The sequence below is a fragment of the Gallinula chloropus genome (assembly GCF_964237585.1).
Source record: "Gallinula chloropus genome assembly, chromosome: 29".
NCBI classification, from domain to species: domain Eukaryota; kingdom Metazoa; phylum Chordata; class Aves; order Gruiformes; family Rallidae; genus Gallinula; species Gallinula chloropus.
Genome location: NC_140114.1, coordinates 3,154,933 through 3,224,985, shown reverse-complemented (window position 1 = coordinate 3,224,985; position 70,053 = coordinate 3,154,933). Strand labels below are relative to the sequence as shown.

Genomic DNA, 70,053 nt, shown 5'->3' with positions numbered 1-70,053 from the left:
TGCCCCTTTCTCCTTGTCTTTTCTTGGGCTTTTAGGACTGGTTTGGTTTGGGAATTTTTTCTCCCTGACAGTGAAAGGAAACAACAAAACACCCCCACTGCGGGACCACACGTGTCAGACACATCACACCACACAGTGCCCACAAGAGACTGTACAGAGCACTAAAAAATACAGGCAACAGAGTGATGGAAACTACAACAGAAAGTCCCCTGGGGAGCAACACAAAATACACTGAGCAATAGGATGGAGAAATGAACAGCGTGTGACACAGCACAGTGCAGACAGGACAGTGCACACTGTCCTGGGCAATACAGGCCCTGCTGCCTATACCGTGCCTACCTGACAATAACATAAATATAAAAAGATGTCTCTATATGCATTTAAATAATAATATAAATATATATATAAAACCATGAAGTATCAGGCAATTAGACAGCAACACATATTTGGGCTCAGTGGTACACGCCACCCGCATGTCATTGATGCCTTCTGCTGTCTCCTCAGGTTTTGTTTTTCAACTTTTCAGTTGTTTTCTTTAATTCTGCTGGTTTTTAGATTCCAGCTTGCCCCTTCCACCTGCCTCTTTTATTGCTTCCTGCCCTGTGCTTCTTTAAACCCTTTTATTTTTCTTCCAGCCTGCTGTTGCCATCTGCTGTTTCTTTGGGTTTCCCTCCCACCGCTTCCACCTCCAATGATTTTTCCTTTTTACCTCCTCTTCATCTCCTTTATTTTCTGCTGGCAGCTCCCTGCCCACACCTGCACTTCTTACTTTTGCTTTCCACCCACCCGCTTTCTTTTGCCTTTTAATTTTTAGTTCCTTCCTTCTGTTTATTCCTATTGTTTCACTTCCCCATCCAACCCCCTTTCCAGGAGTTTCCTTCTCATTTCTGGTTTTGTGTGGTTCATTTTTCACTTCCTGCACTGCCCGCCCCCTCCTACTTTTCTTGTCTTGTTTGGTTTTGGATTTGTTTTCATATTTCTTTGCCTGATTCTTCCTGCTCGTTTCTTTTTCTTTTGAATTGCGGTTTCATGTTCATTTTTTCCCCTGCCAACCCCCCCCTGTTTCCTGCTGTTTCTGTTCTCTCTTTGGTTTTCCCCTGGTACCTTTCCGGTGATGACAGAACTTGGGTGGTGCCGTGGCCAAAGGTGGAGCTGCCCAGTGGAGGCAGGTTTTTGCTTGTCCACTCCCTCGTGTGATGGAAGAAGCAGCTGCCTGGAGCCTTCTCCAGACCTGTGTGAGGGAGAGGGAGCGGTGACTGGCTGGGGAGACTCGCAAGGCCACCAGCAAGCGGGTCCCGATGGCCAAAGGCCCCCAGCTCTTTCCTGAGCACGCTGGGAATTTGTGTCTTGGCTCTGGGTACCCACTGAGCTGCTGCCACAGCAGGACGGGCTTGAAAAGCAGGGAGGAGCCTTGTTTCTGTGAGGTGACCCGGGAGAGCTGGGCACAAGGAGCTGGGAAATGCTGTGGATTCCCTGGGCAGGCGTCAGCCAGGCGAGAGCCGGCACGCTGCCCGGGCTTGCTGAAGCCCTGTGCCAAAAGCGCCCTGGGGACAGGGGTGAGGGGGATTCTGGCAGCGCCCGGGGTGGGCGATGCGGAAGGTGCCTGGGGGCCAGAGCAGAGCGGGGTGCCATAGCTGCTGGTGGTGGCTGGGGGCCCTGGGGTGCCCCCCACTAAGGGTGCCTGGGCTGCAGGGAAGGGCTGCTGCTGCTGCTTGGCAGGTGGTGGGCACAGGTTGGCTGAGCCTGAGAGAGAGACAGGAGCGCTGGGCGGTGGGCAGCTCTGCTTCAGCCCCCAGGAGCGCAGTGTCCCTGGGCTGAAGGCTCGGGCTGGGTCCTTCCCTGGGGGTAGACGCTGTGGGGAAGGACAGAAGTCTGCAGGGGTCTGGGGGCCCGTGGGCCGGGCACTTGGGCTGCCCTTGTGGCAGTGCCATGGTCCATGGCATCCGTTGGTTGCTAACGACTCTCTGGAGTCTCCAGGAAGTGACGTAGGGGCTGCCTGTGCTCTGCCCCACCCCAACCGCCTCCCAACCCCTCCCGGGCAGGGCAGGGGCTTGGGGGTGCCCTCAGCCCCCCCCCCAGCAGCTCTTGGGGGCTGTGAGGGGAAAGAAAGATCCTGGCAAACAGGCGAGGTGCCTGAAGATCAGACCAAAGCCCTTGTCACTCCAGCCTTTTAAAAGTGCAGGGACTGCTCAGATGGCCAGAAATGTCACGATGTACCGGTGTCCCTCACCAGGATCCCAAAAATCCCATCCCTGTGGCTTTTTGGGAGCCCCTTGAGCAGATCACCGGAGCTCTTGGGGAACTCTGGGGTCTCTCCATTTTCTCGCGCAGACTGCTCGAGGTGCAACCAAATGCCCCCAGCACTGTGGTGTTCCAACTGCTTCCAGATTCTCCCCCCCAGCCCAGAATCCCTCCCTTCCACTCACTCCTTTTCATTTCTCTTTGGTGTTTTTTTCCCTACTTCTCCCCCCCCATAACCCCCCTGCCCCTGCACGAAACTTCATCGTGCTCTTTATTTGCTCTTTTGGCAGGGGGTTCCTTTGCTTCCTCCCCCCTTTCTCCTCTTTTATTTTCCTTTCTTCACCCCCTCCTCCACACCCTTCTTCACGCTCTTTCCTTCTTTGGTGGTGGTGGTTGTTGGGGGGTGTTTCCATGTCGTGTGTCCCCCCCCCCCCCCCCCCCCAGCTGCTTCCTGCTTTTTCTTCTGTTGTTGTTGGGACTTTTTCTCTTCCCGTCCCTGTCCCCACCTCCTGTCCTCTCCTTTTCTTGTTTTCTTGGTTTTGGGGTTTTTCCTTCCCTCTTTCCTGCCCCTTCCACTTGCTGTTTCCTTTCTCTTGTTCTGCTTTTTATTCGATTCCCCCCGTGCCTTTTGCCCTTCCCTTTGTTTGTGCTTCCCGACCCCTCGCCCAGCCCTTTTCCCCAAATTTGTCCCTATGTGTCCCTGTGGGTCTCTGTAGGTCTCTGTGGGTCCCTCGGTGTTCCTATGGGCTTCTGTAGGTCTCTATGAGTCTCTATGGGTGTCTTTATGTCCCTGTTGGTCTCTATGGGTCTCTATGGATCCCTGTGTGTCCCTACGGTTCTCTATGGGTCCCTGTACGTCTCTATGGGTCCCTACGGGTCCCTCTGAGTCGCTATGGGTCTCTATGAGTCCCCCTGGGTCTCTATGGATCTCTAAGGTTCTCTGTGAGTCCCTGTGGGGTCCTAGGGGTCTCTGTGGGTCTCTATGAGTTCCTATGTGTCTCTATGGTTCCCTGTGGGTCTTTATGCATCTCTATGTTTTCCTATATGTCTCTATGGGTTCCTGTGGGTCTCTATGTGTCACTTTGGGTGTCTATGCATTTCTATGTGTCCCAGTGGGTCTCTATGGGTCCCTATGGGTCTCTGTATTTATGCTTCTCTATGGGTCTCTATGGGTCCCTCTGTGTCTTTATGGGTCTCTATGGGTCTCTTTTGGTTTCTATGGGTCCCCGTGGGTCTCTATGGGTGTTTATGGGTCTCAAATTGTCCTTATGGGTCTCTATGGGTCTCGATGGGTCCCTTTAAGTAGCTGCTGTTCTCTGTGTGTCCGTACGGGTCTCTATTTGTCCCTATAGGTCTCTATGGGTCCCTGTGGGTCCCTCTGAGTGGCTGTGGGTCTCTATGAGTCCCCCTTGGGTCTCTCTGGGTTTTTAAGGGTCTTTATGATTCCCTGTGGGTCTCTATTGGTCTCTGTGGGTCCCTGTGTGTCCCTGTTGTTTTCTGTGGGTCTGTATGTGTCCCTATGGGGCTCTATGGTGCTCTATGAGTCTCTATGGTTCTCTGTGGGTCCATATGGGTCTCTTTCGGTCTCTATGGTCCCTATAGGTCTCTATGGGTCTCTGTGAGTCCCTGTGGCTCTCTGTGGGTCCCTCTGGGACTCTGTGGATCCCTGTGGGTCTCTGTGTGTCTCTATGGTTCCCTCTGGGTCTCTGTGGCTTACTATGTGTCTCTATAGGACCCTATGGGTCTCTGTGGGTCCCTATGGGTCTCTGTGGGTCCCTATGGGTCTCTGTGGGTCTCTAAGGGGTCCCTGTGATTCTCCATAGGTCTCTATGAGTTTCTGTATGTCTGTTTGGGTTCCTATGGCTGTCTATGGGTCTCTGTGGATCTCTATGGTCTCCTTGTGGGTCTCTGTGTGTCTCTGTGGGTCCCTATGGGTCTCTATGTGTCACTATGAGTCTCTATGGATCCCTGTGGGTCCCTGTTGTGTCTCTATGGGTCCCTATGGGTCTCTATGGGTCTGTGTGTGTCTCTATGGTTTCCTGTGGGTGTCTGTGAGTCTGTCTGGGTCTCTATGGTTCTCTATAGGTCTCTGTGTGTCCGTGTGGGTCGTTACGGGTCTCTGTGGATCTCCATGGGTTTCAATGAATCTCTGTGGGTCTCTATGGGTGTCTATGGGTGTCTGCGGTTTCCTGTTTTCTCTATGTGTCCATATGGGTCTCTGTGGGTCCCTATGTGTCTTTATGGCTCTCTGTGGCTCCCTATGGGAATCTATGGGTTTCTATGGGTCTCTATATATCCCTGTTGGTCTCTATGGTTCCCTGTGGGTTCCTATGAGTCTCTACGAGTATCTATGAATGCCTATAGGTCCCTATGTGTCCCTAAGGGTTTCTATTGGTCTCTGTGTGTCTCTGTGGGTCTCTCTTGGTCTCTATGGGTCCCTGTGGTTTTTTATGGGTGTCTATGGGTCCCTAACGGTGTCTGTGGGTCCCTGTGGGTCTCTATGGGTCTCTGTGGGTCTTTATGTGTCCCTTTGCGTCCCTATGTGTTTCTGTGTGTCTCTCTGGGTCTCTATGGGTGCCTATGGGTATCTATGGGTTTCTATGTGTCTCTGTGGGTCCCTGTGGGTCCCTGTGGGTCTCTATGGGTCTCTATGGGTCCATATGTGTCTCTATGTGTCTTTAGGGGTCCCTATGAGGCTCTGTGTGTCCCTATGCGTCTCTATGGGTCAATCAGTGTCCCTGTGTATTTCTAGGGATCTCTATGGGTCCCTGTGGGTGTCTATGTGTTTCTATCTCTCCCTCTGGGTCTCTATGGGTCTCTAAAGGTCCCTATGAATCTTTATGTGTCTCTATGTGTCCTTCTGTGTTTCTATGGGTCTCTAAAGGTCCCTAAGGGTCCCTCTGGCTCTCTATGGGTCTCTATGGGTTGCTGTTAGTCTGTGTGGGTCCCTATGGGTCTCTATGTGTCTCTGTGGTTCTCTATCTGTTTCTGTGGGTCCTTATGGGTCCCTATGGCACAAACGGCGGCTGCTGTAGCTGCTGGTGGTGCCTGGGGGCCCTGGGGTGCCCCCCACTAAGGGTGCCTGGGCTGCAGGGAAGGGCTGCTGCTGCTGGGCAGGCGGTGGGCACAGGTTGGCTGAGCCTGAGAGAGAGACAGGAGTGCTGGGCGGTGGGCAGCTCTGCTTCAGCCCCCAGGAGCGCAGTGTCCCTGGGCTGAAGGCTCGGGCTGGGTCCTTCCCTGGGGGTAGACGCTGTGGGGAAGGACAGAAGTCTGCAGGGGCCGGGGGGCCCCTGGGCCGGGCTGTGGCAGCACCATGGTCCCTGGTGATGGTTGGTTGCTAAGGACTCTCTGGAGTCTCCAGGAAGTGACGTAGGGGCTGCCTGTGTTCTGCCCCATCCCATCTGCCTCCCAGCCCCTCCCGGGCAGGGCAGGGGCTTGGGGGTGCCCTCAGCCCCCCCCAGCAGCTCTTGGGGGCTGTGAGGGGAAAGAAAGGTCCTGGCAAACAGGTGAGGTGCCTGAAGATCAGACCAAAGCCCTTGTCACTGCAGCCTTTAAAAAGTGCAGGGACTGCTCAGATGGCCCAGAAATTCCATGATGTACCGGTGTCCCTCACCAGGATCCCAAAAATCCCATCCCTGTGGCTTTTTGGGAGCCCCTTGAGCTGATCACCGGAGCTGTTGGGGAACTCTGGGGTCTTTCCAGGTCCTGGGGCAGACTGCTCGAGGGGCATCAGAATATCCCCAGCAGTGAGGAGCTTCTCGGGAGGCTCCAAAAAGCCCTGTGGGGCTCCCAGCAGCCATGCAGCTTTTCTGGAGCCACTCGAGCAGCTGGCTGGCATGTTCTGGGAGCTCTGGGGTCTCTCCAGGAGTCTCAGGCAGACTGCTTGAGGGGCTCCCAAGGCTCCCCGACACAGAGCTTCTCCTCGCTGCGCAACCAAAGAGGCCTGGCCACCCAGAGCTGCTCGAGGGGCCCCCACAAAGCCCTTTGACCCTCCCATAAGCAACCGACCCTTCCACAAGCAACCGACCCCCCCACATCCGCCTTGTTTCCTGATCGTTCCTTTTGTCTTTTTCTCTTTACACCCTCCACCCACCCACCTCTTCCTCTTGCTTTTTCTTGTTCTCTTTGGTTGGGTTCTTTTTACTCACCTGCCTCCAGCCCTTTCCTCTGGCTCTTCCTTCTCTTTTTCTTCTCCCTACCCGCCCCTTTCTCCTTGTCTTTCCTTGGGGTGGGGTTTTTTTTTTTTGCTGTTTGGGATTTTTTTCCCCCTTTTCCCCTTTCCCTGTCCCTTCCTCCATCTCTTTTCTCTGTTTTTCTTTGGAGATCCCCAACTTCTCCAACATCAGTCTTTTCCCACGGGGATTTATCTCTTCCCCAGCTTCCCCAGCGTGGGTCACTGCTATGGGTGCAGTCATAAAATCCCAGAATATTTATCAGGCTTGACTATTCCATCCTCTTCTCCACAGGGTCAGAAGCCCCCCCGCTCAGCAAACCTGCTCCAGCATGGATCTCTCTGTCCCTTGCTCATCTCTGTGCCATAGTCTCTCTCTGTAGGCTGCAAGTGCTGCCAGGGGTTTTCTCCAATGTGCGTCACAGCAGCTCCTGTCTGTCTGCCCCTGCTCCAGCGTGGGGCCTCTCCACGGGCTGCAGGTGGGGTCTGGGCCTTTTCCCTGGGCTGTGGGGGGACACCCACTCCATCATGGGTTTCTGCAGGGGCTGCAGGGGCATCATTCTCTCCAGCACCTGGGGTGCCTCCTTCCCCCCACTTCCCTGGCTTTGGTGTCTACACATTTTCTTACATCTTCTCACTCCCTTTTTCTGGGGGTACAAAGCAGCTGCTTGTGGGTTTTTCCCTCCTAAGTGTGATTCCCAGAGGAACCCTGACCATCACTGATGGGCTCAGCCTCCGTCAGCATTGACTCCAGCCTTGAGCTGGGTGGTGTTTACTCTGTGGAGCCTGCAGAGAGCTTCTGGCTGCTTCCTGCAGCAGCCCCTCCTGCAGCCCCCCTGCTCCACCTGAACCCAGCCACGCAAAACTACAACAGGCACTAATGAACTTTGCTATAAAATGAACGATGCCTCAGTTCACTTCTCTGATACCCAAACAGCTCCCTGTCAGCGAGCTCAGGTACTGTATTTGATCAGGGAAGAACAAATACCAGATGTGTTTAGAATATATTTCCTTTCCAGTCTTCACATCTCCCTTCTTGCCAAGTGTTTTCCTTTTGTCCTAGGAGCAGGTTTCTGTTGGGGTGATTCAGTGCTGTGAAACCTGACAGTCTCAGTGTCATTTATTCCCTTTCAGTGCTTGGCCTTCAGCTGGTGCTGGTTGTCTGCTCTCTGCCTCTGGCTGTGTGAGAACCTGAGAGGAGCCATCGATGGTGGGAGGATGAGTTCCTGCTGTGAAGAGGACAGTCGCTGTAGGAAGACCCTTACCTGGTGTCCGGTCAGTAGTCTTGGTGAAGTCTCTGCCTGTGTCTTTGTGCCATGTCACCTGTTCCCAGAGAACTGTAGGATGGGTTTTAATCCAAGAGTTGGCTGAAGGGAAAACTCCAAACCAAGATCACAGCCCTTTTCCCAAGGTGCTGTGATTGGAGGCCTGGAGAACGTGCTCCTTAGTTCCCAGCACCGTCTGATCCCTGTTCCTTCCTTGGTCAGCGGGTGGCTACTAGTGAGCTGGCTGTATTTATGGGACCACAACTTCCTCCTCAGGTGATGAAGGTCATTTGTGGGGGGAGATAATGGGACCAAATTGACAGCAGTGTAGGGGTTTACTCTGTGGCTCAGGCTTTGTTTCTTGAAGTACAGATTGGCTTTGAGTTGTCTCACCTATATCCTTATTCTACAGAAACCTCTGGTTAACTTTATTGATTCCTTTGAATATAAAGAAGGGAGGGTAATGCTCAGCATATTTATGTTCTTTCCTGAAAGTGATTATCATGTTTTTTTTAGTCCAGGTCCATAGCCAGTACCCACTGTTTTAATACAGAGCCCATAAAGCTTCCCCCAGAGATCAAGGCACACACCGTCCTAGTTACCTATTGCTAATGGCCTGAAGGTGCTTTATACTCTCAGAGCTGCTGTAACTCCTTTAACATCAAAATCATTTTCTAAGCTACAAGAAAAAAACTAGAATTTTTTTAGGGTGACTAAAACAAGCTGCTGCAGATGCTTCTGCATTTTTCTGTAGCCTTTTAGTGTAGCTGGTTCCGTTGCTGAAGTTGTTCACAGCCTGGAGGCAGAAAACATTGACACAAAGGTACCGTGACACTTGAGGAGCTGCATGAACAAAGGCCTCCCCCCCAGAGTCTAGTATGTCTGCTGCAGGCTGGGCAGTGTCCCTTGTGGCACAGTGTGACTCCTTTCTGGGCAGTCAGCAGGTCTGGTGCACTTGTGTTCCATGGAGAATGAGTGCCAGGTGAGCCAGAGCCGGGTCCGGGAGGGGTGAGAGGGCTTCTGGCCCATGGGTGGCAATTCCAGAGGACTCAGTGTAGCTGGGAATGTCCGTGCGCTTCCAGAGCCAGGGTCATTTCTCCTGCTCTGTGGCTTTTTGGTTCTTGCTTGGAAGGAAAGAACAAAGCCGAGGTACACATGAGCTGACCCCCTTTCTGTTGCCAGCCATGAAGGTGCCTCTCGGCGGGGTTCTTCCTCCAAGAGAGCCACGTGTCTGGGCAAGGTCGTGGTCCATCCAGCTGTCTTGTGCATCTGTCTGTGAAGCTGTCTTTCCCTGGGAGCGTTGTCTTTTGTACCCCAGTCTGCTGGCTGTCTCGTTCAGCAGGAATACTTGACAGCCGACACAGCAGGATGTAACCGCTGCTTGGCAAGTTGTCTGTACGTCCCCAAGGAGCTGAGTGGCGATAAGGCCATTTCTAGCTGAAAGGACTCTAGGAAGGGCTGACCCCTTTCTGTCACTGAGTCTTTGCGCATACACACACACACAGACACAGACACACAGACACACACACACACATACACACACACACACAGACACACAGACACACACAGACACACACACACACTCTCTCTCTCTCACTCTCTCTATTTCAGGGGGTCCGTCTTGAGGTTTTTTTCAATTTTCTTACAAGTGTGTCAGTACCTGGTGTTTTTCCTCCAGCATCTCTGCTCTGCTGCGACTGCTGGGTCTCGTGTGGTCATACTGGTGTGGCCCCAAGTGACTCAGCTGTGCTGCAGAATGTGTCTGGGCTTGGACTGCTGTTAAAACATCAGATGAGGGAAAAGCCTGGATGAGAACTAACAGTTTGCTTTTCCGTGCTGTGTCTTTGCTTACGTTGAGCAGAGTGACTGTTCTCTGTGTCTGTCAGGGACATCTTTCCAGTGTCTTTCTGGTCGGAGCTGTGCAGTCGTGTTGGGCAATTTGATGGGGACAGAGAGGGCTTTAAGCTGGGGACTGTGAAACCAGACCAGGTGGTTGGTGTGGCGGTGAATGATGCAAATATCCTCCTCTCTGCAGAAGGGCTGAGGTATTTGGTTCCCAAGGATATGCTGTCTGACATCAAAGCACTTGACAGGTCTGAAAGGGGGTGGGTTTGGCTGAGCAGTGGCAGCTGCAAGTCAGAACTGAACACGGCAGGGATAGAGCAGTGCGTTGCTGTAGTGTGTGGCCATGGTCAGCCGTAGCTGTCCTTACTGCCACGGGAGCTGATCAATCCACCACCTCTCGTCAGCCTGTTCCGGCACCTCACTACTCTCTCTGTAAAAAAACTTCCCTCTAATATCTAATCTAAACCTTCCTTCCTTTAGTTTTAATCTATTCCCCCTTGTCTTACCATTGTCTACCCTTTTAAAAAGTTGATTCCCCTTCTGTTTGTATGTTCCTCTCAGGTACTTGAAGGTGTGAAAAGAAAGAAGATGGAAGTCTTCTTCATGCTTTTAGCAGAAGAATGTAACACCTTATTTTTGCAAAGAGGGGGAAGGACATGGAAGTGGAAGCACGATTCATTGGAAACAAAGAGTGCCTGCAGATCTCAAATAAGATCACAGCAAAACCCCAGCTCGCTTGCATCCCTCCTTGCTGCAACACTTTTCCCCCCCCCATGTTTAACAGCAATAATATGTTCAAATCCTCAAAATGTGGGAGTGGGCTTAAATGATAACCCATCCCTGAATTTAGCATTTATCTACTAAAACTGTATCCTTTGGAGTAAGAGTGAAAAAACAGGCAACAGTGGATAAAGCAACATTGCATCAAAATAAAAGGACTGTTAGTTAGCAGATGCAAAGTACCTGCTGCAACTCCAAAAGTCAAATTCACCATTCAATGAAACTCTGCTGCATCAGAATGAATGTAACAGAGGTGGCAATGAAACATTTGCTGTATTAACAGCATCCTTTTAATGCCATTCCGAATTCCAGAGACAGAAGGTCACAGCATAAACATCCCTTCTTTCAAGAGACATTTTTTCCCCAACACGAATACAAAAAGAGAACATCAGCAACCAACAAAAACACTACAAGCAAGAATAAAGACTGAAAAATAATGGGGAATCGATAATATTTTGTTATATAGCATACAACAAGCAATTCAAATAATGGTAAATAACTGATAATGAACATCAGGAAGCACTGCAGATGTCACGGGGCTTTTTGCATCATGGGATCACATGAGGTACTGCGGATAGAGAGCACAAGGCATTAGTTGTCTAAGGAAATCAGGATAAGCACTGGTTTCCCAGGCACGGCAGTGAAAGCAGAATTTCAGGGAAGAATTTGAGGAATAACAAGGGAAGGAGATACTTAAGGGAACTCTGTTACTGACAAGTGGAGGAGACAGCACACAACGCAGCCAGCTCCCAAAAAAATTAATTAATTTTTCTTCTTTCCTCCTTTTTTAGCATTGTTGCTGTATTTTGCTTCCAGTTGTGCCAACAAGTCCTCCGTTTCCATTTTTCAATGTTAATTTCTGCTTTGAATCAGCGCTTTCACATCATCTTCTCCACTGAGGCCCGCTTCGTTCTTCATCTTTCTTGCCTCTCCAGCTTCTTTTTCTGCCCAGCGTTTTCTTGAGAACCTTTTCTGCTTCGACTCTTCTACAAAGCCTCGGTGGGATGGGACTTCTCCGGAATCGATGGTGTTTTCTATGATTTTCCATATTCTGGGTTCGTCTGTATAGTCCAGGCACAGCCCAGACTCCATTACCCTGTCCATGTCCCCCTCAAAATCCACGTACGCTGCTTCAGTACCGGCCAGCTCTTCTTGAGAATTTTTATAGCTCTTTTCGAAGTCTTCAGTGCCTTTCAGAGAGACCTTCTTGAAGAGCAGCTGCCAGTCCTCCTGCCAGTCCCGCTCGCCACGAAGGGCCTTGCCCTCCTCATCCCCCGTGCCCTGCTCATCGTACACCGCGCGCTGCTCCGCGTCGCTCAGGACGGCGTACGCCTCACCCAGGATCTGGAACCGCCGCGTCACCTCCTCCTTCGCATCGGGCTCAGCGCGATCAGGGTGGACGCGGAGCGAGGCGCGGTGGGAACCGCGGTGGATCTCCTGGGCTGAGGCCTCCCGGCGGACGCCGAGGACGCGGTAAAGGTCCGAGGAGCCGAAGGCAGCCTCGCTCTGCTCCAGCAGCCCCATCCCACTGCGGCGCCGGCACCGCCCCCGCCCGCTAAGAGCGCACCAACAGCCGCTGCTGTTAGAAAGTCTCTTAGTTAAAATGTCCTCATTTCCAAGTGCTGCATGTTCGGTCTGGCTGAACCTTGTGGACAGTACAAAGGACCTGATGTTTGTTGCCTCTCTGGCTAGGGGGGTGAAAAACCATTAGAGGGAAAATGCACACAGAGGTGCGTATGTGCAACATGCATGTCTGTATTTTTTGTTCTTGGGCACCGGTTTGCCTGTAGTTTGCTCTGCTTTCCCCAGAGGTCCACAACAGCCCTGCTCTGTTGGCATTTTGATCCCATGTGTGTGCACGTGTGCGTGCGTGTGTTCTGTATAGCCCTCTCCCTCTCCTTAGATGCTCAGTCAAGCCACTAACTGGCCCTGAATGACCTGTCCTCTCAGTTACATCATGTGCAGACACAGATGGGCCCCAGGCCTATGGCCTCTCCAGTAGCTGTGCCTTCTGCCCACCAGCCCAGCCCTTGGCTCAGACCTCCCCAGACTCTCCTGTACGTGGCCCAGACTCGTGGCCTTTCCTGGTTCCCACAAGTGAAGCTACTTGTCATCTATGCTGGCCTGGTGTCTTAGGGATGGCACGGGCTGCAAGGAACTGCAGCCCCTTCTCCTGTTGCTGCCACTTGGAGCAGGACTCAGAACCACCGTTACATAAATAAGCCAGGACAGACTAGTGATCAGCATCCTCCAGTGAGTCCTATTCCAGGCAGAGGCACTTGCTTGGACTGTTAGGTGATACTTGTGGCCCTGTGGGGTCCCTCACCCTGGAGCCAGGCCTTGGGCTGAGCAATGGGCTCGCTTGGAGCAGGGCCGGGCTGCTCCCCTGGCACTGCGCTCCTGGGGTGTCCCAGTAAAGAGACAGGTGATTGGAGTCGTCCTCGTCAAAAGGCCTGTCTCATGAAGGTATGTTATCCAGTTGTCTGCCCTTTTCAGAACGTAGCTTAGCTTGGTGCACTCCCAAAGAAACTTTAGCTTGTGAACTGAACAAGAGCCCCCTCGTTGTCATCACAGCTTTCCTCGTGTAGTCAGGGTGATAGGTTCTCCTTGCAGAAATGCCAAAAGTTCAACAGTCATATAAAAGTTTAGCTGGAATTCCCTTTGGTTTTGTAGAGAAATGCTGTCCCCTGAAGGAAATCCTGTAATGTGCCTCTGAAGGGTGCAGACCTTGAAGAGCAGGCTGCTCAAGAGTGAGTCCCCGTGTAGCCGCGTGTTGCCCCCCTACCAAAACTTTGCCGTGCAAATCCCATACACAGTTCAAGGAGGGAAGCAGTGAGAGAGGATGCTGTGTGGTAAATACTGGGCTGATCTTTTGTTGAAGCAGCAAGCGATGGAGCTTTTTGGCATTTGGGAGTTTAGCTGGAGCAGAAGGGGCTGGAATAACCTTGCCAATTGGCATAAACTTATATATAGGAAGTTCCACCTAAACATCAGGAGGAACATCTTTCCTGTGAGGGTGGTAGAGCACTGGGACAGGCTGCCCAGAAGTTGCAGAGTCTCCATCTCTGGCACTACTCAAAGCCCACTGGATGCTGTCCTGGGCAGCCTGCTGTAGGAGATGTGGCTCTGGCAGGGGGGTTGGACTAGATGCTGTGAAGAGGGCCCTTCCAACTCCCATCATTCTCTGCTTCTGTGGTAAGTCACAATGGTCAGCATGACATGCAGGTACGTGTCATAATAGAGCCTGATTGGGATTGGACCTGGAGGTGCTCATTAGCATTCAGTAACTGCTGAGCAGGTAGGGTGTCCTCCAGTAGGTCCTGTAATCACTCAGTCTTAATATACCCTGAGTTGGTTGAGGGCTGGCCTTTTATTCTTCACAGCTACACTGACTAAGGGCCTGGAGCATATCCCCTGTGAGGGGGATCTCTCCTTCTCTGGAGATACTCCAGACCTGTCTGGACACCGACCTGTGCGACCTGTCCTAGGTAGGCTGCTTTAGCGGGGGGGGTTGGACACGATGATCTCTGGAGGTCCTTTCCAAACCCTACAATTCTGTGATTCTGTGTTTAAAAGGAGTTTTTTGGGAATAGGTTCTGGTGGCTGTTTAAGGAGGACGTATTTGGAAAGATGCTTCATGTGTAGAGAATTTGGGTACAGACAGTGTTCACACTGGCCCCTGGCATCTTCCTTTTGGATTGCCAGTTGCGGAAAGATCCTCATCTGAGAGGGTCTTCTGTGTATGTGCTGGGTGGGTTTCTGTGTTGCCTTGTGAATCAAAAGGACCACTTCACCTTGTGACTTTTGGTAGATTTAAGTTGCCCTCCAAATCAGTGTTCTTAGCATTGGAAGTGCCTTCATTTCAACTTTTCTTCCATACTTAAGAGTATTTTTATAATGCTCAGTTGAGTTGAGATACTGAGGAAAGTTGGAGGCAGCCAGAGTGGTCTTAGTGTTTCTGCCTGTCTTTCATTCTGCCAGTGACTCTTGGCTTGTGCATGCTATGTTCAGATGTTGATTTTGTGTACTGTTTTCAATGTTTTGGTTTGTATTTTCCTGTCCTTGCTCTTACATCAACTTTTTGTCTTAGTACTGCAGAAGCAGTTCAGCAGAAAGTGGACGACATGGGGAAGAGGCGCAGAGGACAAATGGGAGAAGACCCTGGGGTATTCCACAGCGTGGGCGCTGCTAATCTGTTCTGTTCTTTTTGTATAACTGGTGTAGTCCAGATAGGGAAATGAATTAGTTGTGATTTTAATTTAGCGGTTCCAAAACCCGCTCTACTCTAAAAGAACAGGAGGTTTTGCTCCCTAATTGGAATGTAACATCTTCCTCTTACGGCTGGGCTACAGAGAGAGTCGTAAGGGTGGGTGGTGGAAGACACTTCTTCAAGAGATATGAAATAGCAGTGTTATGCTGAAATCCATGTCTTCTACTACGCTTTCTGAACTGCCTTGTGAGTTTGAATGCATGCTCTTTGCATACAGCTGTTTCAGGGCTTGGGTTTTCACTTCACATCTTAGTTTTGCTCTATGAATTTAGGTTCTGCTGTCCTTTTGAATGAGGGGCACTTTGTTTTTGAAACATCCTCATAGGCTGCTTTCACAGGTTTTAGTTTAGATCTGAGTTACCTTTTTGTTTTTAATGAAAGCAGAATTGCAGGTAGTTTCATAGAATGATACAAGATCCTGAGGTGGGAGAGACCCCTAAGGATCAGCGAGGACATCGTCCCTCAAGTGCCCAGATGCATGTTTTATCTGCTAGACATTGTTTTTCCTAGGTTTTGCCTGGGTTCTTGGATTATTGATCTGTGATTAATTGATAGACTGGGCTTTGTATTTAAGTGTCACATGTACAAAGTCCCATTTTAGAGCAGGAATTCTTGTCACTGCTCCTGGGTGCCAGTGCTGTACCTGTTCTCTTCTCCTGTACCTTACTTCACTCGTTTGTCTATATGGAGCACGGTGATGATGTTACTACAGGGGCACCCGATAAAATACGCATGTCAGGTTTTCTACATGCCTGTGACTGATCTTTCTGGTTTGGGGGTTGGTTTTTTTCTTATTTAGGAGAACCTCAATGGGACCTCCAAGGGAAAGAAAGAAGTGCCAAGAGCTGGCAAAGAAATAACTGATGAGCAAGGTGGGATTGTGGGTTAGTTCTGGTTTAAGTTTTCTTTCCTATGCTCGAGCCAAAAGCCTTGTCCTAAACACTTGACACAAGCTGAACTGTGGGGCATTTTTAATCTCTTTAAAACAATGATCCGTCTTGCTATTGGCATTACAAGCTGTAGTCAGGGCTGCACTTCAGGGCTGTACTGTAGTTAGCTCAGAACAGGTATTCAGAGAGGAAAAAAATCATTGGGCTTCTCCAGAAAGCTTACAAGATAAAAGGCAGCAGATGGCTGTGCACAGGTGGGAATACAAAGAGAAGTTATTCCTCAAAAGGAGGAAGAGCAATCTCACTACAAGAGGAGCGTGCCAGATTTCCTGCTTGTGAGCAGCAGGGAGAGACTTCTCAGGAAGTAAGGCAGGTTGGAAAGCTCCTGCAGAGTGTGAAGATCAGCAGGGGAGAAGAGAGTGGTGTTCCTTTCTGTGTTTAGCTGGTGATTGGAGGAAGCTGCTGTCCAGGCCTGTAATTAGGAGCTGTCACCCCACAGCTCAGTGGGCAACTAAATGAGCAATGAGGTTATTTGGTAAAAATGTAAAAGGCCATATTGACTTTATGCTTGGAGCGAGGGGGGAAATGTGAAGGTTTAGTGGGAATGATGGTTGTGATGAGGGCAGTTGGCCCAGCGATCCTTGTAGGAGATTTCTGGATGGGACAGAACGAGGCAAGAGGATGCTTAAGGACAGGAAAGGATGTGGCGGTAGTTGAGCCAACCAGTGTTAGGTTTTGTGATGGACCAACCCTGCACCCCCACAGCGGAGCTCAGAGACACAGTGGCAGGAGGGGGAGCCCAAAGAAGACCCCAGCGGGCTGCTCCCAGGGCCGTCAGCCCATCCAAGCCCCAGCTGCACAGGCCCAGACGAGCGCATGGGTACGCAATGGCAGGCACCCAAATCAAATGGAGGAGGAACAGCCACCTGGGCCCCTCCAGGGCTCTCCCAGCAGAGCAAGGGGAAGGACACGGGGAGCAGAAAAGCAGAGAAACTGAAGCCTTTGTGCCTCAAGCCTCAGCTAAAGAAGATGATAGAACTGTTGTTACTAAGACCGATGAGAAGCCACCCAGTCATCTCAGCAAGGACAGAACCTCTGTGTAGTGCATTCTGAATTTAATTTACAAGAGTACTTAAGAAGTTCAATCTTATCTCAATGTACAGTTGTTCTGCCAGAAGAAAGTGTTGAGAAGGATGAAGAAGATACTCAGAAGCTTTATCACCTTCGAGAGAGGAGGAAACCTGTTGAGGACTATCAACCACCACTGAAAAGTAGGCTCTCTGCAGGGTTTTTCTTCAGAGCTGATTTCTTTCAGTGAGATGGTTTTGGAATGAAAATGCATACGGGCACTCAACTTCTCTTTGCTTTCAACAGAACCAAGGCAAAGTAAGAGCAAAGTTTCAGACTGCTCTTCAGATGCCAGACAGAGGTCCCCATTTGGAAGTCCTCAAAGACTAGAAGACTCCTGCAGCCAAAGAACTGACAGGTTCGTGAATGTTTGGTGATGGTCCTTATTTCTCAGTAGTGCTGTCAGTGACACTGCTGACTAATGCTTCCAGAGGTTTTGGATTGGTGGGAATTACAGATGAACGTTAGGATTACTGCTGTGGTAGTCCAAGGGTAGAAGGAAAGCAAGTATTGAGGGGGGAGGCCATACTTTTTATTAGCCATTAATTATTTCAAATGCAGCATTTGTTGTCCTCGATGAGGTGATTATGGAGGGTGGGGCTGAGATGATGTAACTGAAATTCTCTCCTTCTTGACTTGAAGCCAGAATGTCCCTCTGAAAAAACATTTTGCTCTCAGACTTTTTAAGCTTGGAGGATACCAGTTACTTTCTTAAAACTAATTTAGGTAGAGGGAGACCCTGTGTGGATTTACTTAATCACTCAAGTACTGATTTTGGCTTCTCTTTGGAATCAGTTCATGTTTGAGTAGGAAACTGTCCTTCACCAAGAAAAAGGCTAAATGAAATTAGAAATTCTAAATGACCACAGTCATGACAGAGGGGGTTTGGATCCTGTAAGCAGCGAGAGCATGGAGCACGCTGTCTCTTGCTAGATATGAGGAGCACTTTGTTCAGCATCCTCAAGAGCAGACAGAGAAGGACGGGTTCAGGAAACTGTCTTTTTAAACCGGTTTAGAAGGTTTGACTTTCCACAGAGGGGATATATGACATGAGGTGAAACTCCATTTCTATGTGTGTGAGAGAGAGAGGACACCATGAATCATTTGTTTATGCCATTTCCTTGCAAAACAGTTAAACATTTTACCTTCCTAAGAAACACGAAATTTCCCTGTCACAAGGGAAATCGTGTAACGGCTTTGAAATGAGATTCATCAGGAGAACAATCGTCTGAAACTAATAGATCTCAAAGGAAATTCTGAGATGGAATTCATTTAAATGTTGATATTACTTAGTGTGTACTTGGAAGTGTGCTTTGGGGGGTTCTTCTATCACCCAAGTCATGGTCAGTTCACAGTCTGCATCTGTGGAACTCCTTGTTCACAGCTTGCATTCATCTGTGTGTTGTGTGGTCTGCCATGGATATTCGTAAGCGCTAAGAGTTGTCAGTTAGCCTGGCTTCATGTCTGGAGTGACCATTTTCCTTTGTTTACTCTTGGACATTAAATGTAAACCAATTTGAACAAATATTTACCTCTTTACGAGGTTGATCTCACTTAGGTGGTCTTCTGGGTTCACCTGCTGTCATCATAAATGTAAAAATCTTCTAGCTGCATGCTAACAAATGCTTTCCTCTTCCTCTCCTTCGTTCAAATCAGGTGCCTTCCACTAAACCTCAAGAAGGATCGAAGGAAAAGGGGAGCAAGTCAGGCTGATGTTGATCCAATGCAAACAGGCCATTCAGTAAGTAATGCTAGATCAGCGTGCCAGCGAAGTGTTTGCAGTGTTTCTGAAAGCTTCCAGTCACGTGCTGCCTATGGGTAACCCCCCTAATGGAAAGGGGGTTTACAGTTCTGCTCTCAAGCAATTTGAATAATGCCCAGAGCTCTTCTTTGTGCTGACACAGACTTTCTGATGGAACCTTGTCAAGGTCGTAGCTTTCTGTGATGTATGAGATGTGCTCTGTTGACTTTCTCTTTAGGTACGATTTGATGGTGTGGGTGGTCTTTCTGACCACATTTCAGCTTTAAAAGAGATGGTCATTTTACCGCTGCTTTACCCTGAAGTCTTTGAGAGATTCCAAATTCAGCCTCCAAGGTAACAGATACTGTGTACATTCTAATTAACCCATTTTCCTGAGAGTATTCAACTGAGCTATCAATATGTTTCCATGCTTCAAACTCTTCAGCCTTGTTGGTGGGTTTTCTTAGCAGTAGTAAAAAAGAATTTATTTAAAATGGGTAGAATCTAGAATCCAGGTGCAGCAAGGGCGTCCTTTGTCACTGCCTTGCCTTTAAAAGGAGGGCTTGGGGTGTTCTTGTTTTGCGTTCTAGGTACAAGCCAACTTGATTAGTTTACAAGCAGGAAGGAATACTATACCTGTAGTCAACTGTAATTCATTGCTTGCAAGTCCAGTGTTCTCTCTCAAGAGTCTTTTGTTGCAAGTGATCAAGCATGACTTTGAGAATTACAGCCACAGCGTTGCAGTGGTGTTTGTGGTTGGGGTAATATAAGAGTCTGTCCACTTTTTACGCTGCTATATTAGTTCTGTGTCAGGAAACAAGTAGAAATGTAATTGTTAGCTTTGTATGTGTTTGATCAGCAAAGTTCAGTCGTGCTACAGTGAAATTCTTTGCTTTCAGTCGCTTTGAAAGTATTACAAATAACGGAAGGAAAGTCTTGCAGGGTTTGGCTTCTTTATGCACTGAAATTCTTTTTGAAACAGCAACGTTTCAGCTGTTCTCACTGATGACTGTATTTATCTGGAAATGCAGTTTTCTCTCCCAGCCTTAGACCTGCACCTTTTTTAGCATCAGCAATGCATGCTCTGGGAGAGCAAATCCAGTAACTTAGAGCTTTTGAGGGGAGAGTGCAATGCTTCACTGTCAAATCTTGCCTTCTGCGAGGACAAGCATTTCAATGCAGCGTATCACTGAAGAATGAACTGGTGATTCCCAAGTTATGCCAGTCTGGGATTTTGTGCTAAGGTTTATTCTTGCTTGGCTGTGCTGTGCTGTAACCTGCCCTGCTAGTTTGTGGGCAGTGTCCTTCTGGGATGCAATGATGTGCTCTCAAGGTTTGTACATCTCCACTCTCCTCTCTATCAATTGCACTTCCTGCCTTGTTAAATTGCGTTGGAACCCAGAACTTCCATCTCTTTTTGCCTTCTCCCTCTTCAGCTGTTGCCGCTAGTTCTGGTTAGGAGAGAAGAGGTGTGTAGTTTCGGGATGGGGGTTGTAATAGGTATTTTTCCATTAGGGGGGTTGTCATATGTGAATTTAATGGGGGTTTTGTGGGGTTGTGTTTTGTTTTCATTGCAGAGGCTGTCTGTTCTACGGTCCACCAGGAACTGGGAAGACACTGGTTGCTCGTGCGCTGGCTAACGAATATAGCCGAGGTGGCAGGAGAATAGCCTTTTTTATGAGAAAAGGTGCCGACTGCCTGAGTAAATGGGCAGGGGAAACTGAACGACAGCTTCGTGAATTGTTTGATCAGGTAAGGCTGAAATGTGCCCTGTGTTCTGTCCGAGTGGTAACTGTAAACTTCTGTGGTCAGTATTTTTAGGAAGAACTCCCTGCTTTTTTGTGTTTTGTCAGTGTTTCCTTTTGCACTGGGTTATTGAGGGGCATGAGGTCTTGACCTGTATTGGGAAAGATAAATAGAGCAAATGGGAAAACCATGCGAAACAAACCCGTTTAAGGATTTTTTCTCCTTAAAATAGTGCTTGCATTATGATGTCAGGATCCTGTGTTTCCATTCTAGGCCTACAAGATGCGACCTTCAATCATTTTCTTTGATGAGATAGACGGCCTTGCTCCTGTGCGGTCCGACAAACAAGACCAGATTCATAGGTAGTGCCTTTTTTGCATCTACATAGAAGCTTCTCGACCTCTGTGAAAAGAAGACCAGAACCTGTTTAACGCTGTGACACGGGAATTGATCCTGCAAACCAGTAATTGCTGCTAAATAACAGAGTATTTTTCAACAAGAATTGAAATCAATTCGCTAAGCTTGATAGGAGCACAAGGCCTGTGTTAGCTTATTGGTTTCTTTATGTCTTCCAATGGGTCTTTAGCTAACCAGTGTCTCACTGATAAAAGCTTGTTCTTTTTGAGTCATCATTGGAGAAGACTGTGTAGAATATCAGAAAATGTTCTAAACCAGTGAATGGAAATTCTGTTTTTTCCCTTAGCTCTATCGTAACAACTCTTCTGGCCCTTATGGATGGCTTTGACAGCAGAGGAGAGGTGGTGGTAATCGGAGCCACCAACAGGCTGGATTCTGTAGATCCTGCTTTACGAAGACCTGGACGCTTTGATCGGGAGTTCTTCTTCAGCTTGCCAGATACAAAGGTCAGAATTGAAACTCAACCTTCATGTTGATGTGACAAAGTCCTTCTTGAGAACAGAACCAGGGTCACAGTGCGGTATTGCAGAGCAGTTCAGGTGAAAATCAGTATTGACAACTTGGACAAAAGCCACGCTGCATTGGCAGTAAGGTCGGGTACTGGATCTCTGTGATTGTATGTGACTCTGGCAGTAAATGTCTCAAGTAACTATAAATTACTGCTTTCACATCTTGAAAAGCAAAGAAATGTTGTGCACACAAGCATTCCTCTTTTGCTAGGAAAAACTTTTACCAAGGCTGGTGCCGGAGTGAATGAACTTGTTTTCATTCCCAAAGACGTTCAGTTTGTTTATGTACTGTATCCACCTAGACACTGCTCTCTATTTGTACTCATGTGAGGATCTGGGGCATTTTGTGTTGGTTGGCTTGGTTGTTTTTTTTTAAGAGAAGACGTAGGACAAACCACAACCATTTTCTTTCCAGGCTAGAAAGGAGATTTTTGAGATTCACACACAACATTGGAGGCCTCAGCCACCAGGCACGTTCCTGCAAGAGCTCGCTGACAGATGTGTTGGTAAGTTTGAAAACAAAGTGAGCTTCTGCACGTGGCTGAGTCCGAAGGAATCTGAGCTTCTACCAGGCAGTACCCAGGCTCTTGCACCTTGCTGCACAGCGTGGCAGTGAGGCACCTGGCACGGCGTGGGAGAAGGGAAGAGATTCTTTTCATTTTGTGAATATTCTTTTTGTGTCTCTGAAAACGTTGAATGGGTTTGGGGCATCTTCCTCAGGAGCAAAGTTCTGATGAGGAGACTGCTTCCTAAGTGTGGGAGACCAGGCTGCGAGCGACGTAACAAAACTTGTCTGCAGCGCGGTGCCTCTTGAAGTGCTCTGTTAACCTGTGAATTGTTGGCTGCGGGCAAAGTCTCTCAGTATTGCACTTCAGAAACCTGGGCTTTGAGTGGTGTGCTGCCTGAGACTGATGTCCCATTTGGCTTTTGTCTTGTTTCTTAGGGTATTGCGGTGCTGACATTCGAGCCTTATGTGCTGAAGCTGCTCTCTGTGCTTTGCGCCGCCACTATCCTCAGATCTATGAAAGTAACGAGAAGCTGCCAATCGATGTTGCTTCTCTTGAAATAACAGCAGAGGATTTTTTTGTGGCTATGCAGAAGATTACTCCAGCTTCACAGAGGGCTTTGGCTTCCCCTGGGCGAGCGCTATGCCCTATTGCCAAACCGCTGCTTGAAAACTCCCTCGCAAGGATTTTACAGGCCTTGCAGAGAGTATTTCCCCACGCAGAGTCTGCGCTACAGAAGGACCACCAACAAGGTACAACAGTAGCATTCACTTCTTTAACATTCTGCCAAAGCAAAAGCTGCTCATTTGTGCCATCACCATCCACCAGCCTCTCCAGCGGAATGGCAGCAGCACTGTGTAACAGGCAGGGGCACACCTTCATTGCAGGAATACCACGCACAGTTTGTGTTCTGGATTCTAAACTGAAGTGCAGGATGGGAGCTGTGAATGACTCGCTATATGCAGTCGACAACAGCCTTCTCTACTTCAGCATCCTGTTTGTGACAGTAGCTAACATCCTATTTCTCAGTTGTAAATATGGATCTAAGATTGAATGTACAAGGTAGCTCTTTCAAAACATTTAACTAGGGGCAGAAGGGAAGGCTTCTAATGCCTGTCTGAGGAATGTCAGGCCCACAAGTCACGTATAAGTGGTTTAAGCTAAATACTGCTTGAGCTACCATGATTTCTAACCCTAGGGTTTTAACCTGACTGCCTGTGGATTGCAGTGCACACTTGTACATGAGATCAGAGTGGTTTAGCACTATATACTCTGGGGCTCGGCTTGCCCAGCAGATGTGAGGTCCTGCCTATGACAGCCTCAGGCCTGAGCCGGTTTAGTCTGTCCGTTGGTGAGAGTCTGTAAAGTGATAAACTTGCTCCACCCCAGACAAATGGAGGTTTGTTAACTGCTATTATGCTAATCTCTGGAAAATATCCTACCAGGATCACCATCAACCTTTGAAGAAATGCCACCGCATAAAAAGCCCAGAAGAGAAGAGAGGCAGTTCCTCCATCCTAGAGGGTAACTGTTTATGCTGATCTTCAGACATTTTAATGTGCAGCTTGTATAAGCTAACAGCTGAAAAGTTTTCCTGTTGCCACTACTGTTGGGTCAGTTCTTTTTCTCAATCTCTGTTGCTGTGCTGTCCAGAGAAACCTGACCTGCTGAGCTTGGTTATGTCTCTGGGATCTTGGACTTCAGCCAGCAAAGGCACAACAGTGTAGCACACAACAAGGGCTCTTGACAAATGTATTTCGTGCTAGTGCAGAATGATGACTAGAAAATCCAAACAATTCAAACAATGAGAAGGACTGTGTAAATCTTACACATCCTTCGGGTACAGCTGTAATTTAACCAATCAGTTGTGCACTTCAGATACGGGGAACGTGTTTCAGTGCCCACCTCAATTGTTTTTTCCTAATTCTCTTCTCCCTCCCTCCCTCCCTCCCTCCCTCCCTCCCTCCCTCCCTTCCTTCCGTCTCCAGTAACAATAGGCAAATTGCAGCTGAAAATTGGGGTGGACGGGTGGTGAAGAGATCCAGAGAGGTGTGTCCTGAGTGAGGGTTGTTCTGCCCAATATCAGGTTACTGACCAGCTGGTGTGTGTGTATTTGAGCTGGACAGTCCCCTGTGTGATTCAAGAGCTGTTGCTTCACCCAGCCAAGCAAATAGCAGGATTGGTGGGATTTCGTAGGGGAGCTATGGGATGAGTTGGTAAGAAAATGGGTTTTGAAAGTCTTTCTGATCACAGACCAGCTTCTTACTTGCTGGAACAGAGAGAGTCTTTACAAACAAAGGAGGTTAGGGAAAAGCCTTTGACAGCTGTGTGTCTATTCATCACTTGACTCTGAAAGTTCTTTCCTCCTCCTTGTTCTAGAACTGCTCCTTACCAGCCAACCTGTGTGAGGCCACGGTGCTTACTAGTTGGAGAGCCAGGGTGTGGGCAAACTTCTCATTTGGCACCTGCAGTAATACATGCCCTGGAAAAGTTTCCTGTTTATACGCTGGACATGCCTGTTTTGTTTGCTGGCAACACATCATGGGAACAAACGTGTGCACAGGTATCTCCTCTTTTTATGCTCATGGGATTCACAAACTGTCTCTAAACTAGTAAAGGAAGTGACATTCATTGTTAATGGAGGTGGCCTGGTTTGGGCGTGCTGTTTGGTTTACTTCTGCCTGGAAATCCACTTCATCAGCATCAGCCCTCATCTTTTCACGTTGGTCTCTGCCTGTTCAGACTGCTCCAGACTCGACTGACTCAGATGTGTTCCTGCTCCAAACTGAAAATGGTCTGGTCTCCATCATGTAACCATTTACCCCAACTAAGCTGTCTTGAAGAAGACAGGGTTAGTCTTGTCTTTTCAGGCACACCACCACATACATCATGTACATTGTGAGGTTCCTTACACCAGCTCTGTTCCTGTCTGTGTAACAATGTCTATCTTTGAGTCAAAGTGAAAATTCTACCTTTGGGTTGGAGAGTTGTTCTGGGGGTGGTTTGGTTTTGTGTTTTGACTTTTGTGTACTCCTATTCGGTAAGAGCGTTTGACTGATCCCTGGTTACTTATGAGCCTGTTCCAAATGGCTCAGTCTTCTTATCCAGGCTTTCATTTTACCAGGTGATGCAAGAAGCTCAAAGAAAGGCACCAAGTATCATTTATATTCCACTTATTGACTTGTGGTGGAAAGCTGTTGGAGATCCACTGAAAACAACCTTTACAAGACTACTGCAGAACATCCCATCATTTGCCCCAGTTCTGCTGCTTGCAACATCGGATGTGAGTTACACAGATCTCCCAAGAGAGGTATTGACATGAATACTTTTCCTTCTCTTTTTATTCAATTTCCTGTTCATCTAGAGCTCCTTGAAGCATTGGGGTACTTAAACAAATGCATCCTGTTATTACTCGGGCACCCTAGCCAGGTCTCCTCAAATCTGCTTAGACAAAACAATGCCAAAAGCATTTGTCTCAAGTGTTTTCTGAGTAAAGGGATTGACTTTGCCCCAACTTTTCCCCCCTTCTCACACACTCCTGCCTATTCGACAGATGTGTCCGTTATCTTCAGACAAGCACTCATGTGAGTTCAAGATGGTTGGGTCTGAACATTAGTCAAGAATATGCAGTGCTGGCAATGGCACTGGGAAACCTATTTAAACTGAAAACATTTTTACTGAAAAGGGATATTTTTACTGAGAAAGTACGGTGGTCACGCTGTAACACAATGGACTGTAACTTTGTATTTCAATTCTTGAATAAGCATTTTTCATAGAAGTGAAAGCTTTACAGAGTCGATAGCTGAATTCCAACTCCTGTTTAGTCACTTGTAAATCGATCTGTAGGCATATTCCTTCACAAAATTCAGCAAGAGTCCATGCTGAGCATCCTAGACATATTTTGTCTCAAATGTGGGGTCAGCTTACCTAGAATCGGTTGGCATCAGATGCTTGGAAAGGGCAGGAAGACAACTCCTCACAGTCTGTCTTACTCAGGTGACAAGTTAGAATTTAGACAGGTACTCATCTTCTGGGAATAGAGTCTGAGCGTGTGTCGCCGTGTATCTGAAATAACTTTCCTCTTTGGGCTATAGATACGAGAGCTGTTTATTGGTCAAAATGAAGTTTTCAATGTCCAGTGTCCTGATGAGGGAGAAAGAAGAAGGTTTTTTGAAGACCTACTTCTAAATCAAGCTCCTACACGTTCTGAGTCCATAAGCAATGCAGGTGAGGATATTCTACATACAAAACGTGGGTACCTGTAAGTCAGTAGCTGTAGAGTTTTTGCTTTGTGGTATTTTTCTCTCAGTAACTTTTCACAGGTTTGTCTTGGGGTAACATGGATTGAATGAGAGTTTCTGATGTGGTGGAACAACATGAAAATGGTCATGAAACTAAATCTGGGACTTAAAATAAAAGCGAGAAAGTTCTGGTGGGCAACATCTGTTTCTGAGAAGGAGAGTGTGGTGCTTCCTGAACATTCAGGCTTGAGGAGGAGTGAAATGCTGGGGTGCCAACGAGCACAAGGTTCTGAAGACAGAGATTCAAAAGCTAAGGTCAAGCAGCTCATTTAAGCTGCTTTTGGATTACACTATTGATGAGCCATCTTTGGTTCCATTCTTCCTGTAACACCTCTCTGCAGTCAGCACAGTGTGTTTCTTGCGTAAGGATGCTGCCCCTGTAGTTACTGAAAGCCCAAGTCGTGTCTTTCTGCAGATGCTGGTGTTCTGCTCCTGCAGGTTGTTTTTCAAATGGTACCTAAAGGGAAAACAGCCTTTGACTTCCTTTTATTGTATGAGTATCTTCCCAGTAATGACCAGTGTGAGTTAAAAAGCTGGACTTCAAGCAGTGTGGCCCCAGAGTCACCTGTTGAACAGAAGGCTTACATGCTCCTGTTTGCAGTGCAAGGTGTTTCCTAACCTACATGACTTGGGAGTGAGTGTTTGCCTGCCAGACTGTCACGGCAACGCCAGTGTATTTCCCCCCTGGCTGTAACCTGCCTTTTTCTCTAGTGCTTTTCTTGTATGCCCGAGTGCCTTCTGTTGATGGAGCAGTGACTTTGGCCAGAGAGAAGGTAAAAGTCAAGTGCTTCTCAGTGAAGAAATAACTGGCAACAGTTCTGACTCTGGCCCTGCAGAGAGACTGTATTCCAGGATAATTCACTGACCCTGTAGCCCACCCAGAGAAGCAGAAATCCCGACTGAAGCAATTTGTGCCGTTCCAGGTGCCTTGGTACACCCTGTGACTGGTGCGAGCAGTTCTCATGTCAGTAACGCAGCGAGAGTTCGCAGAGGGCCAGGGGTTGTGGATGGCAGTGAGCTCAGAGTAAGTTGAATTTCAATGTTGCTAATATGGAAGTGGGACATATGTCTTATCTCCAGGTGGAGTGAAATGACCTTGAGGGCTTTGGTGCTAGTGGATCTGAAGGAGGCAGAGTTTGATGACGGGCAGTTGTGAGGCAGGAATATTGTCATGTGCTATGGCTGTTCTTTTAACTCCATCTTCACAGCCTCACACAACACCAAAGCTAAACAGCCACAGCAGTGGAAGAAGGTGCTGCTGCTACTTTGTTTTCCCAGAGATTATCACATTCACATCTTTGGTAACAGGCAGGACTGTGTGCAAGCTTGGCAACTTGCTACAGGCAGAGTCACTCTGCTCATTTACCCAGTCTAGAGGTAGGTGCCAGCTGATGTAACTTGGCTTCCTGACCTGCATTCCGTGCTGCTCTGGAAACAGCTGATTTGCAATTGGGATTCTTGATGGGATAGCCAGATGAGTACCGAAATATTTCCTGAAATGTTAGCCTGCCTTTCCTCTGTAGTATGAAAAAGTAACTCCTTTTCTCCAGTTAAATCTTGGGAGGTATTTAATGTGTTCTCTGAAGGGTCCCTCGTGTTTTCTTTTGCTGTAGAAAATGTAGGATGTCACTGGCGTTGTTACTGGTTAGTTTCTGAAAATATGCATGAGGAGCCTGTTCAGAGGATTTGGGGCTATTCTGAACTTGTTCCCATTTTCTCTTCAGCAACTGTTGACTTTAGCCACTGTGGCAACTAAGAACTTCACCGTCTCTGACTTGGAAAGACTCTATGGTGTTCTTGCTCGGTGCATTTACCGGCATCGGGAAGATTACGACACGACCCAACTAGTGCAGGTGATTCTTTCCTGTGTCTCACAGCACTTTGTATCACTGTTAAGTGAGCATGAATCCTGCCTGTGTGTGTGTGCGCTCTGGACATGGCACTTAGCAGGGTGTTACTCTTCACTGCTTAGTTGCCTGTGTTAGAAGACTTTTCCATTTCACTCTGAGGCCACTTCTCCGTATTGCAAAACCCTTGTTGTACTTGGCAGAGTCATTGGCAGTTTCTGCAGGGAACAGCTTGAACTGGAAGACAGTGGGTCCACCCCCACAGCCATCTCCAAGCAGTTAACCTCAGTCTGTCAGGAGTCCTTCCCCACAACCTTTGTCGTGAGCATCTTTATTTTGACACAGGGGGAGATTTCTGCCTCTGATGGTTTAATAGTCACATTCTCTGATCCCTTCCTCTAAAAGAGGACTTCTGACTTGTCAGAACTCAGCAGAAATCGTCCAGAGGCACCCATGGTGCCAGTCAGGCGTTCCCAGCCTTGAGTCCATTTAGATAGGTTGGATATTGAGTCTTCAGATACAAGATCCTTGAAACCATTTGTCTTTGAGCTGCTTGTGCCTGAGAAGAGAGCAAATTCCTTCTACTTCTCAGCCTGCCTTGCAAAAGAGGAAGACCTGGTCTTTGGCCCTTGTCTTCCACATCTGACAAAGAGTTAGACCGGATGTTCTGTTCTGCCTGTGCAGCCCTGAGGATGCTTTGGATTCAGGGATGCCATTCCTGACAAACAGGCCCATCTCTCATCCAGCATAGTGATGTGGCTTAGCATGGGAAGGGACGTGTTTCTGTTGCCTGGGGCTTGTGAGGTTTTGTGACTTCACTTGTAATGCTTAAATTAAGAGAGACTTGATTTCTTAGTTTCCTACTTTAGCTTTAACCAAAAAAACCCCAAGCCTCCTATTCAGAGTGATGCTGCAAGTCAGTCAGGAGCAAAATCTGTGTATGAAGAGAGAATTCTTTAACAAGTAATGATTCAGGGTGCAGAAGGGAGCATTTCCAGCATTTAGTTGGGGCTTTTCTGGAACTGGCTCTTCTTTCTACCTGTTGGAACCACTGTTGATACAGAGTCATGGTCCCGTGATACAGATCCACACTGTCTCTCTTGTCCGTGCTGACAGGATCCAAAGATACACGTGTTTAACATCCGTGGAAGTAAAGAAAGACGTGGTGGTGGTGGTAGCAGCACATGTATTTGCTAAATATTGCTAACAGTTGCGTGTGTGGACAGATTCTTTATTCCTGTGATGAATAAATAAGCAGGGTCCTGAAGCTCTTGTTCATGCTGACTGCTGGTTTGTCTTTTCTTCTTCCTAGGAAATGAAGAAAGAAATTGAAGCCTTCAGTCATGCCTTCCACCATGACTGACTTCAGCATTCTTCCACTTGGCTGTTCTCACTGCACGCTGTTCTTGCTGCATTATTCAATAAATGTTACTTGCACATCTATTAAACAAATACATTGTAAAATTGATTAGGAACACTCAAAGTCCTTTAGCTGCTTTTGATATTTTCATCATTATCTAGAAGGCCCATCCTAAATCTTTGCCTGATCTTTCTGCACTGAGGGACTCCTGGTTTTCACAGGGAAATTAACCTCAAAGTCCAGGAACACCACTTAGTTAATCAATGGGAAAGACTGGGCTTTGGATCACAGGAAACACTCTCCTACCAAAACACACAAGCGCTGTCTCAAGTCCCAGTCTGAGAATCCCAACTGCAGTTTATGACAAGCAGGACGGCTGCCATGCTGGGCAGCAGAGTGACTGATCCTCACTGCAAGCCCAGCAGGCACCAGTGCAGAACAGAGATCAAAGACTGACTGGGAAATATATTCCTACTGCTAGGAAAGGAAGGTCACTCCTAAGCAAAGTCCTACTAGGGGATGTGGGCCTCAGGATTGACTGGTGGGGATGAAAGTTACACCAACTCCAGTGTCCAGAAACACAGGATTTAAAAGCATTTTAAAGTACTTCAGTGCCAAATAATTTGTCAGTTGTCAGATAACAGCATCTCTGGAGCCCTTTGCCATTCTGCTCTCCCTTTCATTACTTTTACACACAAACTGGTCCATAATTTTGTACATTTAAATCTAAAATGGTGTCATTTACCAAAAAAACACCTCATTGTAATATGAACAAAAAAAGGGATTACTAATTCTGATAGTCAACAGAACCTTTCCTACATACAAAACCCATCTCTGAGTTCCCAGTCTGGGTAAAAAGTAGGTAGCAGGGGGAAAAATGTCCTGCACAATCAAATAGTCATTAATGGACTAAAGCTACTGAATCCCATCAGCAGGAGCTCATTTTGTCCTCGATATTAAATCTCTCTCTGTGCGTTGCATCTTCCCCTGTCTGCAGCTCTGGCCTCACTGCTGGAGCTCTACATGCAAATGATTTTATGGGTATGAACTGTTGCCCTAAGCTCAGAAGGATTATTCACAGCTACCAAGTCAAGCATGCAGATACACACACACACAGGTATTTTCAAACCAGATGGGAAGTTCCTGGGCAGGATTCTCATTGCCCTGGTTGCTGGTAGGGTTGGTACTTAGCAGCAATCATGCCTAAGAACACAGCTGTATTCAGTATCACCCTTTCTGGAACAATCAACAGTCTGAAACCAAACACAACCGTTATATTGCCTACTTTATCCTCTTCTTAGAAACAGGAATATTCTTTTACTGAGATCAGCTGTTTTCATGTGAGTAAAATACCCCATATACAAAAAAAAAAAAAGCCAATCTAGCTCTAAAGACACTGGAAGTTGCAATAATCCTTCTTTTCCAAAGTAGTTTACTCTGATGCTTCAGTGTTTCTCATCTCGCTGTCACTACAACAAACACACTCGGTTTTCATCATAGAATCCTCACAACACACCCCCTCCTTTCTGTGCTTACAAGCAGCACAACACAAACAGACCTTTTCCTTTTATTTTTTTCCTCACTTCAAGTATAGGTTCTCTTCTGGTATTCCAAATCCATCCATATCTCTGTCTAATATCCAAATCACTTTGCAATGCCAAGAGCAAGCCCGCATATGCGCTCTCTGTCCAGTTCTCATTTCTGGGACAAAACAACAGCACCTGAAATAGAGTAGGATATTTCAAGGTCCCATTTTCTGGCCATTTTCACCACTGACCAAGTGATACTGGGGACACCACACATTACAATACCATTTTAATCTATCCCTAGGCAGGGGCATCCCTCCAGATTTACTCCAGTTCTTTAAGATGCTTCCAAAGGGACAACAGAGAAAAACTTTCTTGCAAGAAGTGAAACTCATCTTGGTACCAAAAAATTATTTCCTAAACCAACGTTTCTTAGGCCAGAATTCCAAACTTTCAGATAGAAACCCAGGGATCTCTTCCCTGCGTTACCAATACAGCGTGTAGAAACAAAGCCATGCTGCTGCTGGATCTCTCTCTGACACGACTTACGCAGAGCTTAAGCAAAGAAGAACTCACACTGCCTCCTGAAAAGCCTTGCTTTCCCCCATTTCTGTCCCTGTTAAGTGGACGATTCTACTTTATAGATACCATGGCTTGCCCTGGGGCAAGCCTTGAGGTTTCTGGGATCACACAGCCATTTTCAATTCAGGTCACCAGCACAAGTTTCCCAAAAGAGACAAGGCTCAGCTGGACAAGCTCATCTTGTGGATTTGCTTGAAACAGCAGAATTTTGAACGCTGTGGAATTTGGTAGCAGTTACCCCAGGCGTAACTTCCTCACTGTCCTTTATAGCCCAGGCTTAGGTGTTCCCTCCCAGGGGTGACGAGTAACATGATTTGGAGAGGTGAACACGATCGACATGTGCATGTGCCCCTTTCTTGGGATTACCACATTTAGGGGTGTCAGCTTTGACAGTCAAGAGAACTGGTTCACCTGGGCTGCTCTGCAGCCACTGTCACCACCTCTGTCCGGCGGGTCTCAGCGTTGCTCTGCAGTCGCTGTCACTCCCTGCAGCAGCTCTCCAGCACACGGGACGTTTCAAAGATCACACCAGAGCTCAGGAATTGGGACGGTTGCCCATCAGTGCTGGTTTTCATCTCCCCAACAGTGCTCTGTCCAGATCCTTGCCCCCAGTTTGTGATTCCTCCCTCCCAGCCTGCAGCCCACCAGGAACTGTCTCTTTCCCTCTCTGTCTCTGCTGCCTGGTCTTCTTCTTTCACTCCTCACCTCTCTGGCCCAGAGACACTGGCTGATGTTGTCTCTCCCTGACTGCCTGTCTGTCCCTCCTGGTCCCTGTCTGTCTGTCCTGCAGCCTGTTGCTCTGTTTCCCTCTCTCCACACGTCTCTCTCCTGCTCCCTGCCCTTCTCTGTTTTCTGTCAATCCTTTCTCCTCCCCTCCGCCTCTTCTCTCTCCGTGTCCCCCCGTCCTGCTCTCTGGCCTGGCCTGTGTCACCCAGTCCCTCTGCCCTCCTCCTGGCCCTGCTGCTCCTCTGGGCTGCTGCTCAGCACCAGTTTTCTTAAGGCACCTGCTCTCCACAGCCCCTCCATCTCCTTTCTGATCTCTGCCTCTGCTGCCATCTCTCCCAGCTTTTCCCTCCTTCCTCCTCCCTCAGCTTCCTGCCCATCTTTCAACTCGTCCCTCTGTCCATCTGGTGTCCCTCTCGGGCAGGGGCAGCCCTGGGGAGGCAGCCATGGGGCCTGCGGGGGCAGGGCCGGACTGCGGGACGGTGTCTCTTAATGGTCCCACTGCAGGAAGCAGCAGCCCCGCTGTGTGATGGGAGCTGTGGGCCAGAGGCTGCTGGGTGGCCATAATAGTTCCTGGGCATGGTGGGAGTCAGAGAGCAGAGGCTGCTGGGCGGCCATGGTGGTTCCTGGGGCATTGTGGGAACTGTAGGCCTGGGTCATGGGGCTACTGGGCGGCCATGGGGTCTGGCCAGGCCCAGTCTCTGCTCCAGCTGCGACCAAGCTGAGCTGAAGGCTGGGGTCCCCGTGAGGCAGCAAGGCCCTTGGCCAAGCGCAGGGGCTTCTGCTGCCTGCTGGAGCTCCCTGCATGGGCAGGATCCAGGCAGCCAGGAGAGATTCCTGTCAGGAGCTGCCTGACAGATCCAGGCTGCTGCTGGGCAGGGGCAGAGCTGAACACTCCTTCTGCAAGGGCTGGGCCAGGGCTTTCAGGCCCAGTCAGCCCAGCCAGGGCTGGCAGGCAGAAGCCAGCGCTTCACTGCAGGCCTTGCTCTGAGGGCCATGGACATCAGCATGGGAAGTGTTTCTGAGACAGGCATCAGCCTGGATCCTTGGGCTCTGCTGCCTCTCAGCCCGAATGCAGCAAACCCCTGAGATGTGTGCTATGTGCTCCGGGCAAAAGGGAGTTTTAAACAGTTCCAGTTCATTCCAGTCTCAGTGTCCTCACTCTTCAAATACTGCTTTCAGGTCACATCTGAATTTGCATGGCTTTAGTTTCCATTTTTGTTTCTGATGCTCTTTTATGTTTCATGGTTCACATACCTTGAGAGCAGCAATTTTACACCCGCTAAATAAAGCAGGTGGTGACTAGGGCTGAATCGAGCACTGCCACCTGGAAAAGGTTGGTAGGAGAATTGCCCTTCCACCATGATTCTTCACTGACAGACAATACTTGTGAAGATCTATCAGTCCGCTTGCGTGTATTTCAATTCCATGTGATGCACTACTATCCTACGGCACTGCTTCTACTGTGAGTTCCACAGAGTACCATACAGGATGTTCCAGAAAAGTCTCTGCTGCTCCCTTTACAAATACACCTATCATTCCATCAAAAGAGTCTCGCACATCCAGCTTCAGCACCTTTCGCTTCTGGAACACCCTCAGTCCCTGTACTTCAGTGCACGGAGCTCATTCTGCCTGTGGTTCAGTTCTGGAACTCTGGGCTCTGTTGCCTTATGGGATCCAGAGACTCTGCCAAACAAGGACGTCAGCATTCCTCCTCTTCAGACCCTCCCAGGATGCCACAGCTCTTTAAGAACTTCCAGTTACAGGCTGTGCGCAAACCTCCAGGCTGGATGTTCAGGCAGCCAGACTGACAAAATAATCTATCCTGATTCCCCTGATGTTTATGATTTCCTATGAGCTACTCTGAAAAACGCTAGTCATGCAGTAAAACTAGATCCAGCATTCTGCTGCTCCTTTAAATTGAATTATTTTAGGATAATACTAATCTGAGACTGCTTTTTTTAGAGGCAAATAGCCAAAATCTTAACGCAGCTAACACTGAATAACAGCAAAAGTTCCTTGTGTCTCTTTCCTCCTGTACACCTTTAGAAGAGCTAAAATTAAAAAGTAATATATAAAAAAGCACCTGCTGATTTCCACTATTTCCCAGTTCTGTGCATGAAAAATCAGCTGTCTGCCAGATGTCAGCCTGGTACTAACCCCAGTTAACTGCAACGTAACAAAAGAAGAGGTTCTATCTACAAAGTGCATTCAATAAAGTGCAGTTTGGAGCTAAACCTCAGCGTGCAAAGAAAAAACAACTGGTTCTATTAGCCTGAAGGCGATTTCCACTTTCTCTGAGTCAGAAAGTATTTGGTAAAAAAAACCCCAAACAACAAAAAGCCACCTGCTGCAAATCCAGACCTCTGTAGGGACAGAATAACCTCAAATCTACCTCACGTTTTACCCCCCCAAAAACTGCAGTGCAGCTGCACTAGTCCTCAGGAATTGCCTCTAGGTGTGTATTAGTGTGGTGGTTTAGCCCTGGCTGGAGGCCAGACGCCCTCCAAAGTCAGTCTATTACTTCCCTTCTTAGTTGGACAGGGGAGAAAATATATATTAAGAGGTTCAGGAGACAAAATAAGGACAGGGAGAGATCATTCTGTCAGCAATGACATGGGCAAAACAGACTCAACACAAAGTGAAGAAGAGAGAAACTACCTACTTTATTACACTACAGTACAAAGAACAGTGAAGAAACCGGCGTTGGGAGCACGACCGGATCTTAAAACAGACGCAACCAGATCTTAAAACACTTTCCCCCCACCACTCCATTCTTAGCAGACTTCACTCTAGTCATCATTTCACTCCCTTCTTCCCCCGATCGCAGCACAGGGGGGCAGGGACTGGGAGATGGGGCTTCGGTCAGTCCCTTGCAAGTTGGTTTCCTTCTCAGCCAGGGAGGATGGCATTCATTCCACACCCTCCCCCTGCTGCACCGTGGGGTCTCACCCACAGGAGATCGTCCTCCACGAACTTCTCCAGCATGAATCCTTTCCCCAGGGCTTTACCTATTCACCTGTTGCCCTGGCGTGGGTCACTGCTATGGGTGCAGTCCCAAATCACAATGTCTCTCAGTCCCAGTCTTCTGTGGGGTCACCAGCCTCCCCCAGCAAACCTGTTCGGGTTCAAATCTCTCTCTCATCTCTGTGTCCCTGTTTCTCCTCATGGCTGCAAGTGCTGGCAGGGGCTTGTAACAATGTAGGGTCACAGCATCTCCTCTATGTCTCCACCTGCTCCATCCAGCGTGGAGCCCCTCCACGGGCTGCAGGTGGGGGCTCGGCCTTTTCCATGGGTTTCTCCAGGGGCTGCAGGGGCATCTTTCTCTCCAGCACCAGGGCTGCCTCCTCCCCTGCCCTTTCCTGGCCTTGGTGTCTGTGCAGCTCGTTACATCTTCTCACTCCCGTGGCAAAATGCAGCTGCTTTTGGGTTGTTTTCTCCTCTATGTGATTCTCAGAGGCGCTCAACTGTCTCTCGGGCCACAACTTTGGCCTTGAATTGCTCGTTGTTTATAGTTTAGGCTGGCAGAAAAGTCTTATCTGCTGCTTAAAGAAACCGTCTCAGCAGCACAGCCTCACCAAACTGACACAGCTACTTTATGTCCTTGAGAGTCAGTTTTTCTGTTGCAAGGGGATAAACAATGTATCAGTGGTGGATGCCATCCCGCCCTCGAATCCTTGTTCCCAGAGATAGTGTGAGACTGTCACAAGTAAGTCCTTTGTTATGAAAAAGAAAGAAAAAGACACCGACTCTCGTGTCCTTCACAAGCCGTTAGTTCCCAGAGCTGCTTCCCATAACTACACTGCATAACTACACTACCTGTATATCGTGATCCTGGACCCTCACATCAACTGTGATTCATAACAGCTCAGTTACAGAGGTTAACATAGTTTAACTGCCTACTGGTTTGATTAACAAATTGATTATACAAGGTTTATTACAACTACCACAACTAATACACCCAGTGAACTTCGGGCCTGGCCTTGGTGTCTGCGCAGCTGGTTGCTTCTTCTCGGTCCCTTCTCTGGTGGCAAAATGCCTCTGCCTGCAGGTTGTTTTGTGTCTGAGCTCAAATGGTCGCTGCTTGGGGACAAACTGTGTGTTTTGGTTTAGTGTGGCAAGTTTCTGGCAGAGGAGGGAGGGCTGCAGGGGTGGCTTCTGCAAGCAGCAGCTAGAAGCTTGCCCTAGGCCCGACAGAGTCAACACCAGCTGACTGAGGGCCGGACCTGACGCTGATCAAGGCCCAGCACACGAGTCATATCCCGAGCCTCTGTAAATCATATTTAAGAGGGAAAACAGCACACGCAGCTGCTTTTTGCCAACAGAGAAGAGAGTGAGATGTGAGAAACTGTGCAGACACCAAGGCCAGTGAAGGACAGGGGCAGGAGGTACTCCAGGCACTGGAGAGAGAGAGATCGATCCCCTTGCAGCATGTGGAGAAGACGTGGTTCAAGTGAAATCAAAGCATGTTAAACTTTGTACACATGAAACACATTGAGTTAGGGTTTATGTCAGAGCTTTGGCACCAGAGGCATGGCTTTCCTAAGCAGGGCAACTCCGTGTGTGTGTGTCCATGGAAAGCAGGAGTGGCGGGACAGGGTGCCTTTTCTCCACGTAAAGCCTAGAATAACTGGGAAAGGGCCCTCCCCAGTAAACCATTCCTGATGTCACTGGGTGACTGTGGCACGATGCCATGGTGCTGCGCAAGGCTGTGCCGTGGTGGAGCTCTTGGGGATGCTGGGAACCTCCTCACCTGTGGTGCTGGCACCAACACCCTGGTGTAGTGCCCAGTGAGGTCTCTGCTTGGCCACGGGTTGGCCCAGGGCCAGCAGTGCTGGCAAACAGGTTGCCCAGTGAGGATCCTGGTTTGCCCAGGGCTTGCACTGGGATGCTGTACTGGGTTGCTCATTAAGCGCACTGGGGATTGTCCAGGGAAAGGATGAAGTGACCCAGAAAAGGCATTAGGTTACATGGAATCTGCAGTGGGTTGCCCACTGAGGGCACTGGGTTCCTATCAGAGAATCTCTCCAGTCAGAGGGCCCCATAAGGCTTCATGAGTACAACTGCCTGCTCCTTACAAGACAACCAAAGACTAAACCAGATCACTAAGAGCTGCCCAACAGCTGTACCTGCTTGCCCAGTGAGGGCAAGAAGTGGTGCAGGAGAGGAACTAGGATGTCACAGGAAGGTATTTTCTTGCCCAGGGGTCTCACTGGGTTGCCAGTGGAGAGCCCTGGGTTGCGCAATGGCCGCATCCTGTTGCCCTGGCAGCTGCAGGGAGTGTTCCAGGGAACAATCGGGTTGCTGAGCACCCTGCGCCCGTGGCAACGGCCCACTGCTCCTGTGTCACTGAGGGCACCGGGCCCCTGGCAGTGCTGCCACAGAGCTCGGCAGTGCAGCAGTGAGTTCAGCATCTCCACGAGCACTCCAAAACCCCAGAATGGAGCTGCTCAGCTCTACCTTGAGGACTACATACACCCACCCAAGATCAACACCCAGCAACTTTCTGCCTCCCATCAGCACGGCCTCAAGCCTTCAGAATCGCTTCCCTTCCTCCCCCTTGCCTAACAGCTTCAGCTCCCCCTGGATGCCCAGAGTGGCCAAACCCACTGTGGGTCCCTCTTCCAAAAGCTCTCAGAGGCTAACCCCCAGAGAGGCACTTCCTCCCATCTCCCACCAAACAGCCCTCTTCACCAGGTACACTCCTGGTGACTGGTACAGGTCCAACCTGACCAACTACAACAGGTCAGAGACTGTCCGGCACACTGCAGAGTGTCTGACAGCTGACAGCTCCCGCTTGATGCAAGATAAATACCAGCAGACACGGAAAACCCAGGGAGAAACCACCAAAACACTGGGACAGCGTGTCAATGACATCATATTTTGGAAGTCAGAGCTGCGCCACGAGCAGGAGATGATGATTGAGGAGACCAATGCTCTGGCAGACATGAAGGGCCGGCTGGAGAGAGCCTTGGCCAACACGGAGGCCCCTCTCCAGGTAAGCGTTCTGTCCAGGGGGCTGCAAGCTGTAGCCTGCTGCCGACACATCTGCAGCTGTTCAAATGTCTCAGTAAGCTTCATTGCAGCTCTGGAACAGCTGAGTTACAAAAGTTGGTAACAAAGAAATGCCTTGATACCTGCTGCATCCCCTGTCAGCACACGCTGAGCACATCAGAGCAGCACTTGGTGAAGCCAATGTTTTCAGAAGCGCTCTACCCAAAGCCCCGGCTCAGAAGACAAAAGCCCAGGTCTTCCTATGAGGCCCTGGCGAGGTCAGCGTCAAGCCTGACCCTGAGCTGGGCTGGCACCAGGGCCACATGTGCTCCCTCATGGTGCTGCAATGCTGCCATGGCAGCTCAGCAACTCGCTGCTGATGCCCTGGGCCCTTTTCTCCCCTGCTGTCACCTCTGTGCCCACCTTTCTTCCTTTAATTGATGTGGGGACCTTCCCTATCTGGAAGCCTGTCCCTGCAGCCAGCAGTGACGGTGTGTCCCCAACAGGTCACCCAGGAGTGTCTGCTTCATCGGGAGAAGCGGATGGGCATCGACCTGGTCTGTGATGATGTGGAGAAACAGCTCTTTGTGGTAAGTCTGGCAACGCAGATCAGGCATTCCAGGGACTTGTACCTAAGCTGCCCTAAGAGGCTTTTGCAGCCCTGTTCCCTCACTGGCTCCTGGTGAGGCGGGATGGTCACATCCAGAGAGGAGTTGTCAATGGCTGGATGTCCAGAGGGAGATATGTGACAAGTGGTGTCCCCCAGGCGTCTGTACTGGGACCGGCATTAATTAGTATCTTCATCAATGCCATTGACAACAAGGCCACAGCAGGACTGCTGCTCTGTTTGCTTAGGCAATGTCTTTAACAGCAATCCTAAAACCATGCCCCCTTCTGCCTGCCTTTGTATAGCCTGCTGTAAGCTCTTGCAAGCAGGGCAAGAGCTGGCAGGGGAGATGGGATCCTAACACAGGGAACGGCAAAATACAGTCGCTGCAAACGCATCACGGAACTGGGAAGGGAATTGTAGCCCTGGGAGTATGAAGCCACCACTCCCTTGGAACAGTTTTTCTTATCAGTTGGGCTTTAAACTATGAAAAGGTATTTTGGGAAAACGATCCGAGCTGCCACGTCCATAACGGCTGTTTGGCTTTTCAGTATTTGGAACCCATTCTGGGTGTCCTTTTCAGCTGGCTCCCGCAGGCAGGAGGGCTGGAAAATGACTGGGTTTGAGTACGAACCACCTGGGGCATCAGAAATGGGAGAGATGTGTGCTGAAGGGAGCTGAAAGCAAGAGATGCTTGCCTTTGGTGGAGCTGAATGTTGTGAGAAATGGTGGGGACTGGCACCAAAGTCAAGGCCACCTGCTCTTGTCCCACATGGATCCGGTTTCTCCTGGGGAGGAAAGCATTTTGGAAACCAACAGGGCAAATGCTGATGGGGAATGGGGATGAGCGTGCGCAGGGCAATTGAGCCCAGATGCTGATGGGCTGGTGTTTTGCCCCTGCCCAGGAACTGGACATCATCAGGTCATGCCAAGAGAGGATGCGACGGCACCTGGAGCAGGCAGAAGCCCAGCTGGCGTAAGGAGGAGCTCCTTATCCCCTGCTGTGGGGCTGTTATGAGCTGCCCAAGGGGTGCTGCAGGGAAGCAGCGTGGGGAGGAAAGCGTTGCACCCCTCCATCCCCTGTGACGGTGGCTGTTTGTGTGTTGAAGGTCCAACAGGCTGGCCCAGCACGATGTGGAGAGAGACCTGGCCAACAAGCAGGCAGCTCACCGCATCGACGAGCAGTGCCACCAGCTGAGGAACAGCTCTACCGGCATCAGCTACTTCCGAGGGGTCGAGCGCGTGGATGCCACGTGAGTGCCCGCCGGGCTTCCCGTCCCCAGCATGCGCGGTGCCTGTCCCTGGCAGGGAGCTGCTCTTCCCCAGCTCGCTGTAAGCACGTGTGTCTCTGCATGGCACGTCCATCCCGCTGGGAGACCCCCGCCTCAGAGGGGACCTTTGGCTCCGCTCCCCATAAAGGGAGAGCAACTCCTGGCTTGGAGCAGGATGCCGAACATTGGGCGGGCAAAACCGACTCCCACCCAGGTCAGCATTCTGTCAGGGCTCAGAGATCAGCCTGGAAACTAATGCAGCCCAGCACCTCTGCACAGCTCATGCAAACACACATTTGATATCTGTTTCCAAGATGTCTCAGTGCTTGCCTGAGTGCTTGTCATTGATGTCGAGTCTGGGGGGTTCACCCCTGCATGCAGAGGGCCTGGCAGGGAGCCAAAATGACACAGAAGATAAAGAGATCATGGTCCTAGGATAGAGTTCAGCTGCTTTTTTGGGCCAGGAATTCAGCTTGGGCGTGGCAGTAAAGGAACGGTGACCTGAACCAGCCCTTGCAGAGAGATGCCCAGAGTGGCAAAGGGCTGAGGAGTAAATCCGCTCATGCAGGCGCATGCGGTTTGTGGAGGGGCAGAGATTGATTCCATTTTTCTGATGTTTGAATAATTATCTGTAGTAGAGCTTGGACATATTTAGCCAGGCAAATGAATTGTGAAGGATTGATGCCAAAATTCAGAGAGGGGTAAAATGTGTGGCAGATCAGCATGTTTGAAGTGGACCTTCTGTGGTCTCTAATGTCTTTTGCTGACCTTGTTCTGGGCTGCTGCACAGGCGTGAACTTCCTCATGAATACAGACAGGGAATTGACTATTATCTAGTGCTCATTTGGTTTAGTATCAAGCTGAGGTCTGATGAAAATCTCTGTTTTCCTGGGGGAATTTGGTTTGTCCGAGCTTTTGTAAGTGTCCCAGTTTTCTCTATGACTATGTCATGGTTTGATAAGCATATCAATCCAGTGGTGTCCAGATGTCTGCCTTCCCCACGGCCAAATGATTTACCCTACTTTCAGTCCCTGCTGCTCCCTGGCAGGGTCTGTGCCCTCAGCAGCATGGGCTTAGCAGGAACCTCTCCTTTCCTCCCCGCTGTCTGCCAGGATCTCAGTGCCGGAGTCATGGGCCAAGTTCACAGACAAGAACATCCTGCGCTCCCAGAGCGAACGGGCAGCCTCTGCCCAGCTGCGGGACAGCATTGAGAACCTGCTGGTGGGGACAGACAATGAGATGCGACAGCAGTTCCACTGCGTGAACTGCGCCTTCACCCACCGCATCGCAGAGATGGCTGATGCCAAGAGGAAGATTCAGGCCCAGCTGAGCAAGGTAGCCTGAAGCTCTCCCTTTGGCTGGGACACTGCTCGGAAACCTCTGCTGTGACAGCAAGGGCAGAGAGAGGCTTTTCCCTCAAGAGACACAGCTGATGGATCTGTGCCTCTGTTTGTGGCCGAGCGACAGGAGTCTGAGCCCATGTATCCAACTGGGGGTTTATTGCAGACAGAGGGAAAGGGAAATGATGTGGTCACTTGAGAATCTAGTTTTTAACTGATGCACACGTGTCTCTCTCCTGGCAGACACTGCAGGAAATCTTCCACCTGGAGAGGAGCATCGAAGCCATTCAAAAAGCCATTCGGGACAAAGGGTTTCCCTTGAAAGTGGCTCAGACCCGGCTGGACAAACGCATCCGCAGACCAAAGATGGAGCTGTGCCGGGACCCTGCCCAGCTCCGGTAAGTGCCCAGAGTGCCCAGCAGCAGCCTGTGAGGCAACCCTGAACCTCACACCTCCTGGAAGCCTGACATGGGCATGAGGCTATGTGAAGGCGCTCAAAGACAGTCGACTCCCAACCCCTGGGCCTGTTCATCCCTCTGAGGGGACTGTTAACAGGGTGTTTTGTTGTTTTCCAGCCTTGTCAACGAGGTCTGTGAACTTGATGAGACAATCCAGAGCCTTCAGCAGCGGCTGAGAGACAGCGAGGACGTGCTGCAAAGGCTGGTTCATAACAAGTCTGTCTTGGAGCACGACCTGGTGGTGAAATCCAACTCCCTCTTCATTGACCAGGAGAAGTGCCTGGCGATGCGCAAGACCTGTCCCAGCACAGTGCGGCTGCTGGGTTATGTTCAGGCTGGGCTCAGCTGCACTCACAGCAACTGAGATATTCCCAGTTTGGTTCAAATGCCTTCCCAGTTTTCTGAAGATGGTTTGACAATAAATGATTAGACTTTGTGTGTTACACAGTCTACTAGGAGTATATGTTTTCCCCTTTATTTTTTCCCTTTCCACTGCTCTTTCCCAGTGGGCCAGAAAGGAGCTGAAAATACCCCATCAGTGACTAAGAGTAAATGCAGCCACGGGTGTTGATCCCTACCCTTTCAGGCTGCGATTTTAGGAGTAAGTCTGATGTGGAAAAAGCACCAAGGGAAGTCAAGCTAGTTGTGAGAGTACTTAGCTGTTGCCATCCCTAATAGATTTTAATGCTGCAGCAGAAGAAACACAGAATCACAGAATCACAAGGTTGGAAGAGACCTTTGAAGATCATCAAGTCCAACCATTCCCATCCTATGCTAAACCAGATCCCTAAGTACCTCATCCACCCTTTTTTTGAACACATCCAGGGATGGTGACTCAACCCCCTCCCTGGGCAGCATGTTCCAATATCCAATCTGACCCTGCCCTGGCACAGCTTCATGCCATTGCCCCTTGTTCTATGTTCTGTCACCTGGCTGAAGGGACCATCGCCCACCTCTCTACAACCTCCCTTCAGGTAGTTGTAGGTGGTGATAAGGTCTCCCCTCAGCCTCCTCTTCTCCAATCTAAACATCCCCAGCTCCCTCAGCCGTTCCTCATATGATTTGCCCTCCAGCCCCTTCCCCAGCCTGGTTGCCCTTCTCTGCACTTGCTCAAGGACCTCAGTGTCCTTTTTATGGTGTGGAGCCCAGAACTGCCCCCAGCACTCAAGGTGTGGCCTCACCAATGCCGAGCACAGGGGCACAATCACCTCCCCAGACCTACTGGCCACACTGTTTTTGATACAAGCCAAGATGCCATTGGCCTTCTTGGCTGCCTGGGCACACTGCTGGCTCATATTCAGCCTGGTGTCAGCCAACACCCCCAGGTCCCTCTCTGCCTGACAGCTCTCCAGCCAACCTCGCCCCAGCCTGTAGCGCTGCATGGGGTTGTTCTGTCCCATGTGCAGCACTCTACACTTGGCCTTGTTAAACTTCATCCCACTGGCCTCAGCCCATTGGTCCAGTCTGTTCAGATGCCTCTGAAGAGCCTCCCTACCCTCAGGCAGATCAACACTTCCTCCCAGCTTAGTGTCATCTGCTAACTCACTGAGGGAGCATTCAATCCCTTCATCCAGGTCATTGATAAATATGTTGAACAAGACTGGACCCAGGACTGAGCCCTGGGGGACACCACTCGTGACCGGCCTCCAGCTGGATTTGGTTCCATTCACCCTTTGGGCCCGGCCATCCAGCCAGTTTTTAACCCAGCTGAGGGTCCACCTGTCCAGGCCAGTGGCAGCCAGTTTCTCAGTCAGAATGCTGTGAGAAACCCTGTCAAAGGCTTTACTGAAGTCCAGGCAGACACATCCACAGCCTTCCCCTTGTCCATTCAGCGGATCACCTTGTCATAGAAGGTGATCAGTTTGACAGGATCTAACTTTTGTAACCCCATGTTGACTGGGCCTGATCCCCTGGCCATCATGCATGTGCTGCATGACAGCTCCCAGGATGACCCTCTTCATGATCTTCCCTGGGACTGAGGTCAGACTGACAGGCCTGTAGATCCCTGGATCCTCCCCTCGACCCTTCTTGTCTATGGGTGTCACATCTGACAGCCTCCAGTTGAGTAGAACTTCCCCAGTCTGTGGGATTGCTGTTAGATGATGGAAAGGGGTTTGGCAAACACAGCTGCCAGCTCTTCTGCCAGATCTTCTATTCCTGGTCTTATTTTGGCTGGAATGGAATTAATTTTTGTATTGGTGTCACTATAATTCTGTGGTTTGGATTTATAAGCAAAAAAACTCAATATTAATGTGCCAGTTCCTTGCTGAGCAGGGCTTACACAGCATCAAGGCCTTTTTTCTAATTCTGATCGAGAAATGAATCAACTCAGAGTGCACAAGTACATGGAAGGGGACAGAACATGCCCAGCTGACCATAACTGACCAGCGAGATCATCCATACTGTACGACTGCAGGAGTGAGCCCAACGTTGTGTTTCACTTGTTGTCTACAAAGGTGGCCTGGTTTCTTTCTAGCAGCGGGTGGAATGCTGTGTTTGGGAGCTCAGGTGACAACAGCGCTGATAACACTGGGATGGTTTCGTTGTGTGCAACAAGTCAAGGACTTTTCATCTTTTCACGCCGGCCTGCTAATGAGAAGGTGGGGAGCACCCAGGGAGCTGGGAAGGAACACAGCCAGGACAGGTGACCCAACATGGTCAAAGTGGGTCTTCCATGTCAATAACTGTGACATTATGCTTCCCCTGTTGCCCCCCTGTTTTCCTGACTTTTCCTGACTTTTCCTGTTTACATGGAGCTGCTTCCTCCGACCAGCCCCTGCTTTTGTGCTGAGCATGACAGAATGGGTATGGAATACCCCCTTTGGCCACTTCGGGTCACCTGTCCTGGCTGCATCCCCTCCTTTCCCATTAGTAGGGAAATGTGAACAACTGAAAAGTCCTTGATTACTTGGCAACAACTGGAAACATCAGGGTGCTCTCAGCACCTCTCTCATCCTAATTCCTAAACACAGCATTCTATCCACTATAAGAAAAGAAATTAACTCCATCCTAGCTGAAACCAGGACACTTAGGTATGCAATGGATCAAACCTGCGCTAATAAGGTTTAATTTAATGAAGAATAAATGTTTAAAGGTGAAAAGAAACACAAAGCCATCCGGGTCCCCCACTTAGGCTGCAGAACGAGCCCTGAGAGGTCTGAGGATGTAGTACTTCAAGCATGTGGAGAGTAGCCTCTTGGATTTAGTAGATGCTTGTGAGGTCACTGGAAACTGAGTATCTCAACAATGTGTCCTTGGCCAATAGTGGAATACGTGCTTGTGAGGTCATACTGACAGATCTGGAGCAGGATGTGGACAGTGGAGGTTGTTGTGAGGTCACTGATTCCAGAACAGCTGACAGGACAAGAGAAGGCAGATGGTCTGTGTTGTGATGTCAGTGGTTCCCAAGTAGCTGATAGCTCAGACAAAGCCCAAAACTGCTGTAGAGAGTATCATTACTTCCTGAATAGTTGATAGGCTGGGAAAAGACCAATAGGCTGTGTGGGTTCTGAGGAAATATCTCGAGCCTGAGTCTAGGACCAGGCTTATGGACAGTACAGGTCCTTCTGAGGCTACTGGTGGCTGGATGTATGATTGGCCAGGAACTGACAGATATCTTGTGAATGTCCTTGTGATGTCAATGTTGCCAAAATAGCTGACAAGCCAGGAATGGGGACATGTCAGTGGTAGATGCTGTGAGATCACCTTTGCCTGAGTGGTGGACAGGCCAGGAGTGTGCACCTTACTTGTGCATGACGTTGTGGTTTCATTGGTGCTGGATTAGCTTTGATGCTGAGAGAGGCATATGGCTTGTGTGGGTGTGGTGGTTTAGCCCTGGCTGGAGGCCAGACACCCACCAAAGTCGGTCTAACCCTCCCCTTTTTATTTGGACAGGGGAGAAAATAGATATCAAGAGGCTTAGGAGTCAAGATAAGGACAGGGAGAGATCATCCTGTAATGAACAACATGGGCAAAACAGACTCAACAGAGTGAAGGACAGAAAACTCTCTGGTTTCTTACACTGCACTGCACACCCAGTGACACCAGAGTTGGATAATGAGAAGCGTGACCAGATCTTAAAACAACGGGACCAGATCTTAAAGCACCTTCCCCCCACCCCTCCCTTCTTGCAGACTTCAGTTTAGTCAGGATTTTGCTCCCTTCTTCCCCCCCATTGTGGCACGGGAGGGGCAGGGACTGGGAGATGGGGGCTTCCGTCAGTCCCTTGCAAGTTGGTTTCCTTCTTGGCCGGGGGGGTCATTCATTCCTCACACCCTCCCTCTGCTGCACCGTGGGGTCCCACCCAGGGCAGACAGTCCTCCACGACCTTCTCCAACGTGAGTCCTTTCCCACAGGACTTCAGCTCTTCCCCAGCTGCCTCACCGTGGGTCACTGCTATGGGTGCAGTCATCAGTCACAGTGTCTCTCAGTCCCAGCCCTCCACGGGGTCACCAGCCTCCCCCCAGCAAAACTGCTCTGGCACAAATCTCTCCCTTGCTCATCTCTGTGTCTCTGTCTCTCTCCACGGGCTGCCAGTGCTGGCAGGGGCTGGCTCCAACGTGGGTCACAGCATCTCCTGTCTGTCTCCACCTGCTCCATCCAGCGTGGGGCCTCTCCACGGGCTGCAGGTGGGGTCTGGGCTTTTTCCATGGGCTGCGGTGGGACACCCGCTCCACCATGGGTTTCTCCCCAGGGTGCAGGGGCATCTTTCGCTCTGGCACATTGGGCGCATCCTCCCCCCTCTTCCCGGCCTTGGTGTCTGCACAGCTCCTTACATCTTCTCACTCCCTTCTCTGGTGGAAAAAGGCAGCTGCTTTGTTTATGTTTTCCTAAATGTGATTCCCAGAGGCGCTGAGACCATCACTGATGGGCTCGTCCTTGGTCAGCAGTTACTCTGCCCTTGAATCAACCAATGTTTGCTCTGCAGGGCCTGCAGAGAACTTCTAGCTGCTTCTTGCAGGAGCCATCTCTGCAGCCCCCATCCTCTCCCAGCACCCAGCTACGCCAGACTGCAACAATAACTGACCTTTCTATGTATCTGAATAAAACTGTACTGGGAGAGAATCTCCTCTGAAAGCTGACCCCCTTCACACGCTGCTTGGCCGTAGCAGGCAGCTGAGGAGAGAGATTTCATGGTTATTAAACTGTGTCATGTTTAACTGCTGTTTGTTGTCAGAGAAATCTGTCTGTGCTTGTGAGCACAGATGATGCCGGGAAAAGTGTTGGGAGTCCCAGGAGGCCAGTGAGGGAACTGCTGGGCTTGGGGAAGAGCAAGGCTCTCCGTGCAGGGTTGGATCTCAAGAGACTGCTTTTCCTGCCTGTCCAGATCTCCTTAGGAGACCCATATCCATCAGAGGATGCTGCTGTCACTTCTTCTATCAACTGAGCCATGACAGAAAATACCTGTGACTGGAAAAAGGTCCTCCATGGGAAATTCCTTTGAAACCTGTATCAGTAAGGACCCAACTAAAATCCAAGTAGTTGTAGGAGTTTTGGGCTCTTTAATGAAAGTGACTTGAAGAGCCATGCTTGTAAGGGATTTCTGGATGTTAACGAGCCCCATGGTGTCTTTTCTTCTGAATCCCCAGACCTCAGATACCAAGAAACAGTGAAGAAAACTCTCAAGAAGTCAAAGTCAGGAGTAATGCCCAAAGTACCTTGAAGCACTAACAGGCCCCACTGGGAGCCATTCCTGACAAAGCCTCCCCATGGGCTCGTTAGAGCAGACAACTGGAGGCCATGAGGACAAACACAGGCACAGTGCAGGCAGCTCTGATGCTGAGGACACCCTGGCTTGGTCTGATGAAGCAGCAATGCCAATGCTGACCCCCAGCCCCTGGGCAGGGATATCCTGAGAATGTCAGAGATGAGATCATGGAACAATCCCCATGAGGTCTAAGACACCAGGAGGGAGCCTAGAAAAACTGGTCTTCTCTTGATGACCCGGGCCAGGCTCCTGGGATGGAGGGAGCTCATGGCAACCTGGCAGCACTGCAGAGAGACAGCTGTGCCCAGGAGCAGCTCCTCTGCCAAGCACACAGGGCTGGGGACACTGCCTGTAGGCACCGAGGGGAGACCTGTGAGGCTGAGAGAGCTGATAGATGCTGAGAGCTCACTGGAGGAGAAATCTGCACAGCCTCTGCCTGGTATGTCTGTGGGTGCAGGGCAATGCAGGTTCTGTTCCTGGAGGGATCTCCTAAAGCTGGGACATGGGGCAGTGTGTGGGGTCTGTCAGGAGGACAGGTTCTACATAGAAGGTGCTGCCTGGAAGGGATGCCCTTCTGCCCCATCAGAGGGACAGGGCAGGACAGCTGTCTTCTCCTGGGCATGGCTGCAGTTACACTGTGGAAAGAAGCAGTGGATGTAAAGTCTGACTCATGGAAATATGGTGCAGGGTCCTTGTCCCAGAGAGAAGAAACCTCCGAGTGCCTGTCCTTCTAGCCTTCTGGGGAATGTTTCTTGCTGTTTCCCCTCCTGTTCTTGCTGCCTTTCTCCCACCGTTTACTGGGGCTCTGGGCAAATCCATTGGTGGGGTTGGCACTGAGCTAACCCTCACTTCAGAACCCCCATCTTTAGGACTGAGGACTTCACAGGGGCTCCAGCTGGGGTGCAGGCTGCCTCCCACAATGGCACCGCTCTCCCAGGGACTCTTGTGCCCCAGAGAGTAGCCCCATGCAGAAGACAATGCCACTCATTGCCTCTATGTGGGCTGGTGTAATTAGCCCTGTGTGTCCCTAGATGGAATTGGGGATGTGAGATCCTCCTTGGGTAGGATGAGACCACAGAAGGGCTTTGGAGCTCTGCCCTGGGAGACTGGATTCCTCAGCTCTCTGTGGGGTCCATTTTCTTCTACAGGGAACAGCAGGGTTTTATCAGAGAGTGTCCAGCACAGGGATGCTGAGAGCAGGGCTGATGGACAGAGCAGCTCTCCCCACTCTGCACTCAGGGGAAGGATTCACTAGAACTGCAGCAGGAAAGCCAGGGAGAGCCCACCTCTCTTAGCAGTGAGCACAGAGCACACATCTCTAAAAGGGACCTGCCAAAACTCTTCCTGAATACAGAGTCAATCTCAGTGTATTCCCTAAGAATTGGAACAGTTTTTCCTCAAAGTCACGCTCCCTAAATTCTCACTGCCTTTTCATCCTCTGACAGGACTCCACACTTGACAGCAGCAGATGCCCAACAGCAGCTCCATCAGCCAGTTCCTCCTCCTGCCCTTTGCAGACACACGGGAGCTGCAGCTCCTGCACTTCTGCCTCTTCCTGGGCATCTACCTGGCTGCTCTCCTGGGCAATGGCCTCATCATCATCACCATAGCCTGTGACCACCACCTCCACACCCCCATGTACTTTTTCCTCCTCAACCTCGCTGTTACTGACCTTGGCTTCATCTCTACCACAATCCCAAAATCTTTGACCAATTTCCTTTGGGGCACCAGGGCCATTTCCTACAAAGGATGTGGGGCTCAAATATTTTTCTTTGTATTTTTCATCGTCACAGAGCTCTGTCTTCTCACTGTCATGGCCTATGACCGCTACGTTGCCATCTGCCACCCCCTGCACTACAGGACCCTCCTGGGCAGCAGAGCTTGTGTCCACATGGCAGCAGCTGCCTGGGGCAGTGGGTTTCTCAAAGCTGTGCTACACACAGACATTACATTTTCCCTTCCCCTCTGCCATGGCAATGCTGTTGACCAGTTCTTCTGTGAAATCCCCCAGATCCTCAAGCTCTCCTGCTCAGATGCCTACCTCAGGGAGATTGCAGTCATTGTTGTCGGTATCTGTTTAGATTTCGGGTGTTTTGTGTTCATTGTGGTGTCCTATGTGCAGATCTTCAGGGCTGTGCTGAGGATCCCCTCGCAGCAGGGACGGCACAAAGCCTTTTCCACCTGCCTCCCTCACCTGGCTGTGGTCTCCCTTTTTATTAGCACTGGCGTGTTTGCCTACCTGAAGCCTCCCTCCATCTCCTCCCTATTTCTGGACCTGGTATTTTCATTTCTTTACTCGGTGCTTCCACCGGCAGTGAACCCCCTCATCTACAGCATGAGGAACCAGGACCTTAAGGATGCCATGTGGAAACTGATGACAGGATGTTTCTAATCAGCAATAAACTTCTTATCTTCCGCATAGCGTTAGCCATGTGACTCATGTAAGGTCCTGTTTCTAGTTACAGACTGGGTATTTAATGGGATGTACGTTCATGTCATTCTTAGTGTAGCATCTCTTGGTCTTCTGTGACCCAGACAGTGTTTAACGATGAGCTGTGCTCTCTTTACATCATATCTGCCTGCAAAGATCCAAAATTTTTCTTTTTTTCTTTTTTTTTTCCTTGCATTTACTTACAATTTACAGTCTTCATCAGCTGAATCACTTGACTCACTGGGAATTTTCAGGAAGTGTACCGATGGTATCAGAATAAATACTTACTTTCACTGTGCCTACATTACTTCTAGTCTGTCTGTTTCGTGTCCAGATCTCTTTAGGATACCAATATCCGTCGCAGAATGCTGGTGTTACTTCTTCTATCAACTGAGCCATGACAGGAAATACCCATGGCTGGGTATTGTGAAATTCCTTTGAAATCTTCATTGCTAAGTACCTAAATAAATCCAAGTAGTTGTAGATGTCTTGGGTTTTTTCATGAAAATGACTTGAAGACCCATGCTTGTAAGGGCATTCTGCTGTTAGTGAGCCCCATGGTGTGTTTTCTACTGAGTCCAAGACCTCAGACACCAAGAGTAGAATGAAGAAACCTCTCAAGAATTTAAGTCAGCCAAAGCACCTTGGTGCATTTATGAGCCCTACTGGGAGCCATTCCTGACAAAGCCTCACCATGGGCTCATTAGAGCAGAGAACTGGAGGCCATGAGGACAAACACAGACAAAGCACAGGCAGCTCTGATGCTGAGGACACCCTGGCTTAGTCTGATGATGTAGAAATGCCAAGCGCTGACCCCCAGCCCCTGGCCCTCATCTGTGTCATCTACTTTGGGTCTGTGACACCTAGGGAAGGTCAGGGTAGGACACCTGTGGCCTCCCCTGGGGTCAGTGCAATGAGGCAGGGATGCTCCATGGCCGTGAGGACAATGTGCCTCCCCTGAGACTTTTGTGTCAGGGACATCAGCCATAGCCAAAGAGACAAAGATCAAACAGGCCCTTTCACTGTGGCTGCACTTGGAACACTTGACTTCAGTTACTGGGATCAGGATCTCCTAGTTCAGGCAGGCTTGCTTTCTTCTGGATCCTCGGCTTTATCCACTTGGCTGGTACCCACTTGATTCCTGTATCTGTAATGACACAGGCAGATCTCCTTCCCCAAGTTAGTACCTGTAGCTTTATGTCTTCCTCACACCTGACACTGACTTTCTTTGATCCCTTCCAAACCTCCTTTTAAACCTACTGCAAGTGGAGATACCAAACTGTCCTCTGGCAGACTTAAATCGTCCAAAACATGCCGAGCTTTGTTTAATGAATCAGCTGGAGACATGTCCTTCTCTCCCCCCTTTTGTTTGTGAAGCAAACACTTGAGAGTTTGATTCATACATTTCACCATGGCCTGGCCTGTGGGTGAATGTGGTGTCCCTGTGACATGGGTAATATCCCATAACTGGAAGAAGGTTTGTGTTGCCTGTGCTCTATATCCTGGGCAGTTGTTGGCTTTGATTTCACGGGGTACCCCAAGTGCTGCTATGGCAGAGCGCACATGGCATTGGACATGTTTACTAGATCCCCCTTTGTGCAGTAGCCCCACACTGCCAGAGAAAAGGGATCTAGACAAACATGGACATACTTTTGCCCACCATATTCTGGGAGGTGTGTAACGTCCATTTACCAGACTTCTAATGGGCCTGTGCCACAAGGACTGATGCCAGGGGCAAGGCCACTGGTGAACTGCTGACAGGCCAGGCACGACTGTACAAGCCCTTTAGCCTCAGCAACCAACAGGTGGTGGTGTGGTTGAAGCACCTTGGCAGATTGATGAAAGGATTCATGTGATCTCCGAGCCTGTGCACAGCGCTCTGCTGAGGGAGCAGCCCACGCTGGTGCTCCCAGCCTGTCTGCTCTCTGATTGCCTTCTGCCAGACCCTGAGTTAGTGCAGTGTGGCTGTGAATGTGGGTAATAAAGTACTGATGCTGTTGGTTAGACGGGAGGAGCCAGAATTCCTTCACCAACCTGTACAATCTCTGGTCTGAAACCCCTTTCAATAGTGCCCGTTCCATTCGGGTCACTATTCCCACAGTAAATCACAGACTAGATGAACCGGTTCGGCTTTCCACTTGTCAAACACTTTTACAACTGCCTGCAACTCCAACTGCTGAGCTGAGGCTTGGGCTCCTTTTAATATAAAATCCACCATTTCCCATTCTCTTGCCATGTCATTGCAGCCTTCTGAGTTCTACCTCCCCCATCAGTAAATACTGTAATACCCCGAACAGGACGCCCAGACAACAAGGGCTTTTCTTCTATTTGGCAGTTATGTACTACTGTAAAGATTCTATGTGGTGGGTAATGCACTTTCACTTTCCCTGCATAGTCTAATAAAGCTATTTGCAGGGCAGTGCTGTTCCCCAAGGCCCAAGTTAAATACTCTGAAATGCAGGTTCTGGTTTTGGCTGCATTGGCAAGAACGCCCATTCTAACAACCTTAAGGGGTCTTTGTCATTAGTCCACTGCATTATAATAGCAAGCGCATGCTCTGTTTGATTAATGACTGTGACTCCTCTGTCCCAGTCAGAATTCCATCAATGGGTATATGTAGTTTTGATTTTGTTACTAATAATTTCCAGGGCCTTTTTTAACTTCTTCTGACAGGATTCTGGGTGCTCCTACACCATCTCCTCCCTTTAGCAATGCCACTAAAGATTTCAATTCCCTATTTGTAATGCCACACAATAGTCTAACCCAGTTAATACCTTCGAGCAGCTTTTGAACATCATTGAACGTGCTGATCTCAGCTCAGATCTCAATCTTTTGGGGTGTTACAGTACTTTTATCAAGCTGCCACCCCAGATATTTACACACTGACTTCTTTTGAATTTTCTCTGGAGCAATCTGTAACCCCTTGCTTTTCAAATGCACTGTTAACTCATGAATCAAACTTTCAAAGTTCAAGTTTTTTTCCCACAATCAGTATATCATCCATGTCATGATAAAAGATTAGATCAAGATGCACTTTTCATACTGGAGCAAGTGCTCAAGCTACATAAGTCTGGCACATAGCTGGTGACTTTTTCATGCCTTGGGGGAGCACTACCCAATGATACCTTTCCATGGGTTCGGTTTTTTTTTTATAGTAGGGACTGAAAAAACAATTTTTTCATAATCATCAGGGTGTAAAGGAATAGTGAAAAAACAATCTTTTAAATCAATTATTAAAACGTCCCAATTTTTAGGTATCATGTTTGAAGATGGCAGACCGGGTTGCAAAGCTCCCCTATCTTCTATTACTTCATTGACTTTTCAACACGCGCCATCTACCGTCCTTTTTGGGAATGGCAAAAATAGGCAAGTTCCACGGACTTCTGGAAGGCTGGATATGTCACTTAGTCAGTTGCTCCTGTATTAAATCCTGTGGGTGGGCAAGCTTTTCTTGAGTAAGCGGCCATTGATCGACCCAAATGACGGTTTCTGTTTTCCAGGTTAGTTTTAAAGGGGGTTGCCCATTTTCAATGGCTGCCATCAAAAATCCTTTTGCTTAGTAACCAGCCTTGCTCCTAGTTGGCCAAGCACATCCCTCCCCAACAGACTGTCCTGGTTTCATCTAGGATGGAGTTAACTTCTTTTCTAGCAGCAGATGGAATGCCATGTTTGGGAGTTAGGGTGAAAGCAGTGCTGAGAGCACCCTGATGTTTCTAGTTGTTGCCAAGCAATCAAGGACTTTTCCAGTTGTTCATATTTCCCTACTAATAAGAAGGCAGGGGACACAGCCAGGACAGGTAACCCAAACTGGCCAAAGAGAGTATTCCATGCCAATTACGTCATGCTCAGTATAAAGAGGGACTGGGGGGAGGAGGAGTGGGCGGCTCCAGGACGCACGGTTTTGGGGGACGGTCTGGTTCTGGGACAGCTCTGGGCTGCACAGCCTGAGTTGTGTAGTTTGGTGAGAAACGGCATTGTGTATCACCAGGTTCATATATTTTGTGCTCTGAAGTCCTGTTAGCATTGTTATACTTTATCTTTCTGCTATTCTAGTTAACTCTCCTTATCCCAACCTGTGGGGTTTTGGTTTCTTGGTTTTGGGGATTTTTTCCCTTTCCCTTCCCTTCACCCCCTTCCCCCCTCTTCCTTTAAAAGAACAAGTGATTTTGTGGTGCTCAGCTCTCAGCTGGGGCAAAACCACAACAGTCCTGTTGGGTGCCCAACGTGGGGCACAAAGAGCTGGGATAACGGTAGATCTGACCCAAATACATTTATGATAAAGCTGTGATAAGCACTGTTATTTAAGCAGTCTCTGGTCATTATGCTTTGGTATTTATTCACATGACTGTGGTCATGGTTGTGGTACTCAAACCACTGTTTGCTGCATGCACTCCTGGCAGGGTTCTTAGCCATCTCGGGGCTGGGGCTCTTGTACTTCACTTTAGTGCAGTTTATGATATCAGTCTATGATATGGTAACATCAATGACCATGAGCTTAAGCTGGTATTTGTATGGGGTTTTGCTGTCCTGTCCATTCCTCGGACAGGGAGGGATTACTAACAGCAGCCAGTATGCAGGGGGCACAGAGGGGAATAACTACACTGCTTTCTTTTCCTTTGGGCTGAATACAACAGATCTTATAACAGTTTTTGAAATTTTTCAATATCTCTGGGATACTCAAAATAGCATTGTGCTATCACTAGGTTTGTTGCAGATGGTCCAAGTTTTGTTATGCATTAAGCAAAGGTTTAAGATTACCACTCAGGAATTTTCCCTGAGGCTGGATCTTCAGGAATGGCAGGGCATGTGGCTGAGTATGGGCAAGTACCTAGGCACTTTCTCACACCCAATGGTTTGGAACTTCACTCCTGAAAAGCTACAGGACCCTGATAAAATGACTGCATATCTGAAAAAAATTGCTGTAGTTTTTCCAAAGACGCTCACTTACTGCCCCGTGCTGGGCCCTGGCCACTGAACACTGCTTGATAGCAGGCAGCACTGTCAGGGGGAAGGGAAGGAAAACAGACTGGCAGATACTGTAGCTGCTGCAACTCCCACAACAGACATTGCTGATGATTCAAAAAACTAACCCACACCAGTGTCTGTTGCTCCCATACAAAAGAGGAAACACACAAAGAAATCAGTTCGCGTAGTGACAGATGATGATGATGATGATGATGATGATGATGATGATGATGATGATTGATGATGATGAACTGGGGCCATCTCGAGCATGTCAGGATGAGGCAGAACCAGAGGTTTTCACACAATCCCTGACCCTGAGTGAGCTGCCTGAGGTTCGGAAAGATTTCAGCCGCCACCCAAGTGAGCACATCATCACTTGGCTGCTCCGATGCTGGGATCACGGGGCCAGTAGTCTGGAATTAGATGGCAGGGAGGCCAAGCACTTGGGATCCCTAGCTTGGGAAGGAGGCATTGACAAGGCAATTGGGAAAAAGCCGGAAATCCTCAGCCTCTGGAGGCGACTACTGTCAAGTGTGAAGAAAAGGGATCCCATAAAGGAATATATTATGTCAGACACCCAAGTGTAACACCACAAAGGCAGCTGTCCAGCACCTGAGAGAACTAACTGTACAGGAGCTGATTTATTATCATCTGGAGAGCTCACAGTTACCCGCTGATCCTGATGAAGTCCAATGTACACCAGCCATAGGGCATAAGGTTGTACAAAATGCACCATCAGGGCACACCAATTCACTGTCAGTAATGGACTGGGGTGATGCAGAAAGCACCAGGGCAGACTCGAGGTTGACCACTGGGGTTTTGGAGTCAGAGCTACAAAGGATCTGAGGCCACTTACACTCCAACAGAAAAGGAAATACTGGCAGCATATGAAGGGGTGTGAGCCGCTTCAGAAGTGATTGGAACTGAAGCTCAGCTTCTCCTGGCACCCCGACTGCCGGTGCTGGGCTGGATGTTGAAAGGGAAGGTCCCTTTTACACACCATGCCACTGATGCTTTGTGGAGCCAAGTGGGTTGCACTGATTACACAGCGGGCTTGCATAGGAAACCCCAATCACCCAAGAATCATGGAAGTGATCACAGACTGTCCAGAAGGCAAATATTTTGGGATGTCACTGGAGAATGAGGAGGTAACACGTACTGAAGAAGCCCCACCTTAGAACAAACTGCCAGAGAATAAGAAGCCATATGCCCTGTTCACTGATGGGCCCTGTCGCATTATGAGAAAGCATCGAAGATGGAAAGCTGCTGTATGGAGTCCTACAAGACGAGTAGCAGAAGCCACTGAAGGAAAAGGTGAATCAAGCCAGTTCGCTGAGGTGAAAGCCATCCAGTTAGCCTTGGACATTGCTGAGAGAGAAAAGTGGCCAATGCTCTACCTTTATACTGATTCATGGATGGCAGCCAATGCCCTGTGGGGTTGGTTGCAGCAGCGGAAAAAGAACAACAGGCAGCGTAGAGGCAAACCCATATGGGCTGCTGAATTATGGCAAGATATTGCTGCCCGGTTAGAGAAGCTCGTTGTAAAGGTACGTCATGTTGATGCCCATGTGCCTAAGAGTCGGGCCATGGAGGAACATCAAGACAACCATCAGGTAGATAAGGCTGCTAGGATTGAAGTGGCTCAGGTAGATCTAGACTGGCAACGTAAAGGTGAATTATTCCTAGCTCGATGGGCTCATGATTCCTCAGGTCATCAAGGGAGAGATGCAACATATAGATGGGCTCGAGATCGAGGGGTGGACTTAACCATGGATGCTATTGCACAAGTTATCCATGAATGTGAGACGTGCGCCGCAATCAAGCAAGCGAAGCGGTTGAAGCCCCTTTGGTATGGAGGACGGTGGATGAAATATAAATATGGGGAGGCCTGGCAGATTGATTACATCACCCTCCCACACACCCGCCATGGCAAACGTTACGTGCTTACGATGGTGGAGGCAACCACTGGCTGGCTAGAAACATATCCTGTACCCCATGCCACTGCCCGGAATACAATCCTGGGCCTGGAAAGGCAAGTCCTATGGTGACACGGCACCCCAGAAAGAATCGAGTCAGACAACGGGACTCATTTCCGAAACACTCTCGTAGACACCTGGGCCAAAGAGCATGGCATTGAGTGGGTGTACCACATTCCTTATCATGCACCAGCCTCTGGGAAAATTGAACAATATAATGGGCTCTTAAAGACTACCCTGAAAGCGATGGGTGGTGGAACATTCAAACATTGGGATACACATTTAGCCAAAGCCACGTGGTTAGTTAACTCTAGGGGATCCACCAATCGAGCCGATCCTGCCCAGTCAAAATTTCCACGCACTGTAGAAGGAGACAGAGTTCCAGTGGTGCATATGAAGAGTATATTAGGGAAGACGGTTTGGGTTATCCCTGCTTCAGGCAAAGGTAAACCCATGTCTGGGATTGCTTTTGCTCAAGGACCTGTTTGTACTTGGTGGGTAATGCAGAAGGATGGAGAAGTTCGATGTGTACCTCAAAGGGATTTGATTTTAGGTGAGAATAGCCAATATAATTAAAAAGGTAGAAATTGTATTATAGTAATTACTAAATAACCCATTACTGTACATTCATTATTGCTACTATTGCTGTATGTTGTTGCATGTTGTACCAATGGAGTTACAGCCGGAGTCATACAAGTCAATGCAGGAAGAGTGCCGCGATGACGGGACCAAGACCTGGTGTTCCAAGAACTTTTTCCTCCTTCCCTTTGAAAATGAACATCTTTGATTCACAAACTGTGAACATGGACCATGTCAGGTGTATCGGTCGAGAGCCCGAGATGCAGCATGCAACGATCCAACGGTGCATACTGACACCATGAGAGACTGTTACGACGAATGAAGCCTGAAAATCATCATGGACTAAATGTTCATTCACTCAACAAACTCAGAGGAATGGTCCATGGACTAAGGGAATAATACCTGTATGCATGTGTGCGTATACATGGGTACATATATATATTTGTGCCTGAAACAAGGTTGTACCCAAAATAAATGGTTGGATCTGGTCATGACGTAAATGGTATGGAATAAGGGGTGGATAATGTCCTGGTTTTGGCCAGGATGGAGTTAATTTCATTTGTAGCAGCGGATGGAATGCTGTGTTTGAGAGTAAAAATGGGAGTAGTGCTGATAACGCCCTGATGTTTCTAGTTGCTGTCAGACAGTCAAGGACTTTCTCAGCTCTTCATGAGAAAGGAGGGGCGAAGCCAGGACAGGTGACCCAACTGCCCAAAGAGAGTATTCCACGCCAATTACGTCCTGCCCAGGATATCGGGGGGCTGATGGGAGGAAGGCCTGGGGCGGCTCCGGGACGCGCGGTTCTTGGGGGACGGTCGGGTTCCGGGACGGCTCTGGGTTGCACGGCCTGAGCTGTGGGTTCGGTGAGAAACTGCATTGTGTATCAACAGCTTCATAGATTTTTGCTCTAAAGTCCTGTCAGCATTGTTAAATTGTATCTTTCTGTTATCTTAGTAAACTGTCCTTATCCCAACCCACGGGCCTCTTAATTTCTTGGTTTTGGGGTTATTTGCCCCTTCCTCTTCCTTTTTCCCTTCCCTTCCCTTCCCTTCCCTCCCCCCCCCCCCCCCCCTTCCCTTTTCCCTGCTTTTTTTCCTTTAAGGAGCAGGCAGCTGCGTGGATCTCGCCTCTCAGCCGGGGTGAAACCACGACACTACTGTAGAAAGAAGAAATGAAACTGCCCATTGAGAACAGGAGCCAATACCAGGGTGGCAAGAAAGAAGAGAGTATATTAGAAAACAATGGAAATCCCCAGGGAGCAGAGCCAACTACGAAAAACTGTTGAATTATCAATTCCCTCCTATAGGCAGAGTTAAAAATGTTGGGTGGTGCAGATATGATGAGCCTGTAAAACAAAACGTATCCCAAATAACTGTGGAATGGGAATGTGGGCAGACTGAACAAACTTCCAAAAACGAAGGAGAATGCACCAACATTTGGTCCATGAACATACTTCTAAGGTTTCAATATATGGCAAAGATCCCATCGTGTTTTAGATGGGATGGGTTGGAATTTACAGTAGATCCCACAGTAACAGATAAAAGTGCCAGTACATGAGAACAGGAGAAAATAGTCCCTTGGTGGCAATGCAAGCAGAGATATAATTGTAGTGCAGTAATTCAAGCAATCCAACCTGAACCCCCCATTGGCAGCAGCTTTAAAATGTGGTTGTTTATGTCGAGGACTGAAAAACACTTTAAATGTAACAACCTATTGGAAAGTTAGCTGCTGGAGCTTGATTCCCAGTCCTGCATATTTAATTTGAGCAACAAGTGATGGCACTTGGACATCTCATCTACCAATAGATGGAAAACTCAAAAAAATTACTTTGGGACAACCCACATTATGCCCGATTTGGAAAAAATCTCCCTCTAAAGGAGGTCAAGAAAAATTACATTTGCTACAAGTGAAAAGATCAATGTTAGATGAAGATGATTGGAATGAGCCAGAAGCTGGAGTAAAAGTTGGTTGGGCACTAGAATCTCTTCTAAATCCCATGGCATCATACAGAAATAGGGCATGGTTATACCGATTGACTGGACAAGTCAAACATCTGGCCAATGTAACATGTAAGGATTCAGACAAATAAATGTACAGTTACAAGCCACATCAGGAAGGGCCATACAGAGTAGACTGGCACTAGATATGCTGTTGTTGAAGTAACATGGAGTATGTGGATTTTTGAGAGACAAAATAGATCATTGTTGTATAAACATCCCAAATGTAGCTGAAGATGTAGAACATGACCGGGAATTGTTAGGTAAAATTGAAGGAGAAACACATAAAATAAAAGATGTGTCAGAAAGTTGGATAGATAAAATTTTTAAAGGCTTGGGGCTGAATCTGAGTTCTGGGGTAAAGTCATTAACTGAAACTTTATTCATTTTAACTGTGACATTCGTTGTGCTTGGTTTGGCGTATTATTGTTTGAAAAGTGAATTAGGTCAAAAACCAGAATGGATTCAAAAGAATTAAAAAGTACTATGGAGACAAATGATGAACAAATAGAGAATCCACCAGCATATGACAATTTGGCTTTCGATAATTCGACTGTGTGAAAAATAAGGTGTGAAAGTATTGAGAATGATCATCAATACTTTGAAAGGGGGGAAATGTTATAAATTAAACAATTGATTTTGATTCAGTCTAAGATATGATTTTGATTCTAAGAAAAAATAATAGTTATGAGAATATACAGCATGTTCAGACTTTTAGGAACAAGATGTTGTGTGCCCTTATCACTATGGAAAATCGCCATGGACTCTGCATTAAAACAGTGGGTACTGGTTATGGACCTTGAGCTAAAACAACAGATGCCAGAAGAAACTGGCTATGGCTACGAAAGATCAGCTGGAGATGAAATGAGCAAGCACAAGGATGGGGTTCACTTGCGGACACAGTGAGGAAGACGATCGACGGCCACCAGAGGACCCCGCTCAACATAACTATGCATGTGGGGAGGACATTATGTATGATAATGATTTCCAGGAAATAACATGAATATGTTAATCATTACCCTCCCCTCTATGTATTTAAAACAATCAGCACAGCTAACCAATGATTTTTATAGAATAAGAATACAGATAAAGTGAAGCAATCAAAAGCCAATCATTGGAAAGGTCAAGCTAAGAAGTGAGCATGATGGGCAATGATTTTTGCTAAGAATTGAATAAATGTGTTGTGCTTTGTACCTTTGGGTGAACAGGTCTTTGGTGGAGCCACCCCCTGTGTTCCCCAGTGCTGGAATAAAAAGAAATGCCTGCTTCTCTGCTCTGTGTAGATGGTTCTTCACAATTGTGACCACTAACAAAAGCAGGACACCTGCTCAGCAGCTCAGATCCACACAAGTCAATGGCTCTGGATGGGTTACACCCCGAGGGCAATGAGGGAGCTGGCAGAAGTGCTCCCCAAGCCACTTTCCCTAATTTACCAGCTGTCCTGGCTGACAGGGGTGGTTCTGGTTGACTGGAAGCTGGCACATGTGACACCCATCTGCAAGATGTGCCAGAGGGAGGATCCAGGGAACTACAAGCCTTTTAGCCTGACCTCAGTGCTGGGGAAGGGGATTGAACAAATCATCTTGTGTACCATCATGTAACACATGCAGGAGACTCCGGCCATCAGGCCCAGTCAGCATGGGTTTAAGAAAGGCAGATTGTGCTCAAGGAAACTGATCTCCTACTATGACAAGGTGACCTGCTTAGTGGAGGAGGGGAAGGCTGTGGATGTGATCTACCTGGACTTCAGTGAAGCCTTCAACACTGTGTCCCACAGCATCCTGCAGGAGAAACGAGCCACTCATGGATTAGATTGGTATACTCTGTGCTGGGTTAGAAGCTGGCTGAAGGCCAGAGAGTTGTGGTGAACAGAGCTGAATCCAGCTGGTGGCAGGTAACCCTGCTGTAAGGCAGAGAGGCTCTGCAGAGAGACTTGGCCTGGCTGGATTGATGGGCAGAGGACAGTTTTAAGGAGTTCAACAATGCCAAATGCACTTTGGTCACAATAACCCCAGGCAATGCTACAGGCCTGTGGCAGAGAGGCTGGAGAGCTGCCTGGAGGAAAAGGATCTGGGGGTGTTAGTGGACAGCCAGCTGAACATCAGCCAGCACTGTGCCCAGGTGGCCAAGAAGGCCAACAGCATCCTGGCCTGTATAAGGAGTAGTGTGACTAGCAGGAGTAGGGCAGTTATAGTTCCGTTGTCCTCAGCTCTGGTGAGGCTTCACCTCGAGTACCGTGTCCAGTTTTGGGCCCCTCAGTGCAAGAAGGACGTTGAGATGCTGGGCCGTGTCCAGAGAAGAGCGACAAATCTCTAGAAGTATTGGAGCACAAGACCTGTAAGGATCAGCTGAGGGAACTGGGGCTTTTTAGTGTTAAGAAAAGGAGGCTGAGCAGAGACCTTATCGCTCTCTACAACTACCTGCAAGGAGGGTGTAGGGTGTTGGGGTTCAGTTTCTTATCTCAATAGACAGGGATGGGATAAGAAAAAATGGTGTCAGATTACACCAGGGGAGATTTTGGTTAGATATAAGGAAGAAATTCTTTACTGAAAGGGTAGTCAAGTATTGGAAGAGGCTGCCCAGGGAAGTGGTGGACTCACCATCCCTAGAGGTATTTAAATGGTGTGTAGATGTTGTGCTTGAGGACATGGTCTAGAGGTGGACTAGACAAGGTTAGGCTGTAGTTGTGGACTCGACTATGTTAAAGATCTCTACCAACATAAGTGGTTCTATGATTCTATGGTAGACTTCCAGGAAATTCTGGTTCTGTCATGGGGGGAAAGCATTGCCATTTCAGACAAGTAGACAAGTGATTCAGCCAATGAAAATGTTCTAATAATTTTTTTAGACATATCAGGAGAAAAGTAAAGAAAAAACTGTGCACCCTTCCAGGCACACATGATGCAAAGAGAGCACAGCTCGACATCACAAAGTGGCTGCGTCACAAAAGACCAGGGGGTACTACATTAGGAATGGGATGAACATGCACCATGTCATTACAGCACAGAGAAAACAGAAGGAAACAAACCCTTCAAAATACAGCTGATCCTAACGTGAGTTACATGGCCAGTGACAGCAGAAACAGATGAGCAGTTCGTCCCTGCTTGGAAACATCCAGTCCTCAGTTTCCACACAGCATCCTTGAGCTCCTGGTTCCTCAAGCTGTAGATGAGGGGGTTCACTGCTGGTGGAAAAACCGAGTACAGAAATGACACTACAAGGTCCAGAAATAGGGAGGAGATGGAGGGGGGCTTCAGGTAGGCAAAAAGAACAGTGCTGAGAAACAGGGAGACCACGGCCAGGTGAGGGAGGCAGGTGGAAAAGGCTTTGTGCCGTCCCTGCTGCGAGGGGATCCTCAGCACAGCCCTGAAGATCTGCACATAGGACACCACAATGAACACAAAACACCCAAAAGCTAAACAAGCACTGACCACAATGACCCCAATTTCCCTGAGGTAGGCATCTGAGCAGGAGAGCTTGAGGATCTGGGGGATTTCACAGAAGAACTGGTCAATGACATTGCCCTTGCAGAGGGGCAGTGAAAATGTACAGGATGTGTGCAGCACAGCACTGAGAAACCCACCAGCCCAGGCAGCTGCTGCCATGTGGACACAAGCTCTGCTGCCCAGGAGGGTCCCGTAGTGCAGGGGGTGGCAGATGGCAACGTAGTGGTCATAGGCCATGACAGTGAGAATATAGTACTCTGTGAAGATCAAAAATACAAAGAAAAAGAGTTGAGCCACACACCCTGTGTAGGAAATGGCCCTGGTGTCCCACAAGGAATTGGACATGGATTTGGGAATGGTGGTAGAGATATAGGCAAGGTCAGTAATAGAGAGGTTGAGGAGAAAGAAGTACATGGGGGTGTGGAGGTGGTGGTCACAGGCTATGGTGATGATGATGAGGCCATTGCCCAGGAGAGCAGCCAGGTAGATGCCCAGGAAGAGGCAGAAGTGCAAGAGCTGCAGCTCCCGTGTGTCTGCAAAGGCCAGGAGGAGGAACTGGCTGATGGAGCTGCTGCTGTTGGACATCTGCTGCCATCAAGTGAGGAGACCTGTCCAAGGAGGAAAAGGCACAATGAGAAATTAGGGAACTGTTCTTTGAGGAAAACCTCTTCCAATTCACATTGTCTTTCTACATTCAGGAAGACTTTTGTCAGGTCCCTTTTGAGAGGTCTGCTTTGTGCTGGCTTGAGTGTGTCACTGCTGGGAGGAGGGGTGGCTGTGGGGTCTTGAGAACTCAATCCTGCCTGGCAGCAGTCAGTAAATAGAAGGATGGTGTGATCTCAGACTAAATCCCCTGTTGATAGCAATGAGCTTTTCAGCACTGTCACTCCAATTTCACCCAAGGGCAGAAGAGATATTTGGAGCTTTGTTTTTCTTCCTGCCTGTACCTGAGGAGAGTTTTTCTGTCAGAACTGCCTGACATTGCTGCTGCAGTGCCAGTAAAACCTTTCCCTGAGTGCAGAGTGTGGAGACCTGCTCTGTCCATCAGGCCTACTCTCAGGTGCCCTGTGCTGGACACTCTGCTGCCTGAAGCTGTCACTCTACCTGCTTCTTTTTGCCTATTTCCCCTCCAGCTCTGTACTCACACACCTCATCCAATCTGCCCTGTACTCAGCTCTGCTCTGCAGACTCCTCCTGGCATCAGGACACTGCCCAGGGGAACCTCTGTGTGTGCAGGGCTCAGGAGATGCTCTGACAAGTCCTAATGACCAATGAGTTTGCACCTGGAGTGGAAAATGTATCCCCGGTGTTCTTAAAAAGTCACTGGGAAGTTCCCTGGGATCAACTGCAGCTGGTAGCAAACCTATCCTACACAGCACACTTAGACAGCAGAAGGACCCTACACTGTCCTTCCATGGGTCACACTTGCCACCCACAGCTTCTTTCTGCAGCGGTGCTGATGGAAGCCCAGCAGGCAGGCTGAGTGCTGACCCTGGCAGCAGCAGAGTCCTTGCCCCAGCACACACCCCCAGGGTGCATGGACCCTGCTCTCAAGGACAGCCCTGAGCACCCATCAAACATGCCCAGGAGAAGACAGCTGTTCTGCCCTGTCCCTCTGATGGGGCACAAGGGCATCCCTTCCAGGCAGCACCTTCTGGTCCTATAGAGAACCTGTCCTCCTGACAGACCCCACACACTGCCCCATGTTCCAGCTTTAGGAGATCCCTCCAGGAACAGAACCTGCATTGCCCTGCACCCACAGACATACCAGGCAGAGACTGTGCAGATTTCTCCTCCAGTGACCTCTCAGCGTCTGTCAGCTCTCTCAGCATCACAGGTCTCCCCTTGTTGCCTACAGGCAGTGTCCCCAGCCCTGTGTGCTTGGCAGAGGAGGTGCTCCTGGGCACAGCTGTCTCTCTGCAGCTCTGCTGGGATGCCATGAGCTCCCTTCATCCCTGAAGCCTGGCCCAGGTCATCAAGAGAAGACCAGTTCTTGTAGGCTCCCTGCTGGTGTCTCAGGCTTCATGGGGATTGTTCTCATCTCTGACATTCTCAGGATATCCCTGCCCAGGGGCTGGGGGTCAGCATTGGCATTGCTGCTTCATCAGACCAAGCCAGGGTGTCCTCAGCCATCAGAGCTGCCTGTGCTTTGCCTGGGTTTGTCCTCATGGCCTCCAGTTGTCTGCTCTAACGAGCCCCTGGGGAGGCTTTGTCAGGAATGGCTCCCAGTGGGGCCTGTTAGTGCTTCAAGGTACTTTGGGCATTATTCCTGACTTGAACTTCTTGAGAGGTTTCTTCACTCTCATCTTGGTATCTGAGGTCTGGGGATTCAGCAGAAAAGACACCATGGGGCTCATTAACATCCAGAAAGCCCTTACAAGCATGGCTCTTCAACTAAGTTTCATTAAAGAGCTCAAAACTCCTACAACTACTTGGATTATAGTTGGGTCCTTAGTGATACAGGTTTCAAAGGAATTTCCCATGGAGGACCTTTTTCCAGTCACAGGTATTTTCTGTCATGGCTCAGTTGATAGAAGAAGTGACAGCAGCATCCTCTGATGGATATGGGTCTGCTAAGGAGATTTGGACAGGCAGGAAAAGCAGTCCCTTGAGATCCAACCCTGTCTGGATATCCTTGCTCTTCCCCAAGCCCAGCAGTTCCCTCACTGGCCTCCTGGGACTCCCAACACTTTTCCTGGCATCATCTGTGCTCACAGGCACAGACAGATTTCTCTGACAACAAACAGCAGTTAAACATGATGCAGTTTAATAACCATGAAATCTCTCTCCTCAGCTGCTGCTATGGCCAAGCAGCATGTGAAGGGGGTCAGCTTTCAGAGGAGATTCTCTCCCAGAACAGTTTTATTCAGATACATAGAAAGGTCAGTTATTGTTGCAGTCTGGCGTAGCTGGGTGCTGGGAGAGGATGCGGGCTGCAGAAGTGGCTCCTGCAAGAAGCAGCTAGAAGTTCTCTGCAGGCCCTGCAGAGCAAACATTGGTTGATCCAAGGGCAGAGTCACTGCTGACCAAGGCCAAATTCATCAGTGATGGTCACAGTGCCTCTGGGAATCACATTTAGGAAAACATGAACACAAGAAGCTGCCTTTTTCCACCAGAGAAGGGAGTGAGAAGATGTAACAAGCTGTGCAGACACCAAGACTGGGAAGAGGAGGGAGGATGCCCAATGTGCCAGAGTGAAAGATGCCCCTGCACCCTGGGGAGAAACCCATGGTGGAGCGGGTGTCCCACCGCAGCCCATGGAAAAAGCCCAGACCCCACCTGCAGCCCGTGGAGAGGCCCCACGCTGGATGGAGCAGGTGGAGACAGACAGGAGATGCTGTGACCCACGTTGGAGCCAGCCCCTGCCAGCACTGGTGGCTCATGGAGAGAGACAGAGACACAGAGATGAGCAAGGGAGAGATTTGTGCCAGAGCAGTTTTGCTGGGGGGAGGCTGGTGACCCCGTGGAGGACTGGGACTGAGAGACACTGTGACTGATGACTGCACCCATAGCAGTGACCCACGGTGGGGCAGCTGGGGAAGAGCTGAAGTCCTGTGGGAAAGGACTCACCTTGGAGAAGGTCGTGGAGGACTGTCTGCCATGGGTGGGACCCCACGGTGCAGCAGGGGGAGGGTGTGAGGAATGAATGACACCCCCACCCCGGCCAAGAAGGAAACCAACTTGCAAGGGACTGACGGAAGCCCCATCTCCCAGTCCCTGCCCCTCCCATGCCACAATGGGGGGGAAGAAGGGAGCAAAATCCTGACTACACTGAAGTCTGCAAGAAGGGAGGGGTGGGGGGAAGGTGCTTTAAGATCTGGTCCCGTTGTTTTAAGATCTGGTCACGCTTCTCATTATCCAACTCTGGTGTCACTGGGTGTGCAGTGCAGTGTAAGAAACCAGAGAGTTTTCTGTCCTTCCCTCTCTTGAGTCTGTTTTGCCCATGTCGTTCATTACAGGATGATCTCTCCCTGTCCTTATCTTGACTCCTAAGCCTCTTGATATCTATTTTCTCCCCTGTCCAAATAAAAAGGGGAGGGATAGATCGACTTTGGTGGGTGTCTGGCCTCCAGCCAGGGCTAAACCACCACACCCACACAAGCTATATGCCTCTCTCAGCATCAAAGCTAATCCAGCACCAATGAAACCACAATGTCATGCACAAGTAAGGTGCACACTCCTGGCCTGTCCACCACTCAGGCAAAGGTGATACCACAGCATCTACCACTGACATGTCCCCATTCCTGGCTTGTCAGCTATTTTGGCACCACTGACATCACAAGGACATTCACAAGATATCTGTCAGTTCCTGGCCAATCATACATCCAGCCACCAGTAGCCTCAGAAGGACCTGTACTGTCCATAAGCCTGGTCCTAGACTCAGGCTCGAGATATTTCCTCAGAACCCACACAGCCTATTGGTCTTTTCCCAGCCTATCAACTATTCAGGAAGTAATGATACTCTCTACAGCAGTTTTGGGCTTTGTCTGAGCTATCAGCTACTTGGGAACCACTGACATCACAACACAGACCATCTGCCTTCTCTTGTCCTGTCAGCTGTTCTGGAATCAGTGACCTCACAACAACCTTCACTGTCCACAGCCTGCTCCAGATCTGTCAGTATGACCTCACAAGCACGTATTCCCCTATTGGCCAAGGACACATTGTTGAGATATTCAGTTCCCACTGACCTCACAAGCATCTACCCAATCCATGAGGCTACTCTCCACATGCTTGAAGTATTCCATCTCAGACTTCTCAGGGCTCATTCTGCAGCCTGTTTAGGTGGGGGACCCGGATGGCTTTATCTTTGTGTTTCCTGTCACCTTTAAACATTTATTCTTCATTAAATTAAACCTTATTGAAGCAGGTTTGATCCATTGCATACCTAAGTGTCCTGGTTTCAGCTAGGATGGAGTTAATTTCTTTTCTTATAGTTGATGGAATGCTGTGTTTAGGAATTAGGATGAGAGCAGTGCTGAGAGCACCCTGATGTTTCCAGTTGTTGCCAAGTAATCAAGGACTTTTCAGTTATTCATATTTCCCTACTAATGAGAAAGGATGGGACGCAGCCAGGAAAGGTGACCCGAAGTGGCCAAAGGGGGTATTCCATACCCATTCTGTCATGCTCAGCACAAAAGCAGGGGCTGGTTGGAGGAAGCAGCTCCAGGACGTGCAGTTTTAGGGACAGTCCAGTTTTCGGGATGGCTCTGGGCTGGTTCCCTGGGAGGGAACATCTAAGCCTGGGCTATAAAGGACAGTGAGGAAGTTATGCCTGGGGTAACTGCTACCAAATTCCACGGTGTTCAAAATTCTTCTGTTTCAAGGAAATCCACAAGATGAGCTGGTCCAGCTGAGCCTTGTCTCTTTTGGGAAACTTGGGCTGGTGACCTGTGTAATTGTGGGTTTCCCACTCACCAGTCGGAAACCAGTTAATTCAGTTACAAATTTATTTTTATTAATTTAGCAGGCAGAGCAGCGCTGGGCAGCTGGAGAGTCTCAGCTCTACCAACGGCGCGCACGGTCCCCGTCCGAGTTAAGGTTTTTATAGTCTTCTAGTTCCAGGTCCCAATTGTTCCACTGAGACTTCGTTTAGTTTCCCGCGCGTGCGCCAGTTGTTGGTAGGGGCTCGTCTTCTACCTGCTGGTGGTCAATGGGATGAAGTCGCTTGTCTTCCTCACATGTTGACCCCTCTCCCGTATTTGGTCATCTTTAACAGCAAGCTCATTCATTGGCTACTTGATTTCTGTGGTTTCTACTTCTAAGTGACCTATAACTCAGTTCTATGCTTCGTTAGCAACTTACAATATACGTTACACAATCACTCTTACAAAATCAGAATGTTACGGCCTGTTTCAAGGTACATGCGGTTTACTGAACAAAGGCTCATCTATCACACCCATTTTCCCAGTCCCTGCCCCTCCCTGTGCCACAATGGGGGGAAGAAGGGAGAGAAATCCTGACTGTAGTGAAGTCTGCTAAGAAGATAGGGGTGGGGGTAGGGGCTTTAAGATCTTGTTGCACTTCTCATTACCTGAGTCTCAAGTCACTGGGTGTGCAGTCTTAAATTAGAGAGTTTTTTGTCCTTTATTCTGTGTTGAGTCTCTTCTGCCCATGACACTGATGATCTCTCCCTGCCCTTATCTCAACTCCTGAGCCTCTCAATATCTCTTTTCTCCCCTGTCCAACAAAAAAGGGGAGTGATAGACCGACTTTGATGGGCATCTGGCCTCAAGCCAGGGCTAAACCACCCCAGGTATTTCATCTCATTTCTCATTTCTGTGACAAAACAACATCACCTGAAATATAGTAGGATATTTCAAGGTCCCGTTGTCAGACTGTTTTCACCACTGACCAAGTGATGTTGGGGACACCATTCATGACAATACCGTTTTAATTTATCCCTATTCAGGGGTGTCCCTCCAGATTTACTCCAGTTCTTTAAGATGCAGCCTCAGGGAGAGCAGAGAAAGACTTATTTGGATGAAGAGAAACTTCCCTGCGTTACCAATACAGCGTGTAGGAACAAACCCACGCTGCTGATAGGACGTAGGCAGAGCTTAAGCCAAGCAGAACTCACACTGCTTCCTGAAAAGCCTTGCTTTCCCCCCATTTCTGTCCCTATGAAGTGGAAAACTCTACTTTATCAATACAAAGCCTTCCCCTGGGGCAAGCCTTGAGGTTTCTGTCATCACAGAGCCACTTTCAGTGCTGGTCCCCAGCCCAAAGTTCCCCAAGAGACAAGGCTCAGGAGGACGAGGCCATCTTGTGGATTTCCTGGAAACATCAGAATTTTGCCAGCCATGGAATTGGGGAGCAGCTACCCCAGGAGTATCTTCCTCACTGTCCTTTCTACCCCAGTCTTAGGTGTTCCCTGTCAGGGGTGATGAGTAACATGATTTGGGAGGAGAGGTGAATACGATGGACATGTGCCTGTGCCCCTTTGTTGGGATTTCATCATCTCAGGGTGTCAGCTTTGACAGCCAAGAGAACCAGCTCCCCTGGGCTGCTCTGCAGCCACTGTCACCTCGTCTGTCAGGCAGGTCTCAGCGTTGCTCTGCAGTCGCTGTCACTCCCTGCAGCACGCTCTCCAGCACACGGGACATTTCAAAGATCCAACCAGAGCTCAGGAATTGGGGCAGTTGCCCATCAATGCTGGTTTTCACAGAATCACAGAATCGTAGGTGTTGGAAGGGACCTCCAGAGATCATCGGGTCCAACCCCCCTCCCAAAGCAGGTTCTTTAGCACATATCGCACAGGTCGATGTCCAGATGGGGCTGGAATCTCTCCAGGGAAGGAGACTCCACACCCCCCTGGGCAGCCTGTCCCAGGGCTCCCTCACCCTCACTGGGTAAAAGTTCTTCTGCATATTGTTGCAGAACTTCTTGTGCTCCAGCTTGAAGCTTTTTCCCCTTCTCCTGTCTCCACAGACC

The 70,053-nt window shown here is 49.1% G+C and overlaps 5 protein-coding genes across 5 annotated transcripts; 3 read left to right on the top strand and 2 right to left on the bottom strand.

Annotated features, from left to right (window-relative positions):
• Nucleotides 1–11,154: 11,154 nt before the first annotated feature.
• Nucleotides 11,155–11,826, bottom strand: LOC311202074 (dnaJ homolog subfamily C member 9-like; the record flags this gene model as incomplete). The annotated part of the gene is made up of 1 exon (XM_084276602.1): nt 11,155–11,826. The coding sequence occupies one exon, from the start codon at nt 11,824–11,826 to the stop codon at nt 11,155–11,157; it is 672 nt and encodes a 223-aa protein (XP_084132728.1).
• Nucleotides 11,827–16,338: 4,512 nt separating this feature from the next.
• LOC311202154 (ATPase family AAA domain-containing protein 2-like) lies at nt 16,339–29,020 on the top strand (the record flags this gene model as incomplete). The annotated part of the gene is made up of 12 exons (XM_084276698.1): nt 16,339–16,342; nt 16,638–16,776; nt 18,199–18,331; nt 18,570–18,685; nt 19,909–20,083; nt 20,351–20,439; nt 20,781–20,940; nt 21,419–21,509; nt 21,947–22,261; nt 26,522–26,583; nt 27,535–27,663; nt 28,970–29,020. The coding sequence occupies 12 exons, from the start codon at nt 16,339–16,341 to the stop codon at nt 29,018–29,020; spliced, it is 1,464 nt and encodes a 487-aa protein (XP_084132824.1).
• An 8,268-nt stretch (nt 29,021–37,288) lies between these two features.
• LOC311202153 (tektin-3-like) lies at nt 37,289–41,882 on the top strand (the record flags this gene model as incomplete). Its single annotated transcript, XM_084276697.1, has 7 exons — nt 37,289–37,846; nt 38,349–38,432; nt 39,355–39,425; nt 39,559–39,702; nt 40,833–41,055; nt 41,304–41,458; nt 41,636–41,882. The coding sequence occupies 7 exons, from the start codon at nt 37,289–37,291 to the stop codon at nt 41,880–41,882; spliced, it is 1,482 nt and encodes a 493-aa protein (XP_084132823.1).
• A 6,811-nt stretch (nt 41,883–48,693) lies between these two features.
• LOC311202152 (olfactory receptor 14A16-like) lies at nt 48,694–49,617 on the top strand (the record flags this gene model as incomplete). The annotated part of the gene is made up of 1 exon (XM_084276696.1): nt 48,694–49,617. The coding sequence occupies one exon, from the start codon at nt 48,694–48,696 to the stop codon at nt 49,615–49,617; it is 924 nt and encodes a 307-aa protein (XP_084132822.1).
• Nucleotides 49,618–62,169: 12,552 nt separating this feature from the next.
• On the bottom strand, nt 62,170–63,204 carry LOC311202151 (olfactory receptor 14C36-like; the record flags this gene model as incomplete). Its single annotated transcript, XM_084276695.1, has 1 exon — nt 62,170–63,204. One exon carries the CDS (start codon nt 63,202–63,204, stop codon nt 62,170–62,172), a length of 1,035 nt encoding a protein of 344 aa, XP_084132821.1.
• Between the last annotated feature and the right edge of the window lie 6,849 nt (nt 63,205–70,053).